The following is a 72,089-nucleotide window of genomic DNA, read 5'->3' as shown; positions in this document are numbered from 1 at the left end:
GTACTAGTGGAGAAGTTGAATTTAAGTTCTGCGGTGGTTAATCACAGAGTTACTTAAAGAGCAGAAAACAAATTGATGGAATGGATTTCCTATTGAAAAACTATATAATTTACTACTACTGCTACTAATAAGAATAATAATATTAACAATAATAGTGACTTTGATTCTATGTAGTTCTTTTTTATATTTAGATTACTTGATTATCTTCAGATTCTTCTTCACATCAACAGTGTTGGAATTTTTGTTTAAAGCAATATTTAATGCTGACTTTGCCACCACAATTAGTCATCTGTTTTCTTGTCCAGATATGAATCCCATAATTGTTTCATGGTGAAATCCAGTTGCATTTCACATTAGTCACGGCTAAGCCTGTTGTATGCAAAGGCAAAGTCTCAATAGGTTGTACAAAGTAAAGAGTATAAAACAATGTATATTTGAATGATTATTTCTAATAAACACATAGTAATATTGATCTACTTTATTTTATTAGTTTACTTATTAATATTAATATAAAGTGATGCGGCATGAAAATCTGATGATCTAGGTTTTATCTCATTTAATTTAGTTTGTAAAGAACACGTACATTTTGCCATACTGTTGTGATGGACACATTTCTTTGCAAATATGAAAACTCAATTCCTTTAAACCTGAGATCAAGAGTGCCACACTCCTAAATGAGAAAGGTAAAAGCATGTGATCCATATTATTTCTTACTGAATCCACAAACAACCCAAATGTCAGTTGTGGTTTTTTTATTCCATAATTTTGAATGGACATATACTATATTGATATATATCGGAATCTGCCCAGATCAAAATAAAGTATGATCTATCCCTCTGAAGGTAGTTATGCTTTTATTAGCAGGGCACAGTATTCCGAAGTAAAAGATTCATAGTACTAGCTTTATAGCATCATAACTATCATAATATGACATCATTTCTATTCGTATCTACTATTTTAAGTGTGTCAGGTGACTTTATTGCATAGACTAAGAATGAGGGATATAGATTGGAGTAGTTGTGGATATATGTGTAAAAAAGAGAAGTAGGATATAGGAAAGTAACATATTTAGAAACTACATCCAATACAAACCAACAATAATGATTTAGTGTCGGCACACAAGGTGAAACTACGCACACACGCTTATGTATATACGCACCGCTCTTTCATTTGTCTGAGCTCATTGCTTGGTACTAGCCATACGCAAAGTAAAGAGATGCCTAATGTTCATGTATTAGTGCATAGTGCACTGACAATTATGGAAACCATTTCTATAGGTTTGTTGCAAAAGTATCTGGACAGCTGGTAAAGGCCAAACAGTTGTCTTGACTCATGGTGCAATGTCATGGATAAAGCCTGGATGTAGCTAACTGTGGGATGTTACAACTATGAGTTAGTAGGCCTGAAATATCACAACTGAAATGTGGAAAACTATAACCTCTCACTTTACGTGTATATAAAGAATTTAGTTAAGCCCCATTTAGATAATTTTGTCTGATGGGCTTGGCCTATATCTAATATTTTCATTGTTTGAAAATTCTCCAAAAGGCTAAAACCTGCCAGAAACACGAGTATAACATCAGAGAGCTAGAATGGGCACTGACTCATTTAAAAAGGCCTTTCAGATAGACCTTCTCAGCAGGACCACACCAGGGACATGACCTCTCCATTGTATACGAATTACTCTATTCTGGATATTCGTAACATGATTTAAAGGGAAAACACAACAGTCAAGCAAAAAAAAAGATGTAAACAGCCTTGCTATTGCCCACAATCAACCATCATATAAAATAGACTATGCAGTATTTACATAGTTACATAGTTACATAGTTATATAGGCTGACAAAAGACATGCATCCATCAAGTTCAGCCTTTCCTATATCTGTTAATTTGTTGCTGTTGATCCAAAAGAAGGCAAAAAAACCCCGGTTTCGCTCTTCCAATTTTGCACTAAGCAGGGAAAAAATTCCTTCTTGACCCCAAAATGGCAGTCAGATTTCTCCTTGGATCAATAAGCTGTTTCCCCATGATTAAAGATTATATCCCTGAATATTATGTTTTTCCAGGTATCCATCCAGTTGCAGTTTAAACGTCTGTACAGACTGCGATAAAGCTACCTCTGCAGGCAGAGAATTCCACATCCTTATTGTCCTTACTGTAAAAAACCCTTTCCTCTGCTTTAGTCTAAATCTCCTTTCTTCCAATCTGAATGCATGACCACGTGTCCTATGCATAGTCCTGTTTAGGAACAGATTTCCACACAATGGTTTGTATTGGCCCCGAATATATTTATATAATGTTATCATATCCCCTCTGAGGCGACGTTTTTCTAAACTAAACAGATTTAAATTAGTTAACCTTTCTTCATAACTATAGTGCTCCATTCCTTTTATTAATTTTGTATCCCGCCTCTGCACCCTTTCTAGTGCTATGATATCCTTCTTTAGAATAGGTGCCCAAAATTGCACAGCATATTCAAGGTGCGGCCTTACCATTGATTTATACAGAGGCAACATTATATCTTTATCCCGCGACTTGATGCCCCTTTTTATACACGACAATACCTTACTGGCCTTAGCAACCGCAGACTGACATTGCACATTGTTGCCTAGTTTGTTGTCTATAACAATTCCCAAATCCTTCTCATTTGTCGTTACCCCTAATTCACTAGCGTTTAGGGTGTAGGTTGCTTGTGCATTCGCTACCCCGAAGTGCATAACTTTACATTTATCTACATTGAATTTCATCTGCCATTTGTGTGCCCAGTCCCCCAGTCTATTTAGATCCCTCTGCAGCACAGTAATATCCTGCTCGCCCTGTATAACTTTACCTAGTTTAGTGTCATCTGCAAACACAGAAACATGGCTTTCAACGCCTACTGCCAGGTCATTTATACATATGTTGAATAAAATTGGTCCCAGAACAGAACCCTGAGGGACACTACTTACCACTTTTGACCAGCTTGAAAGTTTACCATTTATAACAACTCTCTGTTCTCTATCTCTAAGCCAATGTTCTACCCAAGAACAAGAATTTGCATCTAGACCAATTTCTTTCAGTTTGAATACTAACCTATTGTGTGGAACCGTGTCAAACGCCTTGGCAAAATCCAAGTAGATTACATCCACTGCAACACCCTGATCGACACTTCTACTTACTTCTTCATAGAATGCAATTAAATTAGTTTGACAGGACCTATGTTTCATAAAACCATGCTGATTTTTGCTAATAATACCGTTCTTCCCGAGGAATTCTTGAATATTATCCCTAAACAGCCCTTCAAATACTTTCCCAGCCACGGAAGTTAAGCTCACAGGTCTATAATTTCCAGGCACAGAGTTTGAACCCTTTTTGAAAATAGGGACCACATCTGCCTTCCTCCAATCCTCTGGTACAATTCCTGAAAGAAAAGAATCCCGAAAGATTAGTAACTGAGGTTCACTTATTTCCTGACTCAGCTCCTTAAGTAGTCGTGGGTGAATACCGTCAGGCCCCGGAGCTTTGTTAACATTAATTTTCTTTAGTTGCTGCAGCACCTTGTCCTGAGCCATCCACTCACAGTTTGACTGAGAATTTTTCTCAGTGGTCCTATGTATATCCATTGCCATAGGTTCCTCCTTAATATATACTGAGGGAAAATAGTCATTTAAAGTTTCTGCTTTTTCCTGGTCCTCCTTAACCAACACTCCCCTCTCTGTTTTTAATGGACCTACGTTTTCATTTTAGAATTTATGTACTTAAAGAATTTTTTGGGGTTAGTTTTGCTCTCTTTAGCCCTCTCATTTTCTAGTTTAGCCCATCTAATCACCTTTTTGCATGCTTTATTGGCTTCCTTATATCTTATATAGGATGCCTCTGATTCGTCTGATTTAAATGCTGTAAAAGCCATTTTCTTATTTTTAATTTTCTGCTTAACGTCCCCACTAAGCCACATCGGTTTCAATTTGTTTCTTTTATATTTGTTTCCTACTGGTATATACTGGGAAGTATTAACTCAGAGGTTCTAGGTTCTGGGCTTTGCATGAAAGGACACAACAAACGTAATCCCATAACCTCTTAGAACCTCATATAGTAGTCAAAATTTAGATTTTGACTATATAGGTCCCAGCTGTTATCGGGGTTATCTAATTACCATATGATGGTTCAAGTATAATATTATGATGTAAGAATTTGCAAAATAGAAACATGCAAAATTCAAACGCTAAAAGCAGCACATGGTTTATACGTTACTTTTCCTTCAAGATGTTTCTGTAAATGTAAGCTGTCCTGTAAGAAAGAGTATCAGCATATGGAAGAAACCCGATAGCTGTTTTTGAGTGAAATATTGAGATGTATAATTGGTCATTTCCTGATGTACTGTTAAGCCTTATGACCCATAAGTAGTTTTAACAGAGAGGCCTATTTGTGGCATTGTAGTTCACGATAAGCATGCACAGAATATATGGTTGTATTTGTAAAAGTATATTTCTCTAATTTTTTTCCATAATTTAAAATGAATAGCAATTAATTACAATGGAAAAGTAGTTGTAGAAAATGTCATGAAGGGTTCCACTTGAAACAGACCAGATAAGAACATATCCTGCAGCGGTGTGTTTAAAAGTGGATCCAAGGATTTCAGTTTCTGAAATGCAGCACAAGTCTGATCCTTGTCTGTCCGCACAGCATTTTCCAAGGGAGATAAAAAGTCTGCCTTTTCAATGTCCCCTGTCAGGCCCCCGGATCATATCTGCATTCATTGCCACACTGTAGCAGCCTTCACATTAGAAGAAAATATATGGGGCGGTGAGGACAATGGAGTTGAAAGTACATTGCTGTTGGTTTTTCGTATGACAAAAATAATACCCACAAACCATAATCTTTATTTAAATATCAGTACATCTTTAAATACAGTCATACTACTGAGTGAATTGCAACATTCAAGATTAATAAATATACATTTTGTGGGGTTCTTCATCTACCTGTCTACAGCCATTCTTTATGCGCTTGAATTGAGCAGGTGGCTCTTCATCCATCTTAAATTTGGTCTCTAGACTGCCAAACACAATTGATAAAATGCCATTATCCAGAACTGCACTCTTTATCATATTATTCCTCACGTTGTATCTTGGTCAGGAATCTGCCTTTCAAGCTCCCAATGTTCAGTCTTCAATGTCTTCTACTCTTGAGATGGTCTTCTGTCCTTTAAATTACACCTCTATCCTGATGTCTTCTGTTTTTACCTCATTGGCAATTTAGCTGCATTTGCTCCAGAATCATTTTTGCCTCTAGTACCCAAGTTGTCTTTCTTCCACTATCCACTATCTTCATCCACATCTGTTATAAAATTAATTAGATGCACCCCCCCCATACCTTCAACCACTTGGCATCATGGTCTACCATCAACCACTTGGCATCATGGGACCACATTTCTTGGTACTGTATGTGGCTTTTATTCGTAGTATTTAATAAAAAAATATATATGTATAATTTCACAGCAGCAAATCTAGTGAAGTTAACAGTATGTAGTTGATTTAGAAGAAAGAAATGACATAGCTGTTAAATTACATTTCAAAAAACCCAGAAACAAACCTTTTTATTGGTTTTAGTTTCACGACTTATATAAGTCGTTCATAAAGATGTCTACAGTATTTTCCATTGTTTTGGTCAGGGAGACCGGACCGTGTATGGGTTTACAGCAAGAAAATGGCTACAGAGACCAGACGGTTATTATTGGGTGCCACATGTTGCTATGCTTCTTCTCCCTAAAGTCAGAAAAATCTGTGCTGTTACTTTAAGATTGATATCACTTTCTTCAAGCGGTTAACTCTGAAGTCTTTACTGGATCATCCATTGAGTTCTTTTCACATATTTTAGAAGTCTTTTTTTCTAGGGAGAAGTCCCTTATAGGATTTATTTATCCTGGATTCCTACTCCCTGTCCATATGCCTGATCTTGACATATCCATTTAAAATGCCACGTTTGAGGAGTTTCACAAGTGTTATTTAAGCAACAGTCCAGATGCCAAAATCTTATTTTTGTTTTAGTTTTTCATAATCCCTTAATTGGCTACCTTTACTGACACAGGAATTAATATGTGTGCTTCTTACAATCCTCTTGGGGACTTAAATGAGGACTTTGCATTCGGTTAAATGCACTGGAGTAAAATCAATCCAATATGCATTTAACATGAAAATAGCTGGAGGACTTATTTAATACAGTATACTACCTGGAAAGGAATGGTATCCAGATCTTATCTACAAATACATATATCTTTCATACCTTTTAATATGTGTTTTTCAACTTGTGGTGATTTAAAGAGAGATCATATGTGTTCTCTTGATAAAAATTTAAATATTTGATGTGTATAACTATAATGTGGGTAAATCTACAGATAAGAACAGTAATAACATTTTGGGGTTTTAGTCCAACTTCTATAAACATCTACATTGCTCAAAATCTAAAATCAAGCAGTCTGGGAGGAATGTTTTTATTTTTATACTCCTTGATGCATTGCCTTTGCCGATCCTAATGTGAAATTAAAATAAAAGGTTGATATTAAACTGAGAAGTCTGCTGCAAATCAAGCACATGAGCACAAAAACCAACCACATTGACGAACAAGCAGTTGCAAATATGGATATTAATAAATGTATTTTACAGACATTAAGAGTATTTCTGACAATGTTCTTGGGATAAAAGTTTGTGGTATTAACCAAAAACGCATTTAGATGTGTATTAAAAAAATAAGTAAAAATAATTATCGTTGGTTTGTTAAGATTAGGGAAATCCAAATTTGATATTGACAAACTCTACTTAGAGAAAACACAATTTAATGTATTTATTAATTTGCTGATGTTATATCTGTTGAATGTTTTTTTTTACAAAGTAACAGATACATGTTAAAGGACCCTTTGCTTTTATCTATTTATAGGTATTTAATAAATAAATTAAATATTACATAAAATATGTCAGGTGCATTGTTTCCCATGGTCCACCATTTTTTAGTCTTGAAAGAAATTAAGAAATCTGTAAGTAATTATAACTGGAGCATTTTTCTCGGAACTTTTACAAAAAGGTACTTTTTGAAGTTTTTTTTCTATTTCGAAATCAAAGGATGTTTTTTGGCAAGTTCTGAGTGGCAAAATCTACTTGTTTTGTCATTTGTAAATCTGTGTCTTCCTCTCCCCCCTCCTATGCCTTTGTGTAGTGGAAGTCTATCAGTTATCAGCGTGACAGGGTGAGATCTGCGCTGGCATTTAATCTCTTGTCTGTGGCATTGCTCTATTCAGAGAGGAGACGCCACCCGCATTAGAGTCTCACATTTTTACTTGTGCATGCTCCTTTCAGGTCCCAAATCTCAGTACTTTCCATTATTAGAATCACATACATACCACACAACATTATATTTTTGATTTGAATATTTGATGCTACAGTTTCGTTGCTTGTGAATACTATACCTTCCATAGAAAGTTGCAGGAGTTGATGGAGACTGGAGGAAAACGTTAAAACTAGTGATACATCATGTAGTCGTGTACATTTTAATCCTGATATATTAAATCCTTATCATGACCATGTAGTGTGCAATAAGGGAGCACCCTTAAAGTGAATCTATAACTTTCACAAATCAGGTTTCACAGTTTCATACAGAAAATAAGCAATATATATGTATTGGAAATCCACCTCCCACACCTAGGGGCAGCCATTTTCATTTCCTGCTCTCAGAGTTTGGAAGATTATTCTTCATACTAACTCTCTCCCGTTTAAAGGGTGGGTTGAGGAGAAGGAATATAGGGCAAGATTGTGATTCCATGTGTGGGTTTTGGCACAGTTTAAGGCAAAACTACCACCTGCTTTTAAACAAGCACTGTGCTAATAGGTCACTTTAACATGGCACCTGGGAACAGCATGCTTGACACAGTTCTCCATAGTGTAAGTGATCTGGATGGGGAGATCAGAGATCTCCCTTATAACCCCCCCTTTTAACCGAAACACACCAACAAGCCTGATCGCCAAATAGGCAAGCAAAAAGCAGCCAATCACTGGTAGGAAATAAATGGAAGTACTTGAATTCTTGCATGAGCTAGCGCTAGAGTTGGCCGGCAGGGCTGGTGCAAGGCTTTTTGCCACCCTAGGCAAAACATAATTTTGTCGCCCCTGGCTCCACCCCCACAACCCCCTCCCCTGTGTCACACCCACTGTGCTGACACGCTCCCACTCCTCCCCATAGCGACAGCAAGCTGCGGCTGCACTTCTAATGAATGACCGCGTTGGCTGGTGGTAACTTTCTGTATATTCACTTATAAAAAAAGCAACCCAACATGCGGGTGGGAAGGGAAAATTCTAAATGGAAACTTTTGATGAATGTATTTGGATACAAAAAAAAGTGTTTTGCTTGCATCTTCCTTAACTTGGCATTTTGACCATATTGACTCTGTATATATGCAATACAAAAGAAGTATCTAGAAAAGTGGGATATTATAGGGACGCTATATGACTAGTAGCTCTCATTAGAACATTAAACATAAGGATCTTGGGTGGTTTGTAAAATAATGTCTGAATATGACTATATCTACAGCCATCCCCACAACAAATGTTTTGCTTACTTTGTTGTAGAAACCAGGGGACTTTGCTTGACAGGGTCTTTGTTTTATAAAACCATGCTGGCAGGGCAGGAGGGAACGCAATTGCCTCAGGCCTGCTTTAAACTACTGATAGAGGTCTGTGTATTTTATTTACTGTTATTACATTTACCAGCATGCCTAGGTTAGCAGGGTTTAGGCAGGTCTTGCCCCCTAATCGTATTCTTTCTGTGCTAATTTTATGCTGGCTATTTAGGCAAATACTTATTGATAGAACTGGAATATACACTTTGAGCGTTATTGCCTTTGCCATCAATATATTAATTGACTTAAGGTAATCCTTAGTGAAGTGCCAGGTCCAGGGCAATTAGATTTTTACAAGTCCTTATTGAAGAAAACATCTCTTAACTGCTGTGGGAGAAAATGCTAAGCGTGCTTAGAGCTCTGTGCTTTGCTTTCTTATAGTGAGAAATCACGGCTATTGCTTGCCTCCCAAAAGATGCGGGGTAATATGCAATAATAGCTGTATGATATGCTGCTCTTTAACTACCTTTTCTGTATATATATATATATATATATATATATGTGTGTGTGTGTGTGTGTGATAGTACATATTATTTAATATATCGTATTCATAGTTTGCATTTAAAAATTAAACAAACTAAAAAAATGCATAAGAAGTATTCCCTATCAATCTGCATTTCAACTTGCATGCTTTGGCATCCTTCCTTGCTTCAAAGTGGTGCCACTTGTATCACGGGTGTCTATGCACTGTTCTGTACAGATGGAAGGGGGCAGTGAAGTATGCCCCTACCTCTACATATTGCTGACCTTAGTTGCTCTAACATCCACTCATTTTAACACCATACAGTACATCTGCACATACTGTATAACATCTATGTCAACACACATACTCATGCCAATGCACCAACTTCCTACCACACACTAATACTAGCACCAAGCACTAACAAACACTATCATGCTAACTCCATACAGTATTCCTCAGACAAATGCTGCATACACTCACACACACAACCATACTTTAACACCATATGTATACACACTCTGATCTTCCTAAGTAGACTTGGGCACCAGGGGGCTCTTCGTGTTCGTCTTCGTGCTCGTCTTCGGGGGGGGGGGATCTTCGTATTCCGCGAATATTCGCCCGTTCCCGTCTTCTCTTCGGGCGAATATTCGTGGACATTCTTCGTGTTCGGTTTTTCTTCATTTTTTCAGGTTATGGGGTTAATACGGGGTTAACGCAGCTCTGGCGCCAGGAGTTTAAATGTACGTATGAGCAACTCTATTGGTTGTCAGCAGGGGGCTCGTCTGCCATCAACCAATGGCAGACGAGCCCCCTGCTGGCGACCAATAGGGTGGCTCGTACAGACTGTTAAACTCCTGGTGCCGTAACTTACCCTGCAGATCCCACTGGTCTCCCTGTTCTATCAGTTAAATGTCCGTACGAGCGACCAATAAAGTCGCTCGTACGGACATTTAACTAATTGAACAGGGAGGGAGACCAGTGGGATGTGCCGGGTAAGTTGCAGCATTGGGGTTTTAAAAGTCTGTACGAGCGACTCTTGGTTGCTCGTACAGACTTTTAAAACCCCAATGCTGCAACTTACCCTGCAGATCCCACTGGCCTCCCTGTTCTATCAGTTAAATGTCCGTACGAGCGACCAATAAAGCCGCTTGTACGGACATTTAACTGATAGAACAGGGAGACCAGTGGGATCTGCCGGGTAAGTTGCAGCATTGGGGTTAACTTTTTAACTTTTATTAGGGGTTAACTTTTTTTTTTAAAGGGTTAAGGGGCCGTGCGAGTGAGCCTATTGGTCGCTTGCGCGGCCCTTTAACCTACGGATTTCCACTCCTTTAACCTACGGATTTCCACATCGAAGGGGTTAATGGGAGCGGAAATCCATTGGTTTGCTGTCAGGGGTTACAATTTACAAAGGCCGTGCGAGTGAGCCTATTGGTCACCTGCAGGGTCTTCCTCTGGCATCAACCAATTGGTTGATGCCAGAGGAGGTCCCTGTAGGCGACCAATAGGCTCATTCGCACTGCCCTGTAAACCGTGACGGCGAACCTGTGGATTTCCACTTCCGGGAACTGCCGCGATGCCGCGAAGACAAGGTAAAGACGATCACGAAGATCTTCGTGATGTGTGTCTTTGTCTTCGCCTACGTTTTACCGCCGCTGTCTTCTCTTTGGTGTGTCTTCGGAACGAACACGAAAACGCACTCTTCGTGTTCGTTTTCATGTTCACCCGAAGATGAATGCACAAGTCTACTAAGTGGGCCTTTTACTCAAAGGAGAACTTGGTCAAGCTAGCACAGCCTCTATAGTATGCTGTACCCAGTCCCTCACTACTGAGGTGAAGTGTCAATATAATGTATAACAACAACTGCGGATGTTTGACTTGGGGAAAACAGGGGCCCTGGTATTGGTTAGGTCTAGAGCAGTAATCAGCTGTAATACAGCACTGTCTAGACGTACAAAATGACACAAAGATTGACAAGAGAAAAGGCAATTTAGACAGCTTGGCTCTCGCTTTTTCTAATCACCTCATGATTAGCTAAGTCCAGTCTCTTTATATTTTAGATTTGTATTGCCATCATGAGTCCAAATATATTTAGGATTGCTGGTTCACAGCTCAGTTAGTGATATTTTGTTGTGTGTATAAGCACTGCACATTTCAAGAAATAAAACACTTTCCTGAAGAAAAAAAAAGAACAAACCGAATAGGCACAAGTGAATTGTTTGGTGACGTTTGTTCTCAAGATTCTGTGGACAGTGGCCAATATGTGACGTTAACGCCACCACATACTAACAAGTGAACAGTACTGCTGAAATTGAAGTCAAACAGATGAACTTGGACAGTTGTGCAAATCAATGTGTGGGCAGATATCACCTGCTAAGACTCTAACAATATTCTATAAAGACACGTCACTAATGTGGAATATTGCAGTGTAATCTTATTGTATTTAACCAAGCATTTTGGTCGGTTCTCGACTAAGGAGCCCTCTTTCCTATGACCCAGTTAGCTGGTCTGCATTTGTCAATGGAGAAGTTAGTAACTAGCCTATTAACAGGCTTGTTTTTTTGTGTCTCATCCTATGCCTTTTGTGTCTCATCTATGTTTCAAAGACTCAAAAAATGCCAGCTCTATCTCCCAGACATTATCACCCATTCTCAAGGTTAATTTAGCTAATGGCCGGGACTTTGAGGAGAGAAGAGTAGTAACACTTATTGTGTGCCCAAACACAGCAGGTTCTAATGAGCTGTGACTCCTTTGATGCAGTGATTCATTATTCAGTCCTCCTTCCTGTGTAGCCTGGGTCTGTTTTCAGCACATCACAGAAAAACAAATAGTTCCAGCACAGTAGACATGAGTCCTCTACCCAGGGACAACATTAACCATCTCAGTCACCTGTCTCACTTCCCTCAAAATCCCACAGCCAGTGGACAGCATTAACCATCTCTATCTCTTCTCTGGAAAAAAAACCTGACAAGATTCATTGTATATATATATATATATATATATATATATATATATATACAGATATGAAAATATCCGTACAGTAGGAAAATATATGTTAGGAATCAGGTATGAATATATTAGAAAAGGGGGGCCCTGTATGCATTTATTTGCACACACAAACATACACACACACATATATATATATGTATATATACATATCAAAAACCATAACAACAACAGCCAAGATCCAGACAGGAGCAGTGTTTAACATAAAGCTCTTCAAAGTAGCCTGAGCTGAAGTGGGTGTCTGACTCTTCCAAGCACACAGTAATAGGGCTAGTGACTGACAATGAGTATTGGTGGTTAAGGTGCCATGCAGACATCACAATGCATGCATTAAGCATCGCTCTAAGTGACAGTAACTTTAACAAGGGGAAAGGATTTCATAAAGAGGGTGAGGCGATACAAGGCTATATTCAGCTTCATGGCAAATACTGGAGCCAGGAGGCAGATAGGGAAGAGGGGGAAGACAGGGTGCAATTGAAAGGGCTCAGATAAGATTAAGAAAAAGACAGGAACACAAACGGTTTACGATTTGGAAATTACCCGACACCTAAACAGCCATGATTTACCAAAAAATGCTACCAACACAATCACACAACAGCATAAGTGATAGATAAATAAATCGTAAATGAAGTTTATTATTGCATTTGCAAAACAAATTAACGTGTCCTTTTATTAAACAGGGTATAAAATATAAGATACATTGAAGATAAATTGTTTCCATTATTTAGCATTAATATTTTTGTATTATTTTTATTATTTAAACTATTTTTGTCTATGCAATGTTATTACACAGTTGCTTAAATATTCTGAAAAAAAATCAGATTCAAATGCCCATATACAACTAATATTAAAACAAATCCATACAAGTATCAAATGTAATATTTAGTCTCTAGAACTGCTCAACAATATTTTTTTGACGGAATAAAATGTTACTTTTTTCTGTTATATTTTACGTTTTAATCATTAGTGATAATGCTATGATGTTAAATGGTAAATTAAATAATTAATAAAAGATTCGTAGAATTATGTTCACCATGAATGAAGATGACATGAGATGTTTTATACCCTAAAACCATACAGCCGCAAAATAGCTAGATCTAAAATATCATACAAAAGGCATAAAAATTCAGTGTACAGCTTTGTATTTCATTTTAAACACCTAACATGTACTTATTTGATTTATAGTGCATTTTATTTTGATAGACAAAATGCCTTTGTATTTTATGGTGATAAATAATTCAAAATATAATCATTTTTCGAACCATATTTTATATAATAATATTTTAATAATTGCACACATATACCAAAATTTCGTATACTTTTTTTTTCAGTGTTTACATATATCTAAAAAATAATAATGGAAGACATTTTTTAGATTTATTTTCTCCTTAAACAAAATAACTTTGTATATTCATATTGCATCTGTTTATTTGAAAAAAATAAATTAAAAACATTCGTATACTAACATCCCGTTTAGTAATTCGTACTGACATATTTCGCCACACTATGGAAGCCAAATCTGAACTAAAAATGGTTGCAGTACAGAGGACACCTTCACTCCTGCCATTCATTTTGGGGATATAGGTTATGGTTTACAACTATAAATGCTTAGAATACTTAATTGTTTCAATAAATTAAAACATTGTATTGTAATGCAAGAGCATTGTATGTACATGTTTAGAAATCTCTGCTGCTCACTGCATCTATATATTTATATATCTTTATTTATCCGAAATATTAATAATAAAAATATATCAATGGAACATAACATTATTTTATTAAATCATGTAATAATGTTAATGCTGTAAATAGTGCCTGAATGGGACAGAGCTTTTCCACTATGCGCTAACTGTACGCCCGATATCACACCGGACTCGTCACACATACATTACAATGGCATTCAGCGCTGGAGCTGGCAGTGAACAGGTTAATAATATTTGTTGTGTGGCTCCTCACGGCTTGGGAAGGCTTCTGAGTGCAAGTCCCAAATACAGGACACCTGGGCACGGAGGGCACTCTCTTCACTCGGTGCTGGTGAGAAAGGGGGTAAGTCTCACTACTTCGTGGAGGGCACTGCCTTGTCCCTGTGCAACTGCAGAGACTGGGGTACATAAAAGACCACGTACAGCACAGACTTCTGGAATGGCATACAGAATTCATATTCTGTTATTTCCATTAATATTCTTTTATCTTGTGCTTCAAAATAGTACTATTATTTTTATTTTTAATATTATTATTATTGGACCATAGCCTTTAAAAGTTTACATATAGATTACAAGCGGGCTCATTGCCTATTAAATTAATTTTCTAAGCGTTATTTCCATTAAAAAATATTTTTCTCTTCTGCTTAAAATTATTATTAATGATAATAATTTTAACTAACAAAACAAAATAATTAATTATTTATACTTATTGTTATTATTATTATTTTCTACGTGTTATTTCAATGGAAAATAAATGCGGTTTCTCTTTTACCTTTCATTTTGTATTAAATATCTATTTAATCTTATTATTTGTATGTGTTTAATACAATTCTACTGTATTTAATACAAAATACTGTATGAAACAGACGTCAGAGGTTGGGTATGGAAAAAATATTTAAGAGTAAATTCAGTGTCATGGCACAAAATGGTGAAGAACCAGTTCTTTCACCAAAGCCCCACTGCACATAAAACAACACATAAACTTTAATTTTACTTAATTATAGAATTATTTCTGTAATGGGAATATAGCAGTACAAGGAATGAGGTTTCCAATCTAGTTTTACAAGGTGTTAAATTCAGCCAGGTAAGTGAAATAGCACATTTAAAGGGCTATGCCCTGACTGACATAGCCATAATCAACATGAATGCTCTCACCTACCAATAATCAAACAACTTATATATAAATATATATATATATATATATATATATATATATATTGTTGTGTATATTTATATAATTTTTAGGGGTTAGGGCTTTATAATTAATTCCATCAAATGTGAGTTCAATGGCATAGGGTATGTCAAAGTGCAAATTCACAACTCTGTGTACCAAAAACATGACACTACAATCTTTGAGATTGTGTTTGCTGGTGAAAAATATCCAGTATTCCTCTACTAGAGACAACCTGTTTGAAGGCTACTATGTCCCTCTGTGATAAGTTGGTAAAGTTTGGACAAGAGGTATTAAGCAAATATACAATGGAAATTTTCTGTCTCAGTATAAAAATCCCCCAAATTGGTTATGTGGTTCCTTTGTTTTCATTGAAATGTTATTTCACAGCTTATAGTGATCTGCTCACTTAACTTCATGTTTTAACTACTTAATTGACTATCAATCAGTTGAAAACACTGCTGTACGTATTACGGTACTTGGATAAGTGGAAGTAACATAGAACAAGGTGTGTCATGTGATAATTTAAACCAACACAGACTATATGGTTATCATAAAAATTTGTGTCTTTTCACACAATCATATTGAAAAGCTCAGGAAGGCTATTACTTCCAGTATTATTGCTAATCATACAGGGACAAAGAGCATATGAGATCTTTTTGCTTCTATCAAAGCCAAGAATTTGTCAGCTACAAAAAGGGTTAACCCTACTAGTGCATCTTAAAAATTATGCTTTATGTACATTTAATATAACATGTTCCATGACAGTAAGAAGTGATGATCCCTCTTATCTTTGTTCATTCTTCCAAATGTATTTAGTTTCTTGTATCTTTAAAGCATTAGAAATCCAAGTTGCTAGGTTTCTAGGGGCATCTTATGGGCACTAGTGAAGAGTACATTTTCTGACATGATTTGTGTCCAAACCCTCTGTTTTAATAGATAGCAGGTCTTAGGGGAATCCCTTGTTATCAGGTTTGGATGCAAGGTACATTACCACAATGCAAAAATTAGAATATAGAAGAACATGGTTTCACAAAAGGTTTGTTGAAGTGCATCCTTGAAAAAAGGTTCCTCAACACAAACATGATAGCAGATTTTTTTCGGCAGATCAAGATGTCAGATTGGCTAATATCTGCCTCCTTGTCACAAAAACACCCCACACCCTTCAAACCCCTCACAAGCACCCAGGGACAAAGTGGTCACATCTCCTCAAAAACGTTTTTACGAGACTTGACCCTAGCACCCCTAAGGGCACATACTATCAGTGATCTGTATGTTAAAATAGGACAAAGATAAGGCCACTGACACAACTAAGGTTAAGAAGGAGATAACTGCTCAATTCTTCTATCAACTTGTCCAAAAAGCCTTTTTTTCAATCTACCTATTATTATTGCTAATTCCCAGCAAATGGAAAGAATTTTAATAAGAAGCAACTACAGGACTATTTTTTCTCCGATATATTCATGTGCAACCTGGCCACCATTATTAATAGTGGTTAAGCATGCTGTAGGACAATCAATGAAGCACATTTTACTCAATGTTTCTAACAAATGTTACTTAGTATATTTTCAATGCATTCACAAAAAGGGGTTCATTTGCTACTGTTCTCTAATTAAAGCTAAATGAATTATCATCTTAGTTTAAGCATCTGTGCATGAGGAACCTCTAGAATTATGACAGAATTATGACATCATACGATTTTATTTATGTATTTTTTATATTTATGACTCAATAATTTGCCCTAGTGATGATTTCAAGGGTAGATGATGTGGTTAACCTGGAACTATGGACTCCCACGTAGGGAGGACACAGCCATATACAGTTGGTTCTGTTGAGAAATTACCAATTAATTTAGGACAGTTACCAACTATACATAGTCTTTGTGTGCATTGTGACAGATTGGCTTCCTTCATTACAAGACAAAACCTCTATAGAAAGGGCATAGGTGCAAACATGGTGGAAAATATACTTGGTATAGCATTGTATGTAAGATGCCCAATGGATAATCTGGCCCTGCTATAGTCTAGAAGCCTTTGGTTGTCATATGTCTCATATGGATTTTCATATTGTGGCAAGCAGATCACCTTGTGGCAAACAGATGAGTGGCAGCATCCCCCATGCCACCAAACTAAGGGAAGATGGCCCTCTTAGGTCATCAGGACTCCCAGTGTGTTGCTGTTGCATAGGCCTGTTACAAGGGAGATCCCTGATCTCCCCAATCAGCCCATTTACTTGCCTTACTGACATAGTCTCCATAGCACTCTGTTCCCAGAGCTTTTAGGCATTTACATTAATACCTGCAATGCAGGTTTTAATGGGAAACAAATCTAGGGTAATTATGGTTTACGGGGTCAGACTTTGATAGCTATTAAGCAATTGCAACTTGTAATGTCTCAAAAGTTGTTTTTTCAAACACCGCGTTTTTATTCCTCCGGGACTGTAATATATTATACAAACACATAATAGGTAATACGTTGAAATGCTCCATGTATATTAATGCAACAACACATGCTCTTATCTTACTTTTAACCAGTTAACCTGACCTCGATGAAGCACTGGAGGAACAGGTTAGCCGGATTTTTGTTTTTAAGTTGCCTACTCAGAGTTGTTATTTTAATCATAAAAAAAGGTTAAATGGTTTTAATTATGTGTCAAGCAATTGGCCCATATGTAAGGATAAAGATTTTTGAGTGCCATGTTTTTTGTTTTGTCATGTAACGGAAAGAATCTCACATTAATTGCACGTGAATAGAAAACTGTTCTAACAGGACTATCAGGATTGAACGAAATGAATTTGACATCCAGGATGCACAGCTGTAATGGTGTATGCATGTACATTTTAGTTTGAATACATAATATGTTGATTCACCTCTTGAACTTGAGCTTAATGTCATATGTCATCCTATATGAGATCACCCAGCTCTTGAGAATAATATTAAACAGTAATAGGTTTTTACTCAAATGCTGTACATTGACATGAAGCAGACCAGCCTGTCTAAAGTTCATTGCTGTCATTAATTATTGCGTAGGGCCATGCGTATGTATACATTATTGAAAACCCAACAGTGCCTGAAATTACCTCTCATAAAAGTATGTTTATTTACTGAATCTACAATGACACAACTCCATAGCATTCTCACTCTAAAAAGCATTGTATAACCAGTTCATTTAATAGTATAAACTATTCCAATATAAACTATATGAAAATCTCCAGAAACATAAATAGTATTTTAGTTTAACACACATCAGACCCAATAATGTTACTGCTCACAATATTAATAGCATTTTGGTTGTTGGGGGATACACAAAAGCCCAGCAATATGTATTTTGTTTAACTAGTGATACCAAGCATGTCATAGAAAGCTGGCCCTATAGGACCAGTGATGTAGATGGTATGTCATGGGTTTAAATTGGTATAGCAAAGCTGATTGCATCAAGGATGACAGTGAGAGTGTCATCTAATGCCAGCTGATTTGTACCCCCTGTTTGCAAGTAAGTGTCTGTGTTTGAGTGCCTGATATGGATACCGTAATAAAAACTCTGCAGTGTTTGTATGGACCCTGTTCAGCAAAGCGGGCCTGTATTTTTGACCATAGATTTTAAATGTTTATATTATATGCATTACATGTGTAAATATAGTTTCAAACTAAAGCCCTATGAGAAAGAGGGAAAACAGTGGTTAAAATAAACATAGCAAATAAATAAATTCAGTTGGTTAAACATTTCATCTCAATTAACCATACATGGAGTAATAGAAATGGCCATCTTGGGGATGCACAAATGATGTGGAGAGAGATCATACCTCTCAAGTGACTTTTTAGGAAGTATAGATTTTTTGGACCCAATCCCTCTATTTAACTTTCCTTCATTGAATAGCCTTTTTAAGATTTGAAAATGCTTGGTAGGTATGAATGTATCACAGTGTTCTACAGGCCAAGAACAAATTACAAAAAGGTGTACAATAAACAGAAAATGTGCCTATAAATTACTCAATTACATAAATAGCTATAAGTCACATAAAATCTAGGGAAGGCCTAATATTGATAGATATAACAGATCATAAAATGCAATACATTCTCCGTATTATTTATGCCCTGTTTGTTAATATTCTTTATTAGATGGAAGCATTGATATTATGCTCCTGGATCCTGGAGTGCATATAACTTGTGTAATGTTTCCTGCATCTACATAGATATGTGGAATGTTATTGGAAGAAGAACATGCAATGTCAAGAAAGTTTTTCTGCATCTCAGAGGTTTCTAACCAAACATTTATGTAAATTTACATCATTTTCTATGCCCAATAAAAAGTATTTGGTTAAAGACTACATATTCTCTTTGGCTAATATACCTATATTCCCTAGAAATAAAACAAAAATGAAAATAGAAATCCTAAAACACAACTACACGAGATGCCAAATGTTCTTGGAGCGACATCTGCTGTCCAAAACTGGTTATTACTCTAAAGAAGATACATTTTCATGTGGTCATATGTGATGGCAAACAATTGTAAATGTAATATAATGGGTAGATTAATATATTAATATAATTACTCTATAATTTAGTATAATAATATAATAACAGTTCCAGCAACTCAGCAAAGGACAGACAATGATTGATGAGTGATTTAACTTTGTGCTGGATTTAAATGGAGGAGCACTTCCCTTTCTTTCCCTGTCTGACACTAAGTAACTGTCCTGATTACAGGGACTTCAGTATGAACTTATCTAGGCTTTGGGAAACTGAAAACAATTTCCATGTTCTCACAAAAGAACTGATCTGAAAAGCATGATCTAAAGCTTTAATCCGTCACGTACAATAGTGTAGACATAGTGTTTAAATAGTTATGGAAATGCTATGAATTAACATTTAGATAAATGAGCACTATCTGCTGGCCATATTACACCAAAGAAGGTACATTCTTTCTCTATCTGACATTAAGTAACTGTCCTGATTACATGGACTTCAGTATGAGCTTATCTTACAGGCTTTGGGAAACTGAAATAAATGTTCTAACAAAATAACCCATCTGAAAAGGATGATTTAAAGTAGTGTAGAAATAGTGTTTCAATAGTTATGGAAATGCTATGAATTAACATTTAGATAAATGAGGTTGATTTGGGGTGACCTTTGTGGTGGGCTATGATCTAGCTTTGCATGGTAGTCATTCTCTTAAAACTTTTACTGGCTTAGAAGGGGCCAGTGAACAGCTTAGAGAGTGCTTGGTATGGTCCAGTGGGTATGACTATGTACAGGCCATTTACGTGCTATCCAGTTTATTCCATGTCACCCAAAGGGGTCCACGAGATGGGGCAAGAGAAGTGGTTATAGACAAATAGACCTAGAAAATGATGTATTAAATCTAAAAACAAAACTAGATGGACAGCTAATACAAAATGTAAAATGCACTTTAAAGAACAACATCTGCAACTGTCAAAACATTTCTAAATTTTCAGTAACAATGTGAAAAAATTGCAGCTTGCATAAAATGACGTGATATATGTTTAGTTTATTTTGGCAATTTTATTGGTCTGCCTCTGCAGTATATACATAAAATCATTCCAATGTTCCCCTGTGGTTACCACAGATATTATTTGGCTTGTTATAGAACACAGATTTGTACAGCATCTTCTTAAGTGATGTTTGTTGTTATAACCACAAGATGGCAGAAGAGAACAAATCACCATTCAGTATTTCTGTAGCCTACACAGAAAGCATTATTATGAATTATTTATTGATTTATATAGGGCTGTACGATGAGTAAACAGGACATAAGAAATAAGGTGTCACATAACAATTTGAATTAAAAAAAACAAAAGATGAGGAGGTCCTGCTAGAAGCAGCTTATAATATAGAAGTAAACTTATTATTATATTATATTATTTGCAAGGAAGCCAATGTTAATTATCAGTTTCCCATACAAAAAGCTTTAAGAACAACACAACTGAGAACAGAGAGGAGCTTGACAGCCTGCCCTTTGGTGCAGCCATGCTAGGGAATATTTCACTTGTGTTTTAGTTTTAGCTCACTTGTGCCATTACAGAGAAACAAATCCATATACAGGATCAGTCTGATACTGCTCAAAAGGGTAGTCAATAACTGAAATGCAAGACAACGCAAATTTCCTCTGCATGATGGAACCAACAGCTCCAAACAGACAAAGACACAAACATATCAGTAGGGTACAGATGGCATCAATCTAGGCACAAGTGAGCAAAGTGGCCCACGTCTGGACTCACCTTTACACTTAAAGTGGGCCATTGATCCCCATTCCTTACAAAAAATGTTTGAGAATGTTTGATGACAGAACAGACAGCAGCATAATAGCTTGCCCTACAATACGTTCCCACTCAGGAGTATCTCAATGTGTATAGATATTTTTTCTTTTATGTTTGTAAATGGCTGAAATAAATTTCCACGTGATCACTGGCGTAACTACAGGGGTTGCAGCGGTCGCGACCCTGCAACACCTTCTTCTTATCTGCTTGTACTGGTTCAAAATAGTTTAGAAAGGGCCCTTCTGACCTGTGCCGCACTGCTCCAGGTCAGAAGGGCCCTTCCTAAACTATTTTGAAACAGCGTATCGGGTCATGTGACATCACATGACCCTGTGGTTAAACAGAGGCTGCCTGCACAGTGTGAGAGCAGCTGGACACAAAGCTGCTGGAGGAGTGAGAGGTAAGTGAGAGCGGCGGGATGTATGTATATGTTTAAAAGTGTTAAAAGTGTTAAAAGTGTATATGTATGTCAGTAAGCATGGATGTGTAATTGTGTGTGTGTCAGCATGGATGTGTAAGTGTGTGTGTCAGGATGGATGTGTAATTGTGTGTGTTACAGCCTGGATGTGTAATTGTGTGTGTCAGCATGGATGTGTAATTGTGTGTGTGTATATGTGAGCATGGATGTGTAGGTGTTTGTGTATGAGCTTGGATGTGTGAGTGGGTGAAATGGAGTGTGTTAGAATGAAGTGTGTTAGTGAGTATGAGTAAGTGTGAGTAAAGTGTGTTTACATATGTGTGTGCCAGAGTGTATGTTGGAAGGGCGGACAAGGAGCAAAGAAGGCACAGACAAGTTGTGAAGTTGGTAACATTCATGCTAACACACAAATATATACACAACCATGCTAACACACAAACACTTACACATAGATTCATGCTCACATACGCATTCATGTTAACACACACTTATACATAAATTCTCATTCTAACATACATACATTCATACATACATACATACATACATACATACATACTCCCTCCCTGGTACTGCTACTTACCTCACTAGCCCTTTAGTGAACAATTTTGGACCAGTCGGGGGGCAATTGCCCTCCTACCCCCCATGCCAGCCTGCCCCTGTCTTGCAGGATGTGAAATGTATAAACTCAGAAGAAAAGTAATTACTCTTACACTTTATTACACTTTTAGGTAGTGGCAGCAACATGGGAAAAAAAACGTCTGATATGGCAACCATACAAGCTTGTTAAACTGTGCAATGTTCTCTCAGCAGTCCCTTAACTAACATGACCAGTAAACTGAAGTCAATATATATATATATAAATCTAGGGTTTGAGTTTCATGTATGATTGCTTCTAACATAAGCAAAGTAACATATTATATTATATAGACCCTGGCAACGTACCTCCTCATCATCTTGAAATGTAGGCACTATCCCACTGCCTCGCCAAGCTGCGCCACTGTCTCACTTTTGGAGGAAGCCGAGATCTTGGGCCAGTTGAGAAGATCAGATGATCCCCCGACAAACCCACAAGCTGTGAAATTGGTTGAAGTCTGTGCTTTTGCAGCACAGACCTCAAAAACAGCTCCCACATGGCCTCATGCCCGTGCACTGAATCTGTGCGCCAACGTATGACATCATAGTCCAGCATTTTTCTTCAATATGTGGTCAAGTACGTGTCAGAACCTGATCCCAGTCCCACTTATAACCATGCCCCCAACAAAGGCATCATGTTTTGGGTCCCTCAAATGTACATGAAGACACTATTCTGTTATTGTTGAGGGTTAATTCTTAAACAACCAGTTCCTGAGGCTTTAGCGTTTAGGTGCATGTTTGTACCATTACATCCTGGTGTAGTCTTCTTCTCTGGTTGAGTTATTCACCACTCGATTTTTAACGCACCAAATTAATGCTGTGAGCATCAATCAAATGTAGTATTCATTAGATTCCAGGGTTCATTCACTTACTCATTGACTTGCATGAAGGGCTGTGTTAACCCTTTATAATGCAAAGTTGGAACAGGCGCTCATTATTGGATGTTAACGTTGTATTTTATCTTCCTTGTATTGGCACACATATTTGGAATATGCTGACATATGGATATGTGTGCCCAGAGGTTTTAGTTGGGCATAGTCAGGCCATGTTGGTTGTAAACAGGCCCATACTGGCCGTCAGTCACATGGGGCAAATGACCAGACCTTAAGCCAAAAAGGATATGGGGCTAATGGCTGTTACCTAATATCAATTACTATTACAGTCAAGCTGAACAGTGAGTAGACCTGTTCTAATGATCTCTATCTAGGCTAAATTCCTGTTTTTTTATGGCAGTCTCCCAACAATTCATGGATAGCTTTGTGAGTGGTGATAGGCATAAACTGGGGTGTGGGTACTTATATCATATAACAATTGGAAGGTAAAATCTGGAGTCTCATGACAAAACAAGCAGTCCCCAAGTTTACCGTCTGTATGTAAACTTTAACCACTACCCATAAATAGATAAAATAAGCAAACACACTCACCCCCATTAAACAAAGTTTATTAATAATAAAATAATTATAACAATAAATAAAGTGTTATGATGTCAATAACATTATGGAAATGTATAAAATTATATTAAATTGCTTAACAAAATGTACTACTAGTGGCGCAGAATATATACAACACAAGGCAGGAAAGTTGTTCTCTTTAAATTAGCTGAACAAAAAACAGAGTGTGTTTGTACATGTGTTTAATATTTAAATGTGTCTGCACGTGTGATGTGTATCAGAGTACTGGTATCTTGTGTATAGGTACAGCTATGTATACATGTGTTCATAAAGAAAGACAATACAATAAATAGAAGCATTAAATATATACACTAATTGCAAAAATCGAACCAGTAGATATTCATGTAAACATACACCGACCATTTCACTTTATGCAACATCCACAAACTGTACATATAATATGTTTCTTTATATGTACACACGCATATCTACAAACATCCATACATTTACATATGTATACATTCACAAACACGCACACACACCATGGCAGCAGTATCCATTGCATAAGATAAGGAAATATGTCCTTGTAATACAAAATAATAACAATAATAATATTTATATATATATATACCGCATGCTGAGGTGATTTGTTGAACAAGACATTCAATGGGTTCCTTGGATTCATACTGCAGATGTGCTTTTGTTTTCTTTACACAGTGTTTTAAAATGTTGTAACAGAAAGAGGGAACAGGGGTTTTGTAAACCATTTGAATTATATATATATATATACATGTATATACCTGGCTCTTGCGTGCTGCTCTACCATCTCTGCATAATATAACACTTTGAGGCCTAATTATAAGTAATTCAAATTGTCACTGAAAACCCAAACATTGCAAAGAAAATGCTCCTCAGCAGCGTTCCCTCTAAGCTGTGCGCTTGTGCGCGCGCACATAGCTTTTTAAGAGAGCGCACACGTCCAAAAATTGTTTTCCCCCCAAAAAGAAAAAAAATAATAATTTTTGTGAAACTTTATGCGGCGCGGATATTGTGCGCACAAAATTTTTGCTCTGTGAAAATTTTTGCACAAGAGAAATTTTCTGCGCACGCCAACTACGAAAAATTAGATGGAACATTGCTCCTCAGTCAGGTCTGTCTTTCCCCATGGACGTTTTTCGGAGGGACTGAAAATTCTGTCGTTTAATCACGTAACACAGAGAGGTAACTGAATAATATTAGAAGTTGGGCTGATTTCCTTGGTTTCACCTGCTAATACATTCAGTTAATGTTTTGTACAACTGCACCTATAAATGAGTCAAAGACGCGTATTAAACAGTAGTTTAAAGGGGATTGGTCACTTACAAAGCTTCAGGATTATTACCCTTATTTATTAAACCTGCTTGTAGTCCGCGCTTTATGTTTTTCAGACAATGTAATTGATTTAGAGATATTTGGAAGTACATCAGAGTTCCATGGCAGTACACACAATATATACAATTTGCGGAACTGTAAAGGACCAAATCTACTTTAAATAGGCAGTTAAAACCTGTTTGAAAGAAAAAAGTTAAAAATAAAAAAAAATAAGGCAACATGAAGAGAAAAATGCCCCATCCGCCTCGCAAGAGCCTGGGATGGTGCCATTGAATCCACAAATACACTGGACCATTGTCCTCTTGAATAGTTAATGCTTTGGAATGTCAATAGAAAGGTTATGATATATTTTTCACCGGAAGGACACATCAAGACTGTGGTTGTACCATTTCACCTTCTGATATCTGATAAACCAGCCGGTTCATCAGAGCGCTCCGGGGGGCTATATACTACTTTAGGATTATAACCGGTCTTGGTACGGGCATGGACATTTGGATGCCCTTTGATATTTTTCTCCTTGTCATTTTTAGCTTTGGTGCCATCTCGATCCATTTCCGACTGAGGAAGAGACTCACTGTGGTTACGGGAAGACTTGCTAGACTCTCCCTGCTTCTTAGGGTGGCTGGAACTGGAGATAACTGCCCCATCCCCCTGTATAGTGGAGGTACAAAAACTAAGGATGGAACATAGGCTTCCCCAGCTCTGTGCGCACTGCGTTTGCACACTGTGTGTGATTGCATCCCTGACTTGATCCCCACAGGTCAGCAGGACATTCACCAAGTCCACATAAGGTCTAGGAAATGAACAAAAACATCTTCAATACATTATTACTGCTGAAAATATGTAAGAGCTTAGCTATTGTCTCATTTTTGTTTTGTAACTGTTCTTAATACATTCAATACAAGAGTTTTACTACTTGAACTAAACACAAGCCATTTAAAACTGGACATTGGATTTAGTATATATGCTTGGAAGCCTGCACGTGGACCAGCATTATCCATACAAGACACATACATAATTAATAATTGGTAATAATAAATGTAATAATCAGTGTTATAAAAAACCAATATCTTAAGCCTTGTTCTAAAATCTCAAATTCATTCCAAAACCATCCAAGGCAGAAAAAAAATATAATTTAATGCCAAGATTCTACCAAAACGTGAATTGTAGACTTTCTGGAGTGTACTTAAATAAACTGCCAGTGTACGCTGTGACTGCTAAGAAGAAATATCACTTATTCAAGCTTTTTGTAACAGACAGTATTCCTGATACTAGATTCAGAGACCTTTAATGTCTCACAAAGAAACAGGGAAAGAGATCTATAATGATTGGTACGTGGTGCTAGCTGACAATTCCAAAAGCCCAACCAAGAATTGGCCCCGGTGGAACCGCAATGCACCCTGATTATCATCACTTACTCATGTAACAGGAGGTCTTTGAAGCGAATCATCTCCACAATCACTTGGACATTTTCTTTGGCAGCAGAGCAAAGGTCATGCTTGGCATAACATTCCCGCTGGAGCTGAAGGACCATCTCCTTAATAGCAGGGCACTTCCGGCTTATGCAGCTAAATTTGTGTCTCAGTCCATGTGCTTTGCATTTTAGGGCATCTTTTATGAACGACTTTCCCTGAAAGGTGAACAAAAAATGTTCAAATATGAAAGCCTGCCTGAAAAATTAAAGTATTGTTTCCATTTTAAAAAAATGTCACTTTACTTGTAAGGTTTTAGTGCTTTCTGCTTTCTACAAATTAATTTGTAGATAAATGCAACATCATGCACATCAAATAGATGTGATAACTCTGAACAGAAGTGTACTGATGACAATTTTTATTACACTAAAACAAATTAATGTTAATTGGAATCCAGAAGAAAACAATTTGAATACGTCTTCACAATTTGGTATGGTTCTGCAATTCTTTTTTTCCATATTCAGTTCTTCATTGTTGAGATTGTCCCATCCTTCCCCTTGACATCCCATTCAGGTGTCAGATCAACTCTACAACTTCCTATATAGAGACGTTAGCTTTGTTCAGTTAGCTGGAGTCATGTCCAGGTTTTCTCCAGTTAGACCAAAGTTGATTATCATCTGATGTCTGATCAACAACAAAGGGTATGTTTGGAGGTTATTATTATTATATCTTTACATAGCACCAACAATGTATGCAGTGATTCTTACAGTACATACAATAAAATGGTATGAGAAAAACTGATAAACTGATACATTAGGTAAAGCTTGCAGGCTTAAAATCCAGAGGGAATGGGGTGTGGAAATGAATACCCTTCCCATCAGAATAAGATGTATAAGGATAGGCCATTCTGCATTAAATACAATTATTTAGCATTAAGCCGTTTACCTGGGCATCAAACTTGCCAGCATTGTGCAAGAAGGTCATGCAGATCTCATGCAGGCCACGGATCTCACAGGAATTATTTTCGAAGCATTCAAAAACGCCACATCCCACATCTCCAGCATTCACCAGGCAGTGTTGGATCTCGGCTGTAATTAAAAAGACTTTCATTAGAAGACTTGAAACCGTTTAATGCACAGACATCGCAATGTACGTTAGTTGTGTACATTAGCGTTATTCCATTTGGTGCTCAATCCTTACATGACTATACAAGGTAGATTCCTGTATTGACTTTGTACCGTATATTTTTTTCAAAATGTGTTTTAACACTGGGCTTGGGTTTACACTCCAGGCTCCCAGAGGCATATAGAAAAAAGTGCAAAAACAAAAACAGCTAAAAACCTTTAGTCAAACGTTTAGCTACCCTCTTTTATAAGTTCATATAAAACAAACGCCTTGTTTTCCATATGGTTGACAATTATAATAATTTCTTATACTCGAATTTTGCACACTATATATTAGACTTGGGCGCTGGCCAACTCTTCATGTTCGTCTTCGTGGGGGGGGGGAAATCTTCGTATTCCACGAATATTCGCCCGTTCTTGTGTTTGGTAATTGTTTGGTTTTTTTCGCCGGTTTTTGTAGAAGGGGTTAACACGTGGTTAACAAGGTACGCACTATGCAGCAGCTATGGCGCCAGGATTTTAAATGTCCGTATGAGCAACTCTATTGGTTGCCAGCAGGGGCCTCCTCTGCCATCAAGCAATGGAGCGCACCTGTTGCTGGCAACCAATAGAGTCTCTCGTACAGAGTTTTAAAATCCTGGGGCGGCAACTTGGCTGGGAGAGACCACTGGTCTCCCCGCTCCAAGAGTTAAAGGTCCGTACGAATGACCAATAGAGTCTCCCCAGGCAAAGTTGCGCTGTCAGGAGTTAAAGGGTCGTGCAAGTGAGTCTATTGGCCGCCTGCAGGGGCCTCCTCTGGCATCAACCAGAACCCTTCGTGTTCGTATTCATGTTCTCCCAAATACGAATGCACAAGTCTACTATATATCGTCATTGCCTGGGAAGCATAAGATAAGTCATGAGCCAACTGGATGCGTTTCCGAGGAGGGACATCTCCTCGGTGTATAGGCTACTCATGGCTAATGCGTAGGTTACCCCAGCAAATCTCAGACCAACAATGGAAAAAGATTTGTATTATGACACACAAGTGCTCAATAACATCAAAGATCCAACAGAATGCTAATAAAGTACTCCTATGGTATAGGACACCTGACAGAATCAGCCGAATGGTCCCAGGGCTGGACCCAGCCTGCTGGAGATGTGGGCTGGAGGTGGGATCTTTTCTCCACATCTGGTGGGTTTGTGTGGTGGTCCGGCCTTTTTGGAGACGGGTACATTAAACAGTGTGGAGGATGATAGGAAACAATCTCCAGTTCACCCAGGGCGGGTTGCTACTCAATAGTACCAAGAGGTAGCTATATGCTTACAAATGTTCCCTCACTAGACAGTTACTTGGTGCTACAGTAGGTGCTAGGTCTCTAATCATAGGTGTAATCATTTACATCTACTGAAAGACAGGAGATATGAGTCTATGAAGAATTCTTATCTCAGATCAGGGATTCAGTGAGAAATGTAATTGCCATTTTACACGCAGGACCATTGCCATTATTTAATTTACCTTAATGGACTTTTTTCAACCTAAATTACTACGTACAGCAATTGTAACAAGCTTGCCTTTCCTAGAAATCTGCGTTGCCTATTTCACATATCACTTCAAGAAGCATTTTATATGTTATACGTTTAATGTACATGGTGATACATTTTATAAATATATTATTATAAATTATTATTATTATTAATAAGATTACCAGGCAATTGCGGCTCGTTAAACATTCCATTTTCCGTAAAAATACCCCCCCCCTTCAAATGGTATTACCATTCCAGTGTTAGAGGGTAAAGTGATTATTTGCTATATGACGTCTTTTATTTGTTTTTATTTGAAAAGTATCAGAGTAACCTGATGTTTTGCAAACACAACCCTACCAAGTGTAATCCCTCCTCCCCAGGGTTACTGAGTGCAAACAAGTTGTAAAAGAAGGATCAGATTCCTTACAGGCTGCTGCCCCTGTGACCTCCTGGAGCTGAGTATGTTTTAAACATCTTGGTCGCTTCCTGGAAGTGTGACCTTATTTGTAACAGAGATCAAAGTCTTACTTAAAAAACACCTCCTTGATGAAAAATGGGAAACTCAAGCTCAAATGTTCTTCATCACTGAGCTGGGGCCCCTGTTAACTAATACAAGTATTCCAGTAACTAATTACTACCTCCTAAGAACATACATTTCCTTGGATATCTTTGCTTAGCAAGACTACCGTTTCTAGTAGGATGAAAGTGAGACCTTTCCATGTCACATGTAGGAATTACTACACAGAAAAACTTTCACAGTTTGACCCTTAGCCTGTGGAATTTTAGAACAATCTTGTGGGCTAGGATGGAATGAGATCTATAAACAAGGACCTGCTCTGTGAACTTCAGTGTGAAACAACTCAGTGTGCAACCTGGACCAGTTATTATCAAAAAACCCCAAAAACCCCAAGTGAGCTCTTGAGGTAGTGAGTTGAAATACCCATGTCAAGCCAAAATATTAACTTGGGTTTACAAATCAGGTGGGTACCCATGAATACCATTCTGTTCTTTTTTTACTCAACTTGTTTTGGCTAGACGTGTGCTGAGTTTAACCTGAGCTGAACTGAACAACTCGTCCAACTCGTACATGAAGGGAGCAACTCAGGTTGAATTTGCTTAAAAATGTTGCATGGGGCATTCCACATACTTGGATAACTGATGGATACGCTTACCACCAGTCAGCTCGAGCTGTGGCTTAACTAGCATTCTAGGAGGGGGTCTAAGAAGAACACCGTGTGCATGTACAGAAAGTGCTTTTCAAGGAGCCAATCGGTGAAGTGAACTGGCAGACCATAGTGGAGATGTTCTTCTGCAGCTCTAGAGCAGCAGCTTCTCCCTGAGATAAAAATCATTTTAAAGAATATATTAAAGTACTAATTTTTTTAAGGAGCTGCCAGGGACACTGGAGGGTCCCTTTAACCCCTTAAGGACAATGGGCGGTCCCTAAACCCATTGAAAACAATGCATTTTGAGCCCGAACATGTACAGGCTTTGTCATTAAGGGGTTAAACATTTAATTGTTATGGATACAAATATGCTACTACACTACAGAATTTGCTGGTTATCCAAAAATAATAATTGGAAAAAAAAACAACAATTGTAACATAAATTTATCGACAACACGGTTGTCCAAATGATGCCCAGTCGGCCAAATATTGCCCTTAACAGGTTTACATGGCCACAAACCAGACAAGAAATGTTAGATGAACTAACATATTACTGCATTGCATCATTTTTTTCCAACTCCTACCCCTGGCACATTAAATGGGTCATCATAAACACCGGACAATAAGAGTTATACAGAATAAAGCGCAAGGACCACCAGGGAGAGAGAAATAAAGACATTTAGTGTAGTTCTGTATTAGCTCATTCTCAGCAATGGGAACCGAAGCTGCAGTGCTTGTATTGGCATCTGGGAGGAAGCGATTCCCAAAATGACATGCGCTAGTCTGAGCAAGCTGAGAAACGGACAGAGATGTGATTCACATGCAGTCTCCCTGAAGGGTATCTGTACAAGAGTGTAAGGGAGGGCAGTTATTTGGAGGAATGATAGCTGTCCTCCTACCCCTGAGAACAAAGATACATGATCAAGCGAACTGTTCGCACTGTAAATGCTGATGTTTTTGTCGCCTCAGCATACTCATTATGGGCTGATTGCATGTATTTTTAGCAAGTTTTTTTTTTACATTTCCGTTGCCATAATGGTATGTGTAATAGCTTCACTATTATGAGTTTCCAATGATATTACAAGAAATATTCCAATGATATTACAAATCTGCAACATTTTTTTGAAAATATTTATTATTAGCAAGTTGATTATTATTTAAGAATATATATACATATATATATATATATATATATATATATATATATGTATAGACATTTTTGCCCTCCACATTCTGGGATGACAATGAAAAGGCACAGCCTTTAGATTTATCACAATGCTACCTGTTTCTATTACAGTGTTACCTTAAGTGGGATTTCACATCTGCAGATGATTTAAACACTTGATGTGCCAAAAGCTCCTGTAATTCATTACCCAGCCTTTGGCCACTCAAAGTGTTTGAGATCAAGCATACAAAGGAATCTCAGAATTGTCAATACAATTGTCTGTACAGATAGTTAGTTCTAACTGTATTTTCTTCCCTTGTGAATATTACTTTCATTTACTTTTATAGCGCAATCCATCATTGATGATTATTTTGTTTTAGCAACACAAGTATGCTGTAGATTGTGAATGGTTTTCTTGTATTTGCTGGTATGCACAACATTGGCATGTAATGCATTTCTGGTTCAGTCGAACCTGGTCAAAAAGCTGCAGCCTGTCCAAATTATTAGGTATTTGGTACAGTACCACACACATGGGTGTTTGGATCACAGAATTAAATTGCTCCCTTTATTTAAAAAAGTATAGTATATATTTAACCCTTTCAGACTTGTGAAGCTAGAGTCATCTGGCACTCTGGTGGTTAAACTGCTTTAATACATCAACAAAACAAACATTAAAAACCAAAAAATACATAAGAAGCTGTATTATGTAAATAAATGAATGATAGTTTTCAATACCAGTAAATAAATACCTTTACAGTGCCACCCTTCTGTGCAAAATAGATTTTTGGGAATCTACCAATTCCCTGAAAGTCTTACTGTTACCCAAGCTGGCAATGTGGATTTTACTGACATATTTGCTCAGCACTAAGACAGGGATTTTTTTGTAAAAGATCTCAGCCTTGCTTATGACAGACAAAACACCAACCTATTTACTACAGCCTGTCTGGGATTTTAATTTTTTTTTAATAATTCAGCTCAGTACAAATCATTAACCCTTCAATTCTCATGAGATGAGTACAAAAATTCCTTCTCAGGCATGAACATGGAGCACGTGGTCTGCTGGCTGAGTCTTCCCAAAAACCAAGAAGAAATTATCTGACAATCTCACTCTGTAAATCAAGGTGCTTGTCATCAAGCAGCAAATTACAATGTACTGCTGCCCAAGGAACCTGCCCTAACAGGGTAGAGATATATTACATCAGGAAGGAAATTAACTCAATTTAACCAGTGGGCGCTTGGCAGATCATATTTTTATACATATAAAACACACACACACACACACACACACACATATATATGTATATATATCTATTTTTTACAATATAAATAAATAAATAAATAATAAAATAAAAAAAGGCTTTACAATCATATTTACCCCACTTTTAATATAATACCCCTCTCTGTATGTTAGTGATGGAAGGGGTGTAACTATGTCAGGTCCAGAGTTTGAGAAGTTAGGAGGTTACCTGTTGCATTGATAGAATGCCTTACCTGTGTTCTGCAGGGACAGCCTCCCCTTCTGCTGGGTGGCCAGCTTCTCCTGGGTGCTCTCAGGCAGATCAGTGGCATCTGTGCCCAAAACTGCATCAAAGGTTGCGAACACCAGCCCTAGAGTGACTAGCTTGTGGAAGAGATCTGTGCACATGGTCCTGTCTTATTAAATCTAAGGCTGTGTGTCTGTGAGCTCCCTGTGAGAGGAGATATCAGCACTAGCTCCACTCAGCCCCTTCTTCAATGGGAGTTGCTGCGCCTGTCTGATGTGCTCACCAAGTGCTGAAAATGACTGGGATCTGGGAGGGATGGTGCCTCAAATATCTCCAGCAAGCACTGGTGTCACTTGAATGAAGGAGTCAAGCAGGTGTTGTCTCCAAAGTGGACCAATCAGAGGACAATACTGCTTTGACAACAGCCCCAGTGGGAGGGAGATCCAGCCCACACAATACCCTACTACAGAAAAGAGGGCAGAGGTGTCTGCTTGCGAGGGCTGCTCACACTTCTTTGTTACAAGTCTGTCTCTTCCAGGTCTCACTGGGATAAGATCTCTGCTGTCAGCTGCTAAAATCAGAGAGATCAAGGTAACAAAAAGGTACACAGCACTTACCTGGGAGATATAACCTGGTCAAAAATGAAACTGTTAAAGAGTACAATGCTTATTGTGCTGCATTACACTCAGAACAAGTGGGATGGGATACAGTGAAAAGTTTACAGCAACTGATCAAAACTTCCAGGCTTCCCCCTAACTGTGCCCCCATCACTTCCAACTGCACTGCATGGGGCATTTCAGCGGTGGATAAAATAAAATCCTGCTGACACTGACTTAAAAGTGACTTTTTCATCTATTGTCTGTGTGAGGTATTGTGATGACATAGTTTCCTTTAATGATCAGTTAAATTAAGTAATGTAGAAATTCATCTACACAGGTAAGGTACCTTAGATAACTTCAATTTCTTCATAATTCCCAAACGTTCTGACATGATATTTGGTATCACTGTATTCTTCATTAAAACGTATTAGGTTAAAAGTTTATTCTAATGATTTTTTAATGATATTGGCTAAAACTACTTTTTGAACTGAATTGAAAGGTTATGTCTTTCCTGTCAATCAATGCCAAGAATTCTTTATTACACATAGTCTTTAAATCAACACTTTTAAAGTGTTATGTAGTATGTATATTTTAATATGCCCTCATGTTGGAAATGTCCTGTAAAAGTAAACTGTTAACATGTTACTGTTTATAATATGCAACAGTATGAAAAGTTAAGGATCCATTTGCAAATACCAATATTATTGACCACTGCTACTATGTAAATCTTCTGCATTGTAATACCTTATCCTTGGATGATCTAATCTCACAGGATTGTGACAAAAGGAACCTAGCATGAGCAACCTGGACAAAAGTTCTCAGCAAGGGTCAGTCCATAGAAATATTCATCATACCCTAGGCTACAGCCCTGTTGGGTTACAGCTGTTATTATAGCCCTATAGATGCCAATTCTGGTCATATATATATAATAAACAATTGCAAATGTACAGTACGGGAAAATGTCTTTGTAGCCTGTATGGTGCTTTATGGAATTTAAATTCATCACTGAGTCAGTCCTCTAAGAAAGGAGACTTGTTACCATACTTAGGTTAATTATGGATTTTGACACATACTTGAAAAACTATTGTATGGTTTTCTGCACCATATGTTAATACTAGAATTGCCTGTGATAATAACCAAGATCCGTAAAAACAATAAACAACACTTCTTTTAACTAGTTTGTTTTGTATACCGTAAAATAAGATGAAGAATGCTATAGTAGAAAACACCTAGGAAAAATTTTATCCTGGACACTCATAGCAATAGCATTAGTAAGTTAAAAACTACAAAGCCGGACCAGTGAGAACTGGAAAAAATTGTCATTAATATTTTTATTTGTTATGTTTTGAAGCAGTGTAAATAGGCAACCTGCTGTAAAAAGCTGCAGATTTTGTCTACTTTCTTCCAAGAACACACTAGGAAAGTGTAAAAGGTACAGCCTATGCCAAATTACGCATCACTGCCATGCAAGGATAGGCAGCTTCAGCCGCTCCTGCTGGTGATGAATGCTATTCCCAGAACACTTATGGAGCCGAATGCTTGAAAAGCATAGGTTAGCTCTTCATGCCCACAAGGATAGATAATTAAATGTTGTGTTTCTTTTCAAACAGTTATTCTGCTAGAAACAGAACATTATTATTATTATTATTATTATTATTATTATTATTATTATTATATTTTACTTATATAGCACCAATAATTTGCACAGCACTTCTTACAATACATACATTCAAAGAGTATGACAAACTGAAGACAAACTGAAAAATGAGTTAAAGAGGGTTCTGCTCACAAGCTACTACTCTTATTGGCGCAACATATATTTAGTATAATGCTAATGCCATTTACCTGCAGCTTAATACCAAGACATAGTATGTTTGCTCTCATGTCTTCTAGAAGAAAAACCACCTCACCTATAAAAAGTAATTTGCGGTGCAGTAAACGTATCCAGTTTGTCAAGTTCAGCATTACACATAAGACTGCATTTCTGTACAGCAGCATTTAGGAGGTGTTATTAGGAAATGCACTGAGGTGTTACTATAGACCACATATATGAGTAGCAAATTCGATGAAAGCCAGTGAAGATAGCAGTAGATTTATGTTTTAAAAGAGAACATTAGAAAGAGGTTCAAGGATATATGTTAAAATAATGGAATATGAATAAATAGAAAGGTGTGCTGAAATCACACAAAATATCAACAATAACTTATTTCAGTATATCCACAGCAGTGTAGAGGATACATATGTCCAGTATTTATATAAAAGAAGCACATCATTAAAAGAAATGAAAAGGATTAGATCCTTACAATACAGCAAAATATGCACACTATTTCACATTGGAACTATTTTATATAGGAATGTAGAGAATGAAAACTGAGGGTAAAGAATCCACATGACCCTACAAAAAAGAAACAACAGTTATGTTTGTAAATCTATTTTTATAGATGTATTAGCTATTAAGCCTACTTTTTGGTTTTGGATGGATAACTATCCAAATATTTGGGCTCAGGCTACTGTATATAGAAAGAGCTGATATTCATAACAGCTCCAGATCCAATGATTTAAAAAGAAGTGTTGACCTTAAATGTCCTTCCTGTGCCCATCTAGACATTTGAGTTAACTCTGCCTCACTTTTTTGGACTGTTTTCTAATTATATTTCACAAATCTCTACAGCAAGTGAGGTTTACCCCTGTAGATATCTTCAGACACTGACTGATTAATCTTGTGTTGGTGTTGGCATGAAGCAGATGGCATAGTCCAACAGATGGAAAGGAAACACAAACAGAGTGGATGTCCAGGATCCTCAGGAGGGTCAAGTTAGAGTGTGTAGGAAACAGATTTGGTGGACCTTGTGAAGGCCATCCTTACCTAGGGATTGACTGTCTTGACTGTCTTGGTTTGATTTTACAAGCTTTGGTTTAGTGGTCAGAATTAAAAGCAGCTCAGGTTATATATGACATGTAATTTATCCACAGTATGATCTACAAAAATGAATCAGTGGAGTAGGTAATTAAGATGTTAATAGGATAAAAACTAATGAAAGACCACATGCGAGAAAGAAGGTGAAGGCCAGGAATATAATTTCCACAGGAAAAAGGAAATTGCAGTTGCAGGCAGTACTACTTAGTGACAGCATGTACATTAATCTAGTAATCAGGAATATATCAATGAGTTTTGGGAATGCTTAAAGCAGACGCCACCTCAAGTTGCTGGTTTACTAACTGGTGGTGGCATAAAACTAACACAGGATGTAGGAATGAAACTAGTGTGAACAAAACTTAAACCTAGAATGCCATAGTGCATTAGTGTGAACTATATTCACCATTTCCACATCTATAAAGAATCATATGTCTGTGCATGTGCAGGTAAGATGTAGTATACCTGTACCCAAACCATTTACTACAACCACACTTTACCCCCAAACTGGAACTTTATTTAAAAGTACTATATTATTGAAGGAATGTGCTAGGCAGCAGTAGTTGCACCCAGCAGAAATTAAACACGGACATCCATAAACCTGTAATCTTTTACAATATTGAAACATGAAAATGACTTAAGTATTCAGTTATATTATTCTTATTGTTACCTTAGTTACATAGTGAATTAGGTTAAAAAATACATAGTCTATCAAGTTCAGCCACAAACCACAAACCTATATTAGTTAATCCAGCAGATGACAAACTCCAGTCATCTAAAAGGGAAAAAAAAAATCTTGACTCCAAAGCAATCAGACTCTTCCTAGATCCACATAACCTTATCTAATTTTAATTGTGATAACCATGTATGCATTTCATATCTAGAAAAACATACAAACATTGTTATTAATGTATTGATTGAATTGGCCAAAATAACTTTAGATAGCAGTCTATTCCACAATTCAACTGCCTTTACAGTAAATAAACCTTCTATGTTTAAGACGTAAGCACCTTTCTTCCAATCTTAAGGGATGTCCAGATATTGTCTTGAAGGTACGGTTTATGAAGAGATCTCAAAAAAAGATCTCTGTATTGGCCTTGAACATACATGTAAAGGATTATCATATGCCCACGAAGATGTTTTTTTCTCCAGAGAAAAAAAATCTCAAATTTGATTTCACCCCTTTAATTCATTTTGTAGCCCTTCTCTGAACCTTTTCTATCTTCAGTATGTCCTTTTTTGTACTGGTGGCCAAAACTGCACTGCATATTCTAGATGCGGCCTTACCAATGACTTATAAAGAAGCAAAATTATGTTTTAATCTCCTAAACATATGCCCCTTTTAACACATCTTGCAAGCAGCATCTTGCTTGCCTTAGCAACAGCTGCCTGAGATTGTCCACAGCTGCGCAGTCTATTGTCAATAAGAACACCCAAATCCTTTTCCATTGAGTATTTACCAAACACACAACCATTTCCATTCATCTAAATTAAAACTTATCTGCCAAATAACTGCCCATTCTCCCATTTTCTAAATCCCTTTGCAGAGAAACAACATCCCTCTGTAGTCTTTCGACCAGCTCCCTATCCAAGTACATTTTTTTCTCCAATCTGATATGCATTAGTTTACCTAGTAACCTATTGTGTGGCCTTTGGAAGATAGGCACGTATATTACATTCACTACATTACCTTAGTCCATATTCAAACTTACCATTTCACAGAAAGCTAGTAAGTTAATTAGACATGACCTATTACCCATAAATCTACGTTGACTATGTGTAATAATTGTATTCTCTGAAACAAAGTCCTTAACGTCCCTTAAAACACTTTTCCCACTATGGATGTTAGACTTTCTGGTGGATAGTTTTCCGGCTCTGAATAGGACCCCTTCCTCAACAAAGGCATCACATCACATCTAATCCAATGGCACCTTTCCAGTCAAAACTAAATCCCTGAATATTAATTTTAAAGGTTTGTCTATTACTGAGCTAAGTTCCCTGAGTACCCGAGAGTGAATCCCATCTGGTCCAGGAGTTTTATTAATTCGCTCTTGTACTTTAGTCTGTGTGCACCATAAATAGTAGGTAGGTGACAGTATGGTCTCCTTTGTGCAGTCCCTGGTGCCACTTCCTCTGGGAAATAAACTGAAGAAAACAATGAGTTGAGTGCCTCTGCTTTCATCTGTAATTAGTGTGGTTTTCAGTTGTCCTACGTTTTCTGTTTTTATCCTTTTGCTGTTAATATACTTAACCCCTTAATGACAAAGCCCGTACATGTATGGGCTCAAAATGCATTATTTTCAATGGGTTAGGGGACCACCCATTGTCCTTAAGGGGTTAAAAATGTTTAGGGATTTGTTTTGCTTTCTCTTGAAATCTATTTTTAGTCTCCAATATAGTTAACAACAGAGTCACTTACCACAACAACCTGCCTGGGCTTGGCTTCCTTCCTGATCCCCTTTACGCTATATGAGCTGTTATGAAGGCTGTTACAGAGAACAATTTTCTCCAGCAATCCCACTTCTGAGTCTGCCTCCCTATTTTCTTCAATTAAATGAACAAGTTTGTTGAGATGGAAAAACTTAGGACTAGCAACCCCCCTTTCCCATCCCTACTGCAACCATGTCTAATCATCACCCAATTATGTGCCTTGTTCCCTTCTGACCGATCTCCTCCTTCATTGCTAGGTGCCTCATCTAAACTCTGCTCAGTGAGCAAGAGACCACTCTGAAGGCTGTCAGTATCTCTCAGTGTTTTAATATGCTTCCAGAGGGGCCACTTGCTCACACTTGCCACTGGGCCCTGGAACTGCAGTTCCAAGCATGCATACTTATGGCAAAGTGCGCACTGAGTAAGGTCTCCAAGCTTGATAATCATGTAGTCCGTACACAGTTTTAAAAATGAATTTCTGAACTTACCTTGGTTGATGGCAGAGGAGGCCCCTGCAGGCGACCAATAGAGTTGCTCGTACGGACATTTAAAATCCTGGCGCCAAAGCTGCTGCGTAGTCCGTACCGCGTTAACCCTGCAGTAACCCATTCTACAAAAAATGGCAAAAAACTAAGAAAAAAAATGAACACGAAGAATGGACACGAATATTCGCCCGAAGCCAACACAGGAACTGACAAATATTTGTGGAATACAAAGACATTTTCCCCCGCGTAGATGAAAACGAAGAAGAACATGAAGAGTTAGCCGCTGTCCAAGTCTATTTGGCACTATCAGGCTTTGGCACAGACACTATGGTCAATACCGCTTAGGTGCTGAGGACTCCAACAAGGTTTGCCATTAACACTAGTGTCTAGGTATGAGTACTTTTCCTATCCATGATATAAGCTGTACAGTGTCTATCTAATATAGAGGATACACTAGAACTGGCTCTTTAAAAAAATGTTTTTATAGCATTTTGAGGGCATATACCCAAACCTACTTACAGCTGGAGGCAGGGAGTTCATAGACGGACAAGTCTCCAAACTATGAAACTCTGTCATTGTCGGTGTCCAGGGCTGAAAAGATAACTGTTTTTATATGTTGGAAAAAGACTAGAAGGAATTTGGAACGTTCAGAAGCCCAAGCTGTGGGGCATCTTTTCAACCACTTATCCCTGGTCAGGGTATTTTCAAGAAGGAATATGGCAGTTATCTAGTTATTACAGAGTAGGAGCCCTTACAGTCTTTTTTAGTATTAGTTATTTTGTTCCACATTGGTATGACATCGATATCTTCTAAAGATAGTTTGAAGGCCCTGTAATAAATGTTGTTCCTTTGCCTTACAGTGTTAGGACAGCTTATCTATCTGGTAGATGTTTACATCATAACCATTCTTACATTCTACATTACAAATGTAGAACAGAGGTCCTAAGGACACTGAACAAATACCTTACTGAGATCTTTTCCTGTGAAGCGACATCATATGCTTTGTTAAATTGTATATTACATTGTAAGTGTGAAACACAACACTGAAAAGTCTACTGTATATAAAATAGACAACATAAAATATTTGTATAATGACGTATCATGTTTTCAGGCAGAGATAGATAGATTAAATAGATAGATAGATAGATAGATAGATAGATAGAATTGATGACATTGGTAAAAATATCTCGCTCTGGGATATGTAAGACTCATGCCTTGTTGGAATTACAATTAAATCTTGCTTGCAGAAATATCTTTCTAGGTCTAGCCACATAGCCAAAAGGTAACTGCTGTAAAAAGGGGACAACATCTCATCCTGTCATTCAATACATTACAGAACACAAGCAAATTGAGACAAGAAAGTCTTCCTAGTCCTCATGCTACTTCTTCTGGAATTATGGTGGACTCCGGAATAGCCACAGGTAAGCAAGATATAATTTTCTGCAGGATGTGTCTGTGTAAGTGGCGGCTGATGTAGCAGAACATTAGGTAGTTTGTAATCTGTTCTGTGTCAGATTAAAATGCACTGATTCTTTTATTATCATTATGTGAACCTGAATGTTAAGAGTGCTGACCAGAATCTGGTGTTTAACTTGGCTCATTATTAATAATTCCTGAACAATTTGTTGTGACATAACAAAAGTCTTTATAGTTCAATATGTGTTCTTGAGTTGGCGTAGAGTTTTTCAAAATTTGTGGAACAATCATCTCACTTGCAATTTACCTCTTACAATGTGTGATTTTTTAATCAAGTAATGAATAAAACATGTGTCTGTTAGAGATTTACTGTCCATGACTCCATTGTACAATTTTTGGACCGTAGAGTCTGTGTTATAGAGATGTGTTTTGCATAGCAGCAAATATTATAGAAACTTTTAAAGAGGCAGGTGGCTTATTATCGGCATATCCTGACTTTGATGGGCCACTTGAATAAGGTTTCAGGTCAAGATTTTAAACCTAGTTCAAATAACATCTTCAGTTGTGTATGGCGTTTTTTGTTTTTTTATATTTTACCATTTTACTGCAAGAAATTGAATTAAGTAGTTGTTATGCCTTGCTCTTTTCATATAATTAATTTGATATGGAGTAAATCCACAAAATAGTGGATAATCTGGGCACATTGTAAACAGCATCATTCTTCTGTGATGTTGCTCTTTGCATCAGCTGGTGCTCACAACAAGGGATCCAGGGAAGCAGAGCTTTACCTAGTGACTCTGGGCCAAACCCAGAGAGTTCCCAGCTATGGTGATGACGAAAGATGTTCTTTATAGAGAAAAACTGTTCCATTAATGCAATGTAAAATGCCAAACAATGATGTGTTTTCAAACTAGGCACGTGCATTTTTTACAGATGCTACAGGAAGCATTTTCACAATTACCGTATTTGCTCGATTATAAGACGAGGTTGTTTCCAGAGCAAATGCTCGAGGTCGTCTTCTAATCAGACCTCATTCTGCTGGGGCCAGGCTGCTTACCGGGCTTTGGTCGCGAGCAGTCGCTCCTACTAGCTGCAGGAGAACAGGAAGCTAGCACAGTCCTCACATAACTCTGCCTCCCCCCTCCTTCCTCTGGGGGCGGGGCCAGAGAAGTTGCTCGCACAGCCGGGTCCCTGAAGAAGTCTGCGAGTGGGAAATCTGCAGTTCAGGTAAGGGGGTGGGGAGGGTTTTTGTGATTAATGTGTGAAGTATGTGTGATTAATGGAATGAATGAGTATTTAAATGTTTGTGAATGAGTGTGTGTGTGTGATAGCATGGATGTGTAAGGGGGGTGGTGGTGGTGGTGGTAGCATGGCATAGGGAGGCTGTAATAACACTACTATCATCCCCAGGTTCCAGCATGTACTGGCTGCCTTGGCTTGATAGGAGTGTGATTGCTGTTAGCAGTTATATATATATATACCTCCAGAAATGCATTTTAACCCCCTATATGCCACTCAGCCCCATGATATGCATTTTAACCCCCTATATGCCACTCAGCCCCATGATATGCCTTTTAACCCCCTATATGTCAGAGTGGCATATAGGGGTATAAGGCATATCATGGGGCAGAGGGGCATATAGGGGGTTAAAAGGCATATCATGGGGCACAGTGGCATATAGGAGGGTAGAAGACATTTCTGGAGGCAGAGTGGCATATAGAGGGTTAAAAGGCACATCAAGGGGCAGAGTGGCAAATAGGGGGTTAAAAGGCATATCATGGGGCACAGTGGCATATAGGAGGGTAGAAGGCATTTCTGGGGGCAGAGTGGCAAGCCTGGGGGCAGATGTGCATAACTGGGGGGGGCAGGATGGCAAATAAAAGGAAATAAAAAATATATATTTTTCTCAATCATAGCTTTTATTAAATATGAAAAAATAGTTTACATTAATTAATATTTACTAGTAAAACATTTTTCCTATAGGGTAGTCTTATATTCAGGCTTTTTGTTTGGTGTCAGTAGTTTTTAGCACTTATGGATTTCTGGGATGTTAAGCCATGCTGCCAAATACGTAAAAGGGAGATCACTGATCTCCTCAACTGGCCCATTAACATTATGGGGTACTATGTGGATTTCTTTGCGTCGAACATTCTTGAAAGGCCGAGCACCAGCATATGACATAAGAAAAGGAATGACGAGGCAGCGAAAAAGGCTTCCCTGAGTTAGGTCTAGGGCAGCAGCGAAGATTAATATGGCACTGGTAACCACTATATATATATATATATATATATATATATATATATATATATATACTGTCATTTAAGAACATACATGGCTTTCATTTGATACCATGATACAAACTACACATTATTTTACATTTTGGGGTTTTCGAGAGGTTTATTCCGGTTTTCAATTTGATCCCCACTACAGGTGATAAAGTTATGTGCATGCAGTGCTCCACAGCCCTGCATTGCTGATCACAGTACCTGTGATTAGCCTGCAGTGAGGGCTTCATTAGAGGTCCCAACAATATCCCGAAAGACTCTCTCTTTTGTTTTGATTGTTGTTTCTGAGAATGTCAATACTGATACCGCCAGCCGAGAATGCCTGAATGGAAGTGAGGGCATCAGATTTGTTTAAGTGTAACCAGTGCTCACATGGAACACCATTACTCTTAATCTGTCAGCACAGAGCCAGCAACTTCTATGACAGCCAGAGATCTTCAGGGCACTGGCAGAACAGACTATTATGTCCTATAGGTCATCCAGCACTTAACCATATTAGGACGTCTTAAGGTTGTTAAGGAGTAAGTAGTTAAGCAGCATTTCTGATTTTTACACAGAAAGCTGTCATTGCTATAATACCATGCTACTTGAAAGTGCTATAGATTTAAAGAGACACACCAGTCGTTATATGCACTTTAATGAATATGATAGCTGAGTGGTTCCATGAAACATTCATGTTGTCCACCCTTGCAAATTTTGCAGAATCCTCACATTTAATCCTTTATTTTGCTTTTATTGTCAGCATTGAATATTAGATTGCTGTATATTAAAACACCGACACCATACACTGTAGTAAAGTCCATTATCATTTGTATAAGCTGTGAGGTGATTGTTTTAACATGGATAGATCATAATTGGACATAAAGTCTATACATTCACAGTTAGATATACATTTCTTTAGTCACACCCTTATTATATTTGTAATCCTGGCCTGTCACTAATAATTTAGTTTGGAACCAAATCAATCAGCCATTCGACATTGGTTTCCTCATTGTAAAACTCTTGCTGTGCGGTATTAAATATGTACAGGCTTAAAAAGTAAAAGTATGTGCAGAAGCAGCTTTAAATTTCCATTTAAGATGCACAACAGATTGAAACCACTCAAGTCCGAGTTTTATTATATTGGAAAATTGCTAACGTGGAGCTTCCAACACATAAATGAAGCCTAAGGCAGAATATCACCGGGTAACCTGTCTTTTACCGCTTTATGCTGTTGGCGCAAGCAGAAGGAACACAACATATGAAGGTGTTTCTTTATAGTATGGTGCAAAACCAGACCTCCGGATTGGAAAGAAGATCAAACAGAATACAGTCCAGCACATTAAACCGCACCCTATCCCTGTGTTTAACACAGCATTGACTGTTCATTCCTTCAAGGTGTTAGCAGGTGCATGGAATAGACCAAACAGCTAATGATGGAGAAATTGAACAAAGACTGGACAGAAAACAGCTTTAAAATTACAAAAATTCCTTTTGTTCTTGTATAAAAGGTCAAATACTTGAAAAATAGCCTTGATGAAGAGTTCCACAATGGGGCTCAAAAACATTCTTTTAACATTTTAAGAATATAAACTGCTTTAAAGGTTTATACTGATTGGAAAGTTGACTTCAATTTCAATTGGTACATCGTAAATGCCTAGCTGGCTTAATGGACAGGCAGATTGCAGGTTGTCCCAGTGCAACTTAACCTATTTCTTTTTTATATTTATGTGCAACATCTTGTCAGGACCCCTGGCTGCTCATCCATCTTTATCCTCTAGGTGGCATTATTGGTTCAGTCACATTCCATGGTGCCCCTTAGATGCCTCCCTAGGAATGCCTCGGCATCTAGTCATGAAGAGCAGCATATTCATTGGGCTCCTTTTATAGCGCTCTGTGTGTCATTCTGTTGTCCAGAGATTGAGGTCATGTCTGGTGTTTTGCAACCAGATGAGTATTTAACCCCTTGACAAAATAATTGAAATGCCAGGCATGTCACAGAAATACATCCCCTTAAAGACAATTGTCGTGCCTGGCACGTCATGGGGTTAACCGGATGTAGAAGCTGAACAATTGCTTTCTTCACTCAGCTGTTGTTGCTACAATGCCTCAATAGCAACACCAAAAGAAATATAGGGGCCCTGTATGATGGCTCCTATGAGCAGTCATATTAACCATATTGAAAGACTATATGCCTTTCAATTATGGCAGCACTCAGCAGCAAAAAAAAAACAACTTAGGAGGCGATCAATGATTGCCTTCCAAGCTCAGCCAGTATTAATAAAGTGCCTCGATATAGAGGCATTCAGCAACACACAAAAAAAGTCACAGACCCAGTTTGATCGCTCCTAAGAGTGTTTCAAACCGCCACCTCTGCTGCCTCTAACAAGGTCAAGGTGCCCATCCAGACCCTCTTGAGAACTTTAAGCTCCCCTTTCAGGTTGTCTACAGGTACTGCAGCCAACCATGCAGGTCAAAGGAGTCCAGAAAAAAAAATATATTAAACATTTTTTTAAATGCAAAAGTGGTTAATATTAAAAAAAAAAAGAACACAGGGATGTCACAATGACATATTTAAAAAAATATATAAAATTGGCACTGTATCTTCCTAAAAATCGTAGCATGGAAACAGTTAAAATAACAGCATTTGAAATACCCTGAGGTTTCTAGTTTTCAAAAATATATGGTTTGATGGGGTAAATTGAATTGAACAATTTCAAAGATGCACCAAATAGGTGCAAACTTACCAGATGTCAATTTAAAAAAAAAACATGTGCACCTCCCAAATGTGACCTTTCAGCCTCCAAATAACCAAACAAACCTACACATGGGTGGTATCACTGTACTCATATAAACACATATTGGGGTGTTGTTTGGTAGTGACATACGGTATACCAGAAGTTATAAATCCATACCTGAATTACTATATATATGAAAAAAACAACAACAAAAATGACTACCATAAACTTTGGCTGATGGTAAAATTAGTGCATTGAAAGGGTTAAAATACCAGCGTTTGAAATAGCCTGGGGTGCTGAGTTTTGCAAAATATATGGTTTCATTGGGTAAATTGAAATTTACAGGTTCAAAAATGTCCCAAATAGGACATGCACATGATCACCAAATGTCAAAGTTCAACATTGAAAAATGTACACCTCCCAAATATGGCCTTTTGGCCCCCAAATAACCAGGCAAACCTATACATGGGTAGTATCACTGTACTCAGAAGATGTTGCTGAACACATATTGGGATGCTTCTTGACAGTGACATATACCAGGAGCTCTAAATTCATACCTAAAATAGAATGTGTGTGAAAAAATACACACACAAAAATACTACTGCAAAATTTGACAAAGGCTGCTGGTAAAATGTGTCTCTTGAAAGAGTTAAAGTACCACCATTTGAAATACGTGATGTCTAGTTTTCAAAAACATATGGTTTGGTGGAGTAAATTGAATTGGCTGGCATCAAAGATGCCCCAAATAACACATGGGGCAAAATGACCAGATGCCAAAATCCCAAATTGAAAAATGCGCACCTCCCAAATATGTCCTTTTAGCCCCCAAACAACCCAAGAAACCTATGCAGGGTTGGAAAGGGCGTACCTAGAGTATTTGGCACCTGGGGCGGGTCCTGTATGTGGCATCCCCCCCAAACACTTTAAAACTGCATAGCTTCTATCGTTATATACTGGTGCAGACATTGAAGGTGGTACAGCATTATTGTTATCATTATATACTGAGGGAGACATTGACGGTGGTACAGCATAACACCTACCACTATATACTGAGGCAGACATTGACGGTGGTACAGCATTACACCTATCACTATATACTGAGGCAGACATTGACGGGGGTACAGCATAACACCTAACACTATATACTGAGGCAGACATTAACGGTGGTACAGCGTAATCCCTATCACTATACATTGAGCCAGACACTGATAATAGTGCAGCATAACCCCTATCACTATATACTAACCCAAACATTGATGTGGTGTAGGCCTACCACTTAATTGTCTGGCTTAGGGATGCACCGAAACGAAAATTCTGGACTGAAACCGAAAATCCAGCATTTACCTGTCCGAAACCAAATATGACCCCCCACCATAAAAAAAATCTCACACTTTTATTTAAAGTAAGTAACACAAAATAGGACAAAAAAAATCAATAACAATATTAATATATATTATATATATATTTTATATATATATATATATATATATGATTGTTAACAGCAATCACACTCCTATCATGCCCAGGCATACCCAGATTGCAGCATGTACTTGCTGACTTGGCATGATAGGAGTGTGATTGCTGTTAGCAATATATATATATATATTGTTATTATTATTGTTCACATGCGAACTCAGCACTGGAGGCATAGAATCAGACATACAAATCCTGTATTTGCAGGTATACAATAATAATGTATGGAAACATAGCAAGAGATAAAACTACAGGCATAGATGATAGGTTGCACAACCCAAAGCCAGCTCTGGTGTCCACACTGCCCACATAGAACCTGACCAGCACCCAGATTACACACATAGGATTTACCATCTTTGTCCCCAAACAGCCCAGCATGAGTCAACTTTGTCCCCAAACAGCCCAGCCTGTGCCATCTTTGTCCCATAAACACCCTGCCTGTGTCATCTTGGTCCCCAAGGCTCAAACATCCTGCTTGTGCCATCTTTGCCTTTCCACAAATCAATTATACATCTATCATACACACAAACACTTTAACAGTCACTCACTAATTCACACTTTCATTCACATAATTAATTCACACAATCATTTATTCTCTCTCATTCACACAAATTTACACATTCATTAATGCATTCTCACAAATGTATTAATTATCTCCCTCATTCAGATAATTCATCCACACATTCATTCTCTTACTCATTCTCACTATCTACCTTTCCCCCTTTTCTACCCCTTCTTACTCTCTACCCCCCTCTCCCTCCCTTCTCACACTCTACCCCCTCTCCCTCCCTTCTCACTATCTACCCCCTCCCTCTCTTCTTACTATCTACTCCCCCTCACTATCTACCCCCTCCCTCCTCACTATCTACCTCCTCCCTCCCTCCTCGCTATCTACCCCCTCTCTCCCTCCTCACTATCTACCCCCCTCCCTCCTCACTATCTACCCCCTCTTCCCCCTCCGTCCTTACTATCTACCCCCCCTCTCCCCCTCACTATCTACCTCCCCTTCCTCCTCACTATCTACCCCCTCCCCCCTTCCTCCTCACTACTCCCTCTCCCTCCTTCCTCCTCACTATCTACACCCTCCCTCCTCTTCCTCCTCACTATCTACCCCCCTCTCCCCCTTCCTCCTCACTATCTAGGTACGCTACTGAGGGTTGGTACTCAGGAAATGTTGCTAAAGTACAATGTGTGTAGGGAAAACACAAAAAAACTGCTACAACTAACTTTGGCAAAGGTAGGTGGTAGAATTAATGCATGGAAAGAGCTAAAAACAGCATTTGAAATACCCAGATTGTTTCAGTTCTTGAAATACTGTTCCTGAATTGAGTTTAGGACAGTTGCATGTCTACACTAGCAGCAAATCTTCAAGTTTGTGGTCAACAAAAAATAATAAATCAGTAAGATTGATGGGAAATTAGGCATGCAAGGGACTATGCAATGTACGCACAGTGTTTTCAATTGGTTGGTTGGGCAGAAGCAGTGGCAGGTATGTATAAAAAAAGTAGTCAGATGACCCCTGGTATACCAGGCTGTAGCATTCTTGCCTGGAGTCAAAAATACAACCAGCCGCATGCAACAGCAGCAGTACCAGCAAATATCTTGGATGTACTAGTAGTAAAATATTCTCCACCTACCAACGTGAGATCTAGTTTTAGTCACTACCAAGGACTCGCAGAGGGATCATTTTCTGGTGCCTTGGCGAGATCAAAGGCAAAAATGGCAGTGCCACCACAACTGCCGCTGGTGCCACCAATACAGCAAACACATTGACTATAATGTTTTTAACTCCCCAGAGTAAATATGGGTTAGATGATAGAAGCTATATGGTTGGGCCAGAGGAAAGTAAGAAAATGGAAGGTCAACACTTGCAGCAATGGACAAATGCAGTTGTGCACAAATGGAAAATTATATGGTCATCAAAAATGTCAATGACGATTACCTGAATTTGATTATGAGCCAGAGGAGGAGAAATCAAGCAACACATCTTTCAGTAATTTCTCTGTTAGACCATGGCAGGATACAGACTTCGGATGTGGGACCACGGAGCGGACTTCGGATAGGGGACCACGGAGCGGACTTCGGATAGGGGACCACGGTGCAGAGCACAAGGCTGGAACACAGCTGGAACACAGCTGGAACATGGCTAGTAGCCCACTGGCAGGGCACTGAACTCATGGCAGGGCACACGGCAGGGATTCCTCAGACAGGGCACACGGCAGGGAGCCCTTAGGCAGGGCACACGTAGTCAGGCAAGTTAGGTCATTACCAGGAAATCACAGGAACAAGAGCCAACTTGTAAGCCGAGATCAAGGTCAGGAAAAGCTGGGTCAAAATGAGTAGAATCCAAAAGGGAATAGCACAGGGCCAGGAAGCAAAGAAACAGCAAAGCTGAATACACCACAATGCAAAGGCCCAGACTGGAGGGCAGAGCATGCATAAAAGAGCAGGGCTACACTTAGTAACATCGCTCAGCTGTCCCAAATAATTTGAAAAGGATGCTTCTGAAAGGGAAGGGTGGCCACTAGTGGCTGCAGGTAGACATGGCATGTGTCTAATTATCACATAGTCCAGGCTGGCAGGGTGGAACCCTGACAGTATAGTATAGTCATACCTTTCAGCTTCCCAGACAGGAAGTGTAGGACAGTGAATCCCCCATATGAATTTGGTCCTTATGCTGCTCTTCACAAGGATGTATTGGACTGAACACATCTTCATGTAGGTGATATACTTACCTCAAGTCAGCTCCAATGCTGGCTCCGTGAATGCTGTGGGTGTGGATCTGTTCCCTGCTTCCTAAGGTGTCCATGTCAGTTTCTTCATTGTCTGGACTTGGGAATGGTGTGTGGCCTTGCCCACTACAAACAAGACATCCACCTACAAGTCCACATTCCACTCTCCCACAAAAGACACTTGGGAGTTAGCATATATGTGTGCATCTACTTTTTGAGTATGTATTCTTATTTAGTGGGGCAATCAGAGACACTAAACTGTTCCTGTTACTATTTGGAGACAGAAAACATAGGCAGTAACATTGGTGACATTATCAATTAGCAAAATTATTTACATAAGATGGTAGCTCAGTAAAGCACAGCTTTGTTCCTTGTTATGCCATTTGTTGATAACCCTGCCTAACTATTCACTTACCTGTACTTACCTCCTATTTTCTCTCTCCATCTTCCAAAACTTGGGTTAAAAATCTCCATAATGATATTTCCATCAGAATATATGTTGGATGTGGCTCGTTTCTCCATTACTCACTTATTGGTGACCTGACCACCCACCAGGGCATATTCTGTATATTTTGTAGCCCACTATTACTTTTGTGGTCACATTTGTGTCAATACACTTTTCCAAAAGACTAGCATTTATGCTCACATTATCCTAGATTAGATCATATGCAGAGTCACATAAGTGCCCCTAATGAAAAATGTGGCTTACCCATTGTGGATTGTGTATAAAACTGATAACATACAAGGCAGAATTGAAAACACGTTCCAAAGAACAATTTATTTCAAAATAAATAAAATGCGCTGAGTAAAAGCCAGCTTTTTTTATGCTGCAAAATATCTAAAACAGATGCTATTAAATCACAATTCCAAACAATTTGCCAGAATTCTAAATTCCCTTTTATCTTAAATGCTCAGTTAAAGAATGCATGGTTCCTATTACTGATGGAAATAAACATAAAATGTTTTACTAATATAACTAATGCGGGGAAGATGATGAGAAACAGACTGCTCTCTGATGAGGGATGAATATGGGTTCTCTCTTTTATTTTAAGAATTACTTGCACCCTATTTTCAGTAACTATTCAGTCTATGTACACCTTTTCACTGGCTTTGTTTTGTACAAGCTTGTCCCAGTGTTGGACTACATACAATATAAAATAATAGATGGAAAACCACTAGCTATTGAGCTGTTTTCCACCAAAGGGGTCCTGTTAACATCGAGTTCTTTAAATTATATAGAGATGGAAACTCCTGCTTACCCTCTGATTTCTTAACCACTGGAAATGCTTTAAAATTGTCCCTATCCTACTGGTGACTATGGGGTGAATGGAAAAACTTTTACTTTCAATAAACATAATTTTGTAATTTCTGACTATGAAACACATGCATAGTCAGTGGAATCTATGTAATTACAGAATCGGTTTATTATAGCACATCTTCAAATACCAATAGCTATATTAGATGAGATGGTTCAACTTAATGTATATGAATGTGCAATAAACTCTTTGCGAATTACACGTTTATTAGCCCTCTAGTGCACTTGTGGGATCTCTGTTTACATCCAATGAAACCCATTGAAAACTCTAAATATTTTTATTATAAATAAAAAAATATCTGTTCTATAGCTATAAAATCATTGTTTACATAGCTTGTAAAAGTATATTTTCATATTTTTATTTTTAAAATCCAATGCAACTCAGGAGAATTTTTTTAAAGGCTCTAGCAATTAATAAGAAGAATAAAACATGAAATTAACATATGTCTTACCCATAAATAATTACAGCCCTATTCTTTTACTCTGGCCACAAAGCAATGAGTTCAGGGTTTATAAATAGGTGTAGATTTGCAAAGGCCCTCTCAATCAAAATGCTTGTTTGAAGTCACTGACCACATTCCACTACCATTTTCCAAATGGTAACTCCTTAACTTTATACTGGCAGGACTCTTCTATTAATATAAATATAAGGCATTTTACTAATAGGGTGTGGACATTTATTGCGAGGCTGCTTCATCCAAACAAATGGCTTGTTGATAATTTGTTTTTAAATAGAAGCTTTCAGAAGCAGGAAGTTTTAGCTGAGGACCACCCTAGTGATCCTAGGAACTAGCACCTCAAACTCACTGGGTCAACACATTAATTTATCTTTAAACCACTTATAACTGATTTTATCATGTTGTCTGCCAAGCAGACTACAAAGTTTGGTGAACATAACACGACCAACATTGTTGGACGCCTCCGTCTGCTATCATTCAGTGGTTTATGCAGCCAGATACAACAAGAAGACTTCTCATGTCTCCAGTGTTGGTTATATTTATACATAACCGAATTTATATTAATTAACAAAAAGAACAATATTCTAAGGTTAGAAAATGTTTAATATTTTACATAATAAGAGATGGTTGACAACAGTGCTCAAATCATTTTTAAGTTGTGGAAGGTAATGTAAAAGTGCAAAACAATCCCATGTGTCCAACCTAACAACATGTTCCTCCTTGGTATTGGTCTTGTAACTGCAACAAGCAACATAATTGCACAGTTGCTACATATGCTTTTGATGTGCATACATCATAATGCAACTTTTTGACATCCAACATTCCTTTTTTAACCCGCTAATAATCCCCTCAGTGTGCAGTTGTTTGGGTTCTGACCATGCACAATTGTGCAATGTTTGATGTGAGTAATTTGCAACCTATTGCTGAGACGAAAGACACTATTATGACTAATATTTTGTAGTTACCAGGTAAATCCAACCAAAATACAACCTCATTGATCTGATAAGATTTGATAGCAATTTGTATATATACTATATATAGTGATGGGAGTTATGGTGAACCACCCTCAGTGCCTGACTCAGTGTATAGTGATGAGAGAAATGCCTTATCACCATCAATGTTTTGCTTAGTATAAAGTGATACTAGTCATGCTGTACCACTGTCAATGTCTTGCTCAGTATATAGTGATCAGGGCCCGACTGGCCCACCGGGATACCGGGAAATTTCCTGGTGGGCCGGTCGGTCCATGAGCCGGTCGACCAGCAGACCCACATTCAAAACAGCCGCTGAGCGGCTGCGAGTGGGATTGAAAGCAGCACGCGGGCCGTCTCCTCCGGCCGCCGGTGCCTAATGAAGTTAAAGAGGCCGGCCTGCACACACAGCGTCGCCCAACGGCTGTGCCTCAGCACTTCATCCCACGTCTTAAAAGGGGTGGGACAAAGAGCTGAGGCACGGCCATTGGGAGGTGCGGTGCGTGCACACACCCCCTTTAACTTCATGAATGCCGGCCTCCACCTGTTGCTCTCACCAGACGCCAGAAGCAGTGGTAAGCCTGGGGGGGGGGTGTTATATGGGAGGCTTAAGGCTTTTCTGGAGGCAGAGTGCCCCATGATATGCCTTTTAACCCCCTTTATGCCACTCTGCCTCCAGAAATGCCTTTTAACCACCTGTATGTCAATATGTCTCATGACAAGGCATTTCTGGAGGCAGAGTGGCATATAGGGGGTTAAAAGGCATATCATGGGGCAGAGTGGCATATAGGAGAGTATATGGTGCTTTTCAGTCCCAGTCCGGCCCTGACATTACCACCATCAATGTTTGGTTCAGTATATAGTGGTAGATGTCATGCTGTACCACTGTCAATGTCTGGCTCAGTATATAGTGGTGGAAGTTATGTCAGGCTCAGTATAGGTTAATGGTTGATTTGGGGAAATTTGTTTTACTTTTTAGTTTTCTGCATATAATTATATAAGTTATTTCCTTGTTATTTATATACTTATGTACTCAAAATAACCTCTGTAAAAAAATAGTGGGAGCACATTTTTCTGTTTTTGCTTCGGGTGCAAAAAGGAGCTATCTACGGCTCTGCTCCTCAGGCTTGACACCTTCTTTAAAGTCGGAGTACCAGATGCCACTGACACATTTAATATAATTCTGTTTGGGGGGCAAAGATGGCTCTGACATGCTTTTTGGGGACATATATGATACTTTTAGGCTGTTTGGGGACAGGTGTGGGACAGACAATGTGTTTAGGCTCAAAGATGGTACTGATAAGCTGCTGGGAACTCAAAAAGTGTTTGGGGCCAAAATTGCCACTGACAAGCTGTTTGAGTGAAAATCTGGCACAAATATGACACTAACAAACTGCTTGGGGACAAAGATGGTACTAACAGATTGTTTGGGGGCAAAGCTGACACTGTGCGAAGTGGGTGACATGTTACTAATTAAAGTCAGGGGGCCCAAAGAAGTGGAGTGGTTGCCATAGAGAATGGATGTGGTTAGAAGTGTATGTTTGTTAAAGGGAGGAGTTATCAATATAGCCACACAAACCTGGGGTGCCAAAATAATTTTTGCACCCAGGCGTCAGTGACCCTGCATATAGTGAATTGTTGCTATATATATATATATATATATATATATATATACATAATACCCACATATTTTCTCACCTTTGAGACCTCCATACCACTCTGCCTTTTCTACAATCGAGCCCCTCACATTCTGTCTTTTCCTGCTCAACTACCCAACAGATTATAAACTCACAATAATAGGGCCCTCTTTGTCTTCTGTACCATTATGATTTGTAATGCAATGTATTGGGATTTGTTTAATCTATTCTATGCACTTGACAAAATCATTGGACCCAGTGTATGAGTTAATGTGTTTGTGTGTATCATAGATGTAAAATTGTCGATGAGCAAAGATGGCACTAGCAGGATGTTTGAGCTTTGGGGACCAAGATGGCACAGGCAAGGTGTATATGGGACAAAAATGGCACAGGACAGGCTGTTTGGGGACAAAGTTGACTTGTGCTGGGCTATTTGGGGACAAAGATGGCACATCTTATGTGTGTTATCTGGGTGCTGGCCAGGTTCTATGGGGGCAGTGTGGAGGCCAGGGCTGACTTTGGGGTGTGCAACCTGTGATCTATGCCTGTAATTTAGGGGTTTTAAATATACCTTTAATGATGTGTTTTTATGTGAATTCCAATTGATCTATACCTGCAAGGCTGGGTTTGTGTGTTATTCTGTAGATCCATATCTGCTATGCTATGTTTCCATACAATATTTATGTATACCTACAAATACAGGGATTGTATGTCTTGTTCAGTTGATTAATACCTGCAATGCTGTTTCCATGTATTTATTTGATCTATACCTGCAATGCCACGTTTCATATATTATTATTGTATACCTGCAAATACAGGATTTGTATGTCTGATTCTGTTTATTTGATATATACCTTCAGTGCTGAGATTACAAGTGAATTTCAATTGATCTTTAGATGCAAAGCTGGGTTTGTGTGTTAATGTGTTGATCTATACAGCAGCAAGGTCTAATATTTATATATATATATATATATATATATATATATATATATATATATATAGGTGTTGGTGTGGCAGAACCTGTCCTGGTGTGTGTGTTCGGGTGTCAATGTGGCAGAGCCTGTCCTGGTGTGTGTTTGGATGTGGGTGTGGAAGAGCCTGTCCTGGGGTGTGTGTTTGGGTGTCCGTGTGGCAGAGCCTGCCCTGGTGTGTGTGTTTGGGTGTTGGTGTGGCAGACCCTGTCCTGGTGTGAGCCTGTCCTGGTGTGTGTGTTTGGGTGTCAATGTGGCAGAGCCTGTCCTGGTGTGTGTGTCTGGGTGTCGGTGTGACAGAGCCTGTGTTGGTGTGTGTGTGTTTGATCATCTGTTTCCTGGCACTTAACTTACAATAGGAATTATTTAATTTATACTTATCCAGAGATAAAATGCCCTCCTGAAGTTGTAGTGACTTCAGGGGACAAAACGTTCAAGGCCCTGAAATCATTTAGTGGAAAAGTTAAAGTATTGTGTTATTTACTCTATAATATTTATTTCGCACTAAATTCTGGCTTCAGCCTTGCCATGTTGAATGATCAAGTATTAAGTTAGTCCAATAACAAAAGTATAATTCCATAGCACATTACTTTTGGCAATGATTTAATGGTGAAAATTATTAATGCCCCCCCCAGTTTGACTGTGGTATCTTGTGTGCCCCCCTATATATTGTTTCTAGAGTCGCCACTGTGGGTAGGGTACAAGGCTGTCTTTAAAACGGGACCACCCCAGGAATTCTCGGGTCACGGTTGCAGGGGTCGCAACTGCGACCAGATACACCAATGCAGGGAGCCTGGGTGACGTCTACATCTACCTCCGTACTTGCATGCAGTTTATCTCTGTGTTGTTCACACACAGTGGCACAGACAGGCTGTTTGGGGGAAAACATGGCACAAGTAGGTTGTTTGGGGACAAAGATTGTACAGAAAGGCTGTTTGGGGGCAACGATGGCACAGGTATGCTGTTTGGGGGTCTTAAATGGCACAGACAAGTTGCTTGGAACAAAGATTGCAAGTCCTATGCATCCAATCGGGGTGCTGGGCAGGTCTTATGGATGCAGTCTTGATGCTGGGGCAAGCCCCATGTGTGCAATCTGGGTGCCAGGGCTGGCCTTCATGGTGTGTGAACTGTGATCTATGCCTACAATGTGCGGTTTCCATGCATTATTTACCTTGATTGATCTATTTCTTCAGTGCTGAGTTTACATGTGATTTTCAGTTGATCTGTACCTGCAAGACCGAGTTTGTGTGTTGTTCAGATGCGCCATGCCTGCAAACCTGACCTACATGAAGGAGGAAAAGAGGTATGGCAGAGTGAAGAAGGTGACAACAGGACTCAAAAGTGATAATGGGGATGGGGGTACCAAGGCGGCTGCCCACACAGGTGTGCCTGAACCCTTAAAGCTGGCCCTGATCACAATCGTCGGGTCACTTGCTGGATTCACACCATATATTTGCTATGGGAGTGGCATAGTATTGTGCCCCTGCTGTGCACATGTGTGAGTAGGGTCAGAAGGAGGGTAGACCGCACTGACTATCCTCCTAATCTGCAGATCTATATTAAAGGTGGTCCTGGTAGGGTAGATGTGGTCCAGGCAGAGTCCAAGATAGAGACTTGGCCACCCTGGATCAAATTGTTTTAATGGCGCCCTATCTGATCCTTGACTTGGTTACCCCCTATCTAGGGGGATTGTGGCCAATCTTACACTGCTATGTGTATTTAGTGCTACTGTTTGAAAAAAACATCTAGTACATTTTGTATATCCCTAACTGGCATCTACTGAAAAGTGGATTGTAATTTTCTTAAGCAGCAGTATAATCCATCATTATTATATGTATGTCTATCAAATGTATCAAAGTACTGCTCCAAACCAACAACAAAAAAGGTTTTTATTGTGGATAAAATTACACTAACTTGATTGAAACATAGGATGCTTTTTCTATTGCTTCGCTATGTTCACTTGAACAAAGCCAAATAAGTAACAGGATATTAGTACAGATCAAAGCAACTTGGGAAGTGAGACTAGAATTACACAATTGGATTAAAAGCTAAAATGTTTAAACAAAAAGGTTTTTAACTGGCCAGAATTGCAAACTTAAATCACTGTTAATTAACATCTTGAGTAGCCCAAGGCTGGATTAATGGCAGTCTCAAAGGGGCCCTTTCTCATATATTAATATATTTTTACATATTGAAATAGCTAGCTGTCACTGTTTGATATAAATCACGGTTTTGCCCTTATTCATTCATGTAAGGACCCTTTGCAGCCCATGATGCTCTTGTGATAATTACCATTAGTGGGCTTCCAGCAAATTTTAAAAAATTACCATGCCCCCCAATGAATGTTCTTGCTAGTTGGTATCTATTGATTGGTATCTATGATGATAACACCACTTTTTAAACCTAACCATTTTAATTACATATAGGAAGCTTTTTTATGCTGTAGTAGCAATATAGTTCTTCATTATGTCGTCTCCTTCGATGCCATCTGAATTTGATATAAACAATAAACAATATATAATAATAATAATAGAAAATAGTGTATAGAATAATTTAGTGGCCCTTTTAATGATTGGCAACTAATACCTAACACCTTTATTGCTGCCTTATTATTATTATTATATTTTTATCATTATTATTAAGGGTCAGTGACTGCAGAGCCAAGGGATTACATTTTTCAATCCATTAGGAATGTTATAACACAACAAAAACAGGGATTTCTTTCATGGAGCCACGTGTGTCCTGAGTAGCTTAACATGTCGTTATAAAGCATTTCAATCATCTGAGGATACTGGATGTTTTTTATGTATATAATAAACAAATACCAGTGTACAAAAGAAGATCAGTGTTAAGACTAGGAAATCTCGCAATAATAACAATTCCTCATCAGGAGGGATTTTTTAGACTCAGCTGTGAGATGATAGAACTGAAGTTTCTCCATGAGAAATATTTTCATTGTAAAAATGCCCTGTTTCCATTCTTCCATTATGAAGAATGTTTCATTACAGATTGGTGAGATCCGTTAGTTATTACGGTTTGTTCACAATGTGTCTTTTGCATACTAAATGAGCTTTTGCCCAAAAATGTGTCTTGCTTTCTTCTCCAATCTGGACCAAAATCTCTAAGATAATAGCAGACAGTCGTTTTCAATACTTTCATGATTAAAAAAGATCTGCCAGACTTAACATCTATTTGCTGGATAAGGCACTTGGATAAAGGGCAGCCTTTAAGACAATTAAAGCACATTCTTCGTACAGAGGCAGGTAATGTGGCTGCCCTTACTGTCAGGGTAAGGGTTAATGTTATTGGCTTGGTAGAATGGCAGTGGAATGTTAATGACACATGGTTTAGTCAGGCTTGTGGATCAGGCTGTAGGTTTGTTAAAATGTTTTCATGAGGCACTCACGAGCAGAAAGGGAGAACCAGTTATGTGCACAGATGCACATACGCCTGTGGGATACGTGTTAGATGATGTTTGGCTTTGGTTTGACAATAGAAAGGTTGGTTATTGTGACATGGAAAGATAAAGCCACAAATCAGATTAGAAGAAAAGAACTAGGCACAGACCTAGACGTATTAAGATTTAACCCGTTTGAGAACAAAATATATTTATTGAAAGACTAAAACAAGTGACTTTACGTGTCAGTGAAATTTTCAGTTTACTCTGGTAGCATTGATAAATATGTCAAAAGAGAATAAAATATCATTATACCCAATGGACTGGAAAGTTTAACCCCTTGGTGTTTTCCTACTTTAGTGACCAAAACTTTCTTTGCCATTTTATTAACGTCCTTTGATAGCATTTTTTCTATTTCTGTAATTCATCATTTAAAATAATTAATATTTAAAAAAATAATAATAAAAACACGTGTGCAATTTTACATAGATGCCACAGCTTTTTCAATTTTTTTTAATAAAGGATTTTAATACCCCTTTACATACTACAGTATATTTAATTTGTAAACTTTTAAGTGGCGGTGGGCAGGGAAGGAATATTTTTTAAATGTTTTAAAAAAAAATAAAAAATCATTTGTTTATTAAGATTACTTTTTTTCACTTTTTAAAACTTTACCAACCTCAGGAATAATACTTGGAACTAACTGGTAGCCCTTATGATCTCATGGGATATCACTGGGGTCTATTAATTTATCAATTTTTAGCCAGGTTGGCGTCATGTAAAAGTTGTGGAATGTCACTATTTAGCACTAGATATAGTGGAGACGTCTGTAACAATGTCCCATTGCCCATATTACACTCTTAATTTTCTTGGACCTTTCCATACGCCTTATTTCCAAACAGCCATATAGATACCACTGCTCATCATTGACTTTTATATACTGTATTTGCTCGATAATAAAACGACCCCCCAAAATCTGAATATTAATTTAGGAAAAAAAGAAAAAGCCTGAATATAAGATGACCCTATAGGAAAAACATTTTACTAGTAAATGTTAATTCATGTAAACTATTTTTTTTTAATAAAAGCTATGATTGAGAAAAATATTGTTTTTGTTTTTATTTCCTTTTATTTTCCAACCTGCACCCCAGTTATGCACATCTGCCCCCAGGCTTGCCACTCTGCCCCAGAAATGCCTTATACCCCCTATATGCCACTGTGCCCCATGATATGCCTTTTAACCCTCTATATGCCACTGTGCCCCATGATATGCCTTTTCACCCCCTATGTGCCACTCTGCCTCCAGAAATGCCTTATGCCCCCATTTAACACTGCCCCCCCAAACTTACCGGTGCTTCTGACCCCCTAGTGTCTAGTCTGGACAGCGGGTAGACGTCTACGCGATTCGCTGCAGCTGGAAGGAAGTGCGGTTAGCAGTGGGGGTTTTCTGCGTCCATCGCGCATACACCCTCCAGCTGTCAGAATTCCCCACACCGGTGCGGGGAACTCTCCTCTCTTACAGCCGGGGAAGGTCTGCACGATGGACGCAGACAACCCCCGCTGCTAACTACACCTCCTTCTGGCGAAGTTGCCTACGCGAATCACGTAGACGTCTACCCGCTGCCCCGACTACACACTAGGGGGTCAGAAGCACCGGTAAGTTTTAAAAGTCAAATGAGCTAGATCATTATCTTATATGTAATATATCCATTCCAAGAGCTTGTAATACTATTTATCTATCTATCTACATATATATATATATGAACTTATATGAAAAGTAATTCTGTTTACCTCCATAACAACATTCTATTTGGTTGCTTGTTTCAACTTATTGTGTTTTATGTATATTGCAAGCAATGCAAAAAGTAATACTAGAAATATTGATTCTTTACCAGAACAACCATCCAATTACACTCTTATCATGGTGTCTACGTATTGTGTATGTGGACATAATACAGCCTAACATTACAGCACAACAAATTCACTGTAAATGTAAAAATGTGTCTAGCATAGTATAATATAAGCTTATACATGCCACTTTTCACTTTAATAATGAGAACTTAGTTGGGGGATATGTATAAAAAAAGGATTCTGGGGTATAATCTTGATAATGGTCTTATCACCATTGTAACACATCATCTGTTGCGAGTTATCCCAACATCTGTGGCCTGAAGTGTACACGAGGACACTTTTTTACTTGACTCCTAACAGATCATATCATTATGGGTAGATGTAACCTTGGACAAATTTATGTTTTTATTCTATTAACTTTTACCTACTTTGGCTCCTGAGCTCTTATTATTTTCCCTTACATGGACTCTGCATCCCTTGAACTCAGATTACTGATGACCCTGCGTGAACTCTGCCAGCCAATGACCTCATATAGAGCACAAACTTTCAGTTCTTCTCCATACCACATAACATGGAGGCCTGTCTCCTCTTATGCATATCCAAGTGCATTCCATTGCATTTTGGCTTGACTTCAGGTCCCCAAATAGATTACTCCTGACTTTCTTGTGTCATTTCTTCTGAAGCTATAGATTTCACTTGCTTAAATCTATACTGAGATATAGCAATGGAAAGAATCACAAGAAGCCATTACATCTGGTATCCAGACTTCCCTCAGCATGAACCTCCTTTACTTACCAGGAAATCCAGAGATGATTATATATGGATTAGGCTACTTCACAAAGCGGTTTAACATAATTTTTATTCAACACTTTATTTCAAATTAACATGGCTGTGTAGAAATCTAAAACTCATAAATAATGGTTTATTAATCTATAAAATGTGATAAACAATCTCTCCCATTGTTATATTTGCAATATGTAGCCATGTGAAGTAGATCTGAAACATAATTTAAAATATAAATTTGCAACAAAAAATATATTTAACCTTGTATTATGAGGCTACTGACATTGGCAGTGAAACAGGGTGTCACATACATGCAAAAGGTTCTGCTAGCTATGCACTAGGAGATTAGGAGCTATTGGGCAACAATTGTCATATGATCTCGATAAGATCATTTTCCATTTGCAATTCCTGAGAGGTGACCATGAAACCTTGGACACTCATGTTGGAAAAAAGCAACATCTTTAAGGTAGACTAGCGATGCAAGTTTAAAGTCACACCTCTAGATTGTAAGCTTGTTTGAGCCAAGCCCTCCTTACCTTTTGTTTCTGTAAGTCAAATTGTTATATTATATGTTTATTCATTGTACAGCACCACGGAATACGATGTTGCTGTATAAAACCATGAATAATAATAATGGATCCTGTGCTTGTCGATCTGTCTTTCACTTAACAGAGGCAATGAGAAAGTTGCTTAGTGTTCAAGGAAAGGTTGGCAAGGGCAGCAACTGCTGTCTGGGCTGCCTTGATTTGAAGATTTATAGCCACTACCTGACTTTTTTTGTATGTTTTGTATGCAATTTACAAAAGACACACCAGGGCACTGCATTCAATGACCCGTCTAAACCTTAATTGGTGTCAACAATGGGTAAAATTCAATTTTCTAAACCCAAAATTGCAGTTGTAGTTTCTAGAATGCAACTACTAATAAGTGATAATTTGTAATAAGTAGAAAACCACCACTTCTAAAAGATTCATCTAGAAATCTTTAAACCTGTCAAAACAAACTCTTGCAAATGCATGTGTAAAATCCTACAGAACCCCATACATTTGCCCATTCCCCAGTTATTTGCCATTCGGGAGAACACCTATCCTGACATATGCCATATTTACCAACAGTCAGGTCCAGCGGTGGCTTGGCAAATGTTGTCTCACAAGTCCCTCATGAGCACAGATTGTTTGCAGAGGGCTTAGGATGTTTCAGGAAAGCGTTTCTATCTTGCAAGACTATATGTAATGTGTATTTTCTTGAAAAGGCATACATTTTAGACACATCACTGAAGGGAGGACTATGGTACTATTAAGCATTAATTGGTGGGAATGGTGGTGGACCATGCATGGTTTGAGATTCTACAGCAATTGTGGATTCTACTGAAACCACTAAAAGAAGTTAAACTAAAAGTAATAGAAATCAGCTTCTATAAAATAGTTCATTGTGGCATGCAGAATATTAGCGCTTTTACAATGGTTACATTTTTGCACATACATTCCAGGCTATAAAATACTATGTCTAAAAATGTTTAGACATGTCTGCAGAAATGCAACATATTGTAGAAAGCTGAAAAAGTTCTCTGCACAAGCACAGATAGGCAAAACAGTACTTTTGAAAAAATAAAATAAGATCAGTTTTAGGACAATCTATACTAATATAAGACTATAATAACAAGACTCCATGATAATCTCTTAACATTATGGTTACAACAAGACTAACTCTATGATGATCTCTGCACATTGTAGTTATAACTAGATTCTAAATCTGATGATATACACACTTTTAATGTCGTATTAATACATTATTTTTATTATTATTATTATTTCAAATGTTTTTGGACCTGAATTCAGCAGATAGTGGGTCGTTAATGATTGGTTTACAGATTTGTACATTGGAAGCTGAATAGTGAGTATGATTTTAAATTATAATATGCATTTTTTAGACAGGTCCTTGAATTCAGCTGAGAGACTCAACCTGACTGGATCATTTCTGTTCTCTTTTATGGGTATTCGTTCAGTCTATTTTGTTTGTGTGTGGTTTGTCAAAAGCTAACACTGCAGAAGTACTATTGTCAAACACTATAGACAAAAACGATAAAGTGCCTACCTGAGACTCTTAACTATTTACTACATTGTTCATTTAGTGATGGCAAAAGCTAATTTTATATAGCTTGGTTTGCCTACATACATTCAAATGCTTGGTGCTTTTTCTTTTGCATTTGTTAGCTCTATGTGAACATAAAAAGAACATAAAACATAAAAAACAAAATTTGTTTTCCAGAATATGCTATTACTTACAAGTGTCGAAAGATTCATATGACATGTATTCTACTCTTTTGAGACCAATTCCTCTCAGAGCATTAAGGGAGCATTTTTAAATTAAACTGATCTGGTGACCCCTTTGGCTTTAATACAGTGATCTTCAACTACACTTAATGGAAGACCTACAAAATTGAGGAGTGAATATTAAAAGATTGTTTTAGCCAAGGGGTATGTGATGTTTCTTTTAACTGATAACCATTAACCATAGTACTCAATCTTCAATATTATTTACAAGATAAAGATTTAAATAAAGATTATCATATAACTAGGCAGTACGCTCAACCCTGCCTCCTCTTTCCTCCATCCCTATCTTGTGAAAAAAGGTATTAGGGACCCTTTGACATGCCACCAACATACCTTTTTTGCTGCCTGTGCAGCAGATCCGGTTCTGTGGAGGGCTGCAATCAATGGATATACAAAGCTGCCCACTGTAATGTGTGTGTTCATGTGTATCCAGCAGGTATACGTTGGCCTTAAAAGAACCAGAACCAGTTTTAATCCCCTGTCTGGCTTGACAATGCATCCATTAACTCGACTGATTTAATTTTTTAGTAAACAGACCTCAAGGCGACTTGTGTCAACTTTCAAACAGCTAGTCTTCATAGGGAGTTACATTATATGACAAAATATTTGTGGACACCTGGTTATCACACCTATATGAGCATTGGACATCTCATTGCAAAGCTATGGAGCTATGGGCATTAATGTGTAGTTGCCCCCCATTGCAGCATTAAAAGCTTCTACTTGTCTGATTTACCCATCAGACTTTCGGATACCGAAGCGGGATTCATCACTCCAAAAGAACATTTCCACTGCTCCAGAGTCCAGTTGCTTTACACCACTCCAGCCGGCATTTGGCATTGCATTATATTCGGCTTATGTGCAGCTGCTCGCCCATTGAAACCCATTACATGAAGATCCTCACACTCAGTGCTTGTGCTGATGTTGCTTCCCAAGGCAGTTTGGAACTCTGTAGTAAGTGATGCTACAGAGGACTCTGTGAGTGTGTCCTCCTCTGTGAGTGTGTCCTCTACCGCTTCGTGGCTGATCTGGCTGATTCCACTTCAAATTAATATCACTGACAGTGAATCTGGGCAGATCTAGCAGTTCATAAACCGACTTGTGCCAAATGGAGCATCCTATGAGCTCTTCAGTAAGACTCATTTTACTGCCAATGTTTGTGTATGAAGATGGCTGCCTGTGTGCTTTATTTTCTACACCTGTTAGCAATGGGGGTGGTTAAACACCTAAACTCAGTAATTAGGATGAGTGTCCTCATACTTTTGGCCATATAATGTTACCCATTTATAAAATAAGTCTTTGGAGATTCTTTTTTGCACATCTGTAACAGTTTTGTAAACTAGATGATTGAGTTAGAATGCATATTTTTAATAACATAATAATCCTAGAATTCTTAATAAGTAAATTATTCATTCAGAAAAAGGTGCTGGATCAGTAAAGGAAAGTAGGTATACATTTTATAGATATATCAATTTAAGTGCTTTATTAAGAAGAAAAGACAGACTAAAATTGTGTAAATATTCAATACTGGAAGTGAGAAAATCACATCAATTAATCAGTGCATCTCTCATTATTAGAGATGCACGTAAACTCTTTCAATATACAGTATATATTTTCATCTTTACTAATTGTTTAATACCTAGTGGATTACCAATGATGATATATTTTGAAAGGAGTATATTTAAAATAGTTACTTGAAAATAAATACAATACCATGGTTTTTTTTTTACGAATAATTTTTTTTATTCAGATCCGAAAGAACAGGTCAAATACAGCAAGAAACACCGGTACAGACTCCAAGACATTTGTTAAAATGTCACAGAGTACATCATTCCGAGGATGAAAAAGTGGACATTAGTAAGTCGTGGTAAATATAGAAACCTTGGAAATTGCATTGTGTATAAGCCGTAACAATGTAAAGAGTAGGATCCGAGATTTTGCTGTTTATGTATAACAAGTGAGCAGCCTTAGGAAGAAGACCGATAAAGACGTGATTACGCGTCTATTGATGCAGATAAATTGCTCACAACAGGAAAAAAGAAAAATAAATAAAAATTTAACAAGAACCTAAAACATAAGGTACATTCCAACAGAACATATATAATGGCACAATTAAGTACGTGATGCAGGTCCGGAAGAAACGGAGATCTAGAGAGCAGTGGAGTGCACACAGGCGACATAGTTGCAGAGGACATTGCAGGGAGAAAAAGATCCCCAATACGCGCACATCGAGTGGTAAGACTCGGCGTGTGCAATGGTGAAAGATGGTCAGGCGCGGCCGATGTATGTGTGGGCAGGGAGACACGGTATAGTATGGGTGCAGAGAAAGTTAAGGGGCAGTCAGCGCCCAGGTGTCATAATGGAGCCATGGCGTCCAGACCTTTTGGAATTGCAGTGGCGTGTGTGAGGCGTTGTGAGACATCTTTTCCAGGACACTGTGATGGTCAATAGTCGAAAATACTTCCGTGAGTAGTGGGGGAGAGTTGGCTTTCCAACGTCTCGCAATGCATAATTTCGTAGCCAGGAAAAAATGTATTATCAGTTTGCGTTTGGAGTTAGGGAGAGGGTCTGGAAACATATGGAGAAGAGCGGTTTCAGGACTGGGCTCCAGACGGATGCGGAGAACAGAGTGTATGGTGGAAAATATCTGAAGCCATAGAGGTACCAACAGCGGGCATGACCACCACATATGGAGCATGGTGCCCTCCTGACCACAACCTCTCCAACAAGATTTAGGGTAATTAGCGATCATGTGGGATAATCGAGATGGTGTTAGATACCAACGGCAGCTAACCTTTTTCTGCAATTCTAAGTGGTTCAAACAATGGGATATACCTCTCATCATCGTTTCCGATTCCAGCCAGGAATCAGATGGAAAAGTTTGGTTCAGTTCTCTCTCCCATGGGCTCGCATATGTAGGAGTTTGTCGGCGTAGAAACTAGAAACTAACAAAGAATACCAACGGGAGATTGCTCCTTTTATCTCTGGAGCCGAGCGGAACAAGGAAAGAATAGGTTGCAGTTCATATTGGGATGGTGCCATCGAGGAAGTGGAAGATGTAAGGACATGTTGTATTTGCAAATACTTGAAAAAGTCGCAATGCGAAATGTCGTGTGTTTGAGTGAGATGTGCAAAGGGTCTCAGGCTACCATTATGGTACAGGTCACCCAGAGTTCGTAGGGTCGGGCGCCCCCAACTGGAGATATGCAAATCAGGGACCATGAGGTCAAGTATCTCTAAGGGGGTGAGGGGAAAGAGTCGAGCCAGGAAGGGAAATCGTCGCAAATGTCTGGTCCAAATTGTGAGCATATATGAGGTAGTGGGGGGAAGCGGGGGCAACGGAGGATGTAATGTACGTTTGGTCCACAGAAGTTGTGGAATGGAGTGAGGGGAAGTATAAGCATTCTCATGGGCGATCCAGGCTGGTGCATTGGAGGAGGCATGAAACATCAGGATCGGAGATAGAATAAGGCCTCATGATATGATTTGATGTGTGGTATCCCTAGCCCACCACAAAGTCTGGGAGAGAATCTAGTGTTGTTAGCCACGTGTGATTTGCCTTTAAGTCTAGTAAAGTCTATGAAGTAAGATTGTATGGAGTGCAGTAAAGAGGGGGGTGTGGATAGGGACAGTGCGTAGAACGTATAAGAGTTTAGGGAGTGCAGTCATTTTTAACGCGTTGATACGTCCTAGCCACGATAGTTCGTAGCTCCGCCAACGTAATATGTCTAGTTTGACTTGTCGCCAAACAGAAAGTAAGTTATGAGTGTGAAGGGATTCTACGGTTTTGGTCAATTGGATGCCCAGATAGGTTAGGGAGGTTGTCTGCCAATCAAAGGAGTAAAGTGTGGAGAGGGTTCGTATTTGGGATGGGTCTATGTTAAGGCATAGAGCTTGTGTTTTGGAAATGTTGAGCTTATGGTAGGAGACCGCCGCATAAATATCAAATTGGCGTAGAAGTGCAGGTAAGGAAACCATGGGTGAGGTGATAGAGGCCAATACGTTGTCGGCAAAGAGACCGAATAAGTCTTTAAGGGTACAAGGGGGACCAGAGCCCATAGGGAAGCCTGATATAAGAGGGTCGATACGAATACGCTCTGCTAGTGGTTCGAGTGCGAGTGCATAAAGGAGGGGGGATAAAGGGCATCCCTGCCTGGTTCCGTTTGTGATTGGGAATGGGCGAGACAGGAAACCTAACATGGAGATACAGGCTGATGGAGAGGTGTAAAGGGCTAAGACGGATTGAATGAATAGGGGGAAGGCCAAATTTATTGAGGGCCGCTGCTAGAAATTGCCAATGGTGCCTATCAAAGGCTTTTTCTGCGTCGAATGATACTAATAGTGTGGGGAGTTTGCGGCGATTAGCTGCCCAGATCACATCGATGAATTTCCGGGTATTGTCAGAGGGCTGTCTCCCTGTGACAAAACCCACTTGATCGGTATGTAATAGGGATGGGAGAAGAGGACTTAATCTGTTGGCAAGAATTTTAGCGTAAATTTTAATGTCATTATTGAGAAGGGAGATGGGTCTATAACTGGAGCAAGTGTCTGTGGGCTTATTGGGTTTGGGTATTGTAACAACATGGGCACGTAGGTTTTCTGAGGGAATTAAGCCAGAGGACATATAAGAGCGGAAGAGGGTCAACATAAAGGGGCCTAATGTGGAGAGATAAATGCGGTAATAGAAGGAAGTGAACCCATCGGGGCCTGGGGCAGATTTTTTCCTAAGTTGGGCTACTGCTCTTTCGATTTCGCGGAGTTCTATGGGAGTGTTGATGCTCTCTGCTACGTCTGGGGATATGGAAGGGAGGGTGATTGTGGAAAGGTAAGAAGTGATGTCAGTGGGCGTGGGATGAGAAGATGTTGACGCGTTTTGGAGGTTGTATAGGTGAGTGTAGAAGTCTGCGAAAACGTCTACCATTAGAGCTGGGTTAGAGATTTTTCGTCCGGTCCGATCACGTATGTGTGGGGTTCTAGACAGAGCCAGGACGTGGCGTAATTTACGGGCCAGGAGAGTGTCTGCTTTGTTGCCTTTGGCATAGAATTTCTGTTTAAGCTTCATGAGCATGTAGGAAATGCGTTGGAAGTTAAGGTCGGCCAGTTGAAGCCGGAGACGTTTGATCTGAGTGAGGAGAGAGTCTGTGGGGCATAGTTTATTAGTTGTTTCCAGGTCGTAAAGTTTTAGGAGAAGGGTGTCTCGGGAAAGTGTGGCTTGTTTCTTGACATGAGAGGCCAGGCTAATGAGTCTACCTTGTATGACCGCCTTATGGGCATTCCAGAGGGTGGTGATAGAGACGTCAGGAGACTGATTTTCTTGAAAATATTGTGTGAGATGGGAGTGGATTTGCGATTTATGAGCGTCAGAATGTAAGAGTGTGTCATTAAGTCTCCATGTGCCTTTGCCTGCTATTGGGTGGTCCAGTTTTATTGTGAGTACTATTGGGGCATGATCGGACCAGGAAATAGTGCCTATACGGCAGGAAAGTGTCAACTGAAGGGAGAGCTTGTCTAAAAAAAAATAGTCCAAACGGGAGTATGATTTGTGTGGATTGGAAAAAAAGGTATAGTCCCTATCGGAAGGGTGAAAAACACGCCATAAGTCAAAGAGTCGATGTAAGTGGAGCAGATTTGTTAAGTCGTGGCCCAGGCGTAGAGTGTTGTGTGTGGGGAGAGTCGCGGGGTTTGAGGGTGTCCAAGGGGGGGTGCAGAGCAGCATTAAGGTTGCCACATAGGAGAAGTTGGCCTTTCTTATGTCGGTCGAGTTTTTCTAAGAAGGAGTGAAAAAAGGTCAGTTGGCCAAAGTTTGGAGCATAGAATTATACCCTCCCCTGTGGGTCCAGGAGCTTATGAGTGAGTGTAAATGAGAGGCGTCTGGAAATGAGAACGGAGACTCCAGCTTTTTTAGAACAAGCCATGGAGTGAAATTGTGTGGGAAAGAACTTCGAATAAAGAAACGGGTTGGAGGATTTCTTTAAATGCGTTTCTTGTACACAGAGTATGTCTGCTTTTGAAGATTTAGCTTCCTCCCACAAAAGATGACGCTTGTGGGGAGAATTAAGGCCCTTAGCATTTAGGGACAAGACATTAAGACTGGCCATGTGGACAAGTCAGTAAATTGAAGTTGAAGCTAAGGTGGATTGGATGTACGCTCGGGACCCACGGGAAAGGCACACAGAAGGACAATATAAATAAGGAAAGGAGAGTATAAAGTGTATCTCATAGAAGTGAGCCGCGCCTGACCAGTGTGTTGTGTGCCATTGGTGTGATGCAATAAAGAAAACAAAAACAAAAAAGAACTATAAATATAACAAATTAACTTGAGAAACCAAAAACAAATGGATTCACGAGTCAGTGTGAGTGCCAGCGCTGTGGGTAGCACTAAAGGGTCGGGGGGAGAGAGCCGTTATCGGGCCCGAGAACTAAGGCAAGTGGACATGAGGAATAAAATGTGTAGTGTAAGGCTCCCCATCACAGGTAAACACAGTAGGTACACTTTTAGAGCTAGCAAGGCACTTAGCTGGGCAGTGAAGGGGTAGAGTCCCGGAACGGAAGACACGATCGAAGGCAGACGATCCACCATACAGTTGTGTGCCGCGTAGCAGTCTTGCAGGGAGACGGAGAATCAGCCGAATCCGGGATCGAGCACTGTCTAGCGCTGTAGGTACGCAGGACAGGTGGGAGAAGGAGCCGGTGGAAGTTCAAGCGCAGGAGAGTCCCAGGTTGCGAAGGTGGAGTGTTGCTAGGAGGCAAGCGACGGAAGACACAGATGCTCGGTATTATCATGATTTCGTTTGGGTCGTCCACGTTCTGTGGAGTTTTTTTGGCGATGAAGAGCGATGAGGCGAAGTGGTTAAAGATGAAGTGCAGGGCGTTTGGTCTGAGTGAAGACCCCAGGAGGCGAGTAGAGTGAGGCCATCTTCAGGTGATGTAACGGTGGATGTGGAACCGTCTTTATGGATGTAGAGGCGAACCGGGTAGCCCCATCGGTAGGAGATCTGTCGAGATCTTAGGATAGATGTGATGGGAGCAAAGAGCCGTCGCCGTTGGAGGGTGAGTTGCGAGAGATCTGTTAGGAGTAAGATATCTCGAAATGGTTCGGGTAGCTCTGGTTTGCGGCGTGCAGCCTGCATGATTTTGTCTTTGATATCAAAGTAATGGATCCGGGTCAAGACGTCACGAGGTAAGTTGGATTTGACTGATTTGGGTCTGGCAACCCGGTGAAGGCGATCTAGCCTGACAGGTGAAGAGGATTCATCAGCCAAGAGAGATTGGAAGAGGTTTTGAACAAATTGAGGCAGGTCTGCCGTAGAGATTTCTTCCAGGATGCCTCTCACCTGAATATTGTTGCGGCGGGACTGATCCTCGAGGTCCATGACCTTAGTGCGGAGATCATCCAGCTCTGCCTGTACAGTGGTGTACCCGGCGGAAAGAGCGTTATGGGCTTCTGCAAAGTTGTCCATCTTCCTCTCTAGCTGATAAGTGCGTTCACCTATGTCGTCGATGTCTTTGCGGAGAGAGGATGCAATCTCTTGGAAATCCCGTTTGAGCTGTTCCCTCATGTCTTGAAGTAGGGATTTGAGGATTTGAGAGGTGAGCTGCTGATCATCCTGGTCGTCTGGGGTAGGATATGATAAGTGTGTGGCTGGTCAGGGTGGATCTGACCTGGATGGTGAGTGCGGACCCTGGGAAGCCTCGGAATCTTCATCTGGTGCATGTGGTAGGCCGCTGTCTCGGGATGACTGCTTTTTCCGGGTTTTAGGTTAAAAAAAAACGGGCATAAGTGCAGATTTGCGTGAGCGGGAGTGCGCCATGAGGTAGGGAGCACTTTGAGAAAAAAGAGAGTCCAAAAATGATGTGGATGGCGTGCGATTTAGATCTCGGGCCTAGGAGCTCTCTCTAAGCACGTCTGCTCAGGCTGTCATCCAAGCCATGCCCCCCATACAATACCATGTTTAAAATTTTACAAAAATAATTTATAAAGCCTTTGTGTGGTCACTAGTAGAATACTGTGCAGTATCTGTGGACTTCTGATATCTGATGAATTTCTGTAAATAGGTTTAATGAAGTAGTTGACAATAATTTTAAGGGATCGTTAATGCCTTTTGGCCCTGTTGTACTAGCCTATTGCTCCTCCGCAGCTTATTAACACTTAGTGCAGATGTCTAAACCACTTTACCCAATGGTAAGAGCTAAACATAGCAGGTAATTGTTTTTTTAATACCATAAATTAACATGAATTAACCACAAATTAACAGACCAATGCACATTCTGTATACTAAGTGTATTTTAAAAAAGTGACTGTTTAATGACAACATCTGGTTCGAACAACAATTTTTATTTTTAAGGATTTTATTTATGAATTTGGTAAGCTTTAATTTAGTTGGTTAAAAAAAC

At 38.8% G+C, this 72,089-nt stretch overlaps 1 protein-coding gene across 1 annotated transcript; it reads right to left on the bottom strand.

The window, feature by feature from the left end:
• Nucleotides 1-25,464: 25,464 nt before the first annotated feature.
• On the bottom strand, nt 25,465-33,092 carry LOC149297918 (stanniocalcin-2-like). The gene is made up of 4 exons (XM_089488126.1): nt 32,939-33,092; nt 27,432-27,574; nt 26,493-26,704; nt 25,465-25,867 (listed from the first exon to the last, which is right to left on the bottom strand). Exons 1-4 carry the CDS (start codon nt 33,090-33,092, stop codon nt 25,465-25,467), a joined length of 912 nt encoding a protein of 303 aa, XP_089344252.1.
• Between the last annotated feature and the right edge of the window lie 38,997 nt (nt 33,093-72,089).

The sequence above is a fragment of the Sceloporus occidentalis genome, unplaced genomic scaffold (assembly GCF_023333645.1).
Source record: "Sceloporus occidentalis isolate IW3139 unplaced genomic scaffold, rSceOcc1.0.p SCAF_36, whole genome shotgun sequence".
Lineage (NCBI taxonomy): Eukaryota > Metazoa > Chordata > Lepidosauria > Squamata > Phrynosomatidae > Sceloporus > Sceloporus occidentalis.
The sequence above is the reverse complement of the archived record's forward strand: the minus strand, read 5'-3'. Positions and strand labels throughout refer to the sequence as shown.

Coding starts and splice junctions, on each gene's coding strand:
- LOC149297918 (XM_089488126.1), bottom strand. CDS start 33,092: ATGTGCACAGATCTCTTCCACAAGCTAGTCACTCTAGGGCTGGTGTTC. Junction 27,575..32,938: donor GCTGTCCCTGCAGAACACAG/GTAAGGCATTCT, acceptor TTTTAATTACAG/CCGAGATCCAACACTGCCTG. Junction 25,868..26,492: donor AAAGACCTCCTGTTACATGA/GTAAGTGATGAT, acceptor TTCATTTCCTAG/ACCTTATGTGGACTTGGTGA.